This window comes from Ursus arctos, unplaced genomic scaffold, assembly GCF_023065955.2.
Source record: "Ursus arctos isolate Adak ecotype North America unplaced genomic scaffold, UrsArc2.0 scaffold_23, whole genome shotgun sequence".
NCBI lineage: Eukaryota > Metazoa > Chordata > Mammalia > Carnivora > Ursidae > Ursus > Ursus arctos.
The window spans coordinates 29569948-29640922 of NW_026622908.1; the positions used below are offsets into that span (position 1 = coordinate 29569948).

The 70975-nt window shown below is 51.2% G+C and overlaps 1 protein-coding gene and 1 non-coding gene across 2 annotated transcripts; both read left to right on the top strand.

The window, feature by feature from the left end:
• Positions 1 to 19625: 19625 nt before the first annotated feature.
• LOC125282598 (U6 spliceosomal RNA) lies at positions 19626 to 19728 on the top strand. The gene has a single exon (XR_007189666.1). It is a non-coding gene; the product is annotated as a U6 spliceosomal RNA (small nuclear RNA).
• A 10720-nt stretch (positions 19729 to 30448) lies between these two features.
• Positions 30449 to 37315, top strand: LOC113264920 (putative heat shock protein HSP 90-beta-3). Its single transcript, XM_057317593.1, is given in 5 exon segments — positions 30449 to 30534; positions 33456 to 33937; positions 33940 to 34013; positions 37129 to 37194; positions 37310 to 37315. Coding segments are annotated over 5 exon segments (714 nt in total).
• The last annotated feature ends 33660 nt before the right edge of the window (positions 37316 to 70975 follow it).

Genomic DNA, 70975 nt, shown 5'->3' on the forward strand with positions numbered 1-70975 from the left:
CCAGGAGTCTAGGCAAACAGCCTGGTCGAGGACCCTTCCTATAATGACAGACCAGGCTGTTTGCCTAGATCCTGGACACTTAGCTGGGGTTGTGGGGTGGGGGGGCTTGGTCACAACCAAATCCCGCTAAGCTTTGTGGCTCAGTGACCTCGTGTGTAAGTTGTTGGGTGCCCGTGGGCAAGTCACTTTAGCTCTCTGTTCCTCGTTTCCTCATCTGCTCAGTGGGGGTCGTATTGCCCACCTCCTCTCTTTGCTTCCATTAAGCACCCGGCGCAGAGCCTGGAACCTGGTAAGCTGTTATGACAACAATTAGCCTCATCGTCCACAAAGCAACCATAGAGGGTGGTGGAGGGGCTGGCGAGCAGAGGTGTGTGTGTGTGTGTGTGTGTGTGTGTATGTGACCCACGCCTCTGCTCTGGGGATTCTGAGGCCGAGGGCAGACGACGGAGGTGCCCACAGTCTCCTGCCTCGCTGAGCCCTCCAGCCAGGAGCCCTTTCTCCCCGCACAGGCTGCCTCCTGCAGTCGCTGTCCTTTGGGCTGGCCGCCTGTCCCGACGCTGGCAAGGGCAAGGAGGAGGCCCAGCCAGGGGGCCCTGGCCCTGGGCGGCTCGCCCAAAGCCAGCCAAGGACTCTTTGTCCTGGGAGGGGCTCAGTCCCTGGCTGCGGCCGCTCCTCCTGGGAGGGGCTGGAGGGGCCCCTCTCGTCTCTCAGCCCAGAGGGGGCACAACCTCGAAGACCCCCGGTCCCCTCAGGGCTGCTTCCTGCTCTTGTTTGTCCCCGAAACCTGAGAAAGTGAGCCCAGTCCTGGGGAAAGAGGGCTCCAGCTGGGGGCCTGGTCTCCTTGACCGGGGTGACTTCTGGTTGGGGATGGGGCGAGGGGTTGTCTGTGCTCTTGAAGATTCTCTCCCCATGCCACCCTCCCACTCAGGCCACGGCCCGTTTTCCAGACTCTTCTTTTCCCACACTCTTTCCTCATGCTCCCCACACACCCAGTTCTTCTTAAAGGGGCTCTAAGAAGAACCAATTTTCTATGAACAGAACAATGCCCTATTAATCTTCCGGGGGATTTGAACTTGGCAACATTTCAGCCTTTGATTTAAATATCATTTTGGTAATGGGGGAATAAAAAGAAGGCTGACTCTTGGACAACACTGGGTTTCCAATACCTTCTGAGCAGGAGACAATTTCAAATATAAAATTAAATCCAACTCCCTCCTCCCTCCTTCCCTCCCTCCCTCTCTCCCTCCCTCTTGCTTTCACTCACACAAAAGCTCACTTCCCACATACTTCATGGGGATATTTCAAGTTAAAGTTTTGTTTACCTTATAGAAAAGTTAATTAGTTCCTTTTGATCTCACAGGGAAAACCACACAGGAAATTTTTCTTCAGAAAGTGTATACACGAAGGCATGCTTTTCCCTCATAACCAGAGATATTCATTAAAACAATTCGTTTCGATTTTTAATTTAAAGAAAACATTTTACATTTTCCCTATTTATTATTAAGAAAGTCGTTGTCCCCAGGGCAGAACGTAAACGGGGTCGGCTGTGGTGCTTTTAGCTGTGTAAGCAGCCAGCGTTGGGCAGTTTATAGCTGCCCCTAGTTTGTTTTTCTACTTTGGATAACAAGAGACTTCTGCAGAGAAGCAAACCTTCAAACATGCCAAATTTCAGTCGCCAAAATATTAAAAATCCAGGGTTTTGGAGATTGAGACTGTATGGTTTAAATAAAGATATTTAAGTTCCGAAATATAAATATTCAAGATCCTGAAAAAACATATCATTGCATTAAAATCTGAAACAGGCAGTGGGTGAATCGAGGGGAGAAAATGTTTACTTTTTTGAGGTTTATCTAATGAAAGATAATAAATAGTACATCACGCTCTTTTTTTTTTTTTTTTTTTTTTAACCCCTAGAGATATTTCAGCAATACCTGGATTTGTACAGTAAGCTGCTTAGCAAAAGTCTAGAAAGAGAAACGCTTGGATTTTGAAAATGCGATTTTCAATCTTAAGCCCATTTTCCACATCTTGTATTGTTACGGGATAAGGGATGCCGAGGACTCTGCAGATTGTGGAATTCATTTCCAGCACAGACCAAGCGAAAAAGGAATAGTATGGCTTCCTCGAGGTTGAAAGAACAAATGAAAAGATACTGCTGTCGGACCAGCCAGAGGCTGTGGTCCCCGTGACTGCAAGGAGGAAAAAAAAAAAATCTCATCTATAGATATGGTATGGACCAAAAGCCCGGGGAAGAGATGTTTTTACAAAAGAAAAACCACAAAAACGTAACAGCTCTGAAGAGTGGTGTTGACATCAGTATATAATTTTGAGGATATTTTTGGGTGTGTATCCCTTTCCTGCCCCTGACACAAATATTTGGAGATTGGGACTGTCATTGTTGATAAAAATTAAACGGATGCTGCATACAAAAGATATATAAAAACCATGTTAACATATGGGGCGATTTTGATGATGTTCCGTACGGCGAAAGTATAAGAATCTGATGACATTTTATCGTCATCAATCTGCATTTTCATCTGCACCAACCATTGCCTTTAAAAACAGGACTCTTAATAAAGATTTCTTTATCAAAGATTTTCACTTGGAGATACATTTTCTGGTTTAAATACAGCCCGCTCTTCTCTTTTATTTTATTTTAGTTTTTGTAAGTGGTGAAGGTGTGTGACGGTCCATTTGTGAAGTTAGAAAATTACGCATCTGTTTTGAAGAGGGGTTTAAAAACGCTGTAGGAACAGATTACTGACAACAGCAGCCCCAGGGAAGTGAGTTATTAATGCGAGTTTCCAAAGTCTTTCTGTTCAAATGCAGAGTCCAAAAACCTTTTAAAAATTGCCCTTCTCCAGCACAATTACGTCCACTTCCTCCTTCAGATACCTTTGATATTTTCTTTTGAAGAAATATTTATGCTTTTTTCGAGTTGGAAATTTTCTCTTCTTTTTTTATCCCCCCTTTTCTTTCTTCCTTGAGGACAATGGTTTAATGTAACGTTCAAGGGGGAAGACAGACTCATTTAACAAAAGGGCTGGAAACAGAAGCTTCAGATAAATACCCAATTCCCTCCCTGGATTTGCCAAATAACAACTAAAAATCAAATACTTCCCAGAAGACCATTGATGGGATTCCTCCCAAATAAATATGCATCTATTCCTATTCTCATCAAAACAAATTATATTCTCTGTGGCTAGGAATTTTGGAGACTGGGGGCCCCCATTCTTCTAATGCCCTCCATTGGGAATCTTGAGATTTCACTATATATATATATATATATATATATATATATATACATATTTATATATATATACACATATATACACATATTTATATATGTGTGTGTGTATATATAAATATAAATATATATCTGTACATATACACATATATGTGTGTGTGTGTATACACACACACACACACACACACACACACATCTATAAAATTTTCCTTTCCATGAATTCCCATAAAGTTCACATACTTTCTCTAGGGGAGCATGGGCTGGGAGAGAATCAGGGCCCCGGGTCGACACTTCATTGGCCTGAATGCAAGAGGAGAAGGAGTGAAGAGAGCTGAGAGAAAAACACGATCCTTACAGGAGAACACGTTGGCAGAGTGATAAAAAGAACAAGACAAGTAAATATTTTCCTAGCGCGCTTCCAAGGTAAAACCAGCGAAGCCACCCAGTTTAAAGAAAGGGAAAACAAAATTCGTCCCTACCTTTGTCAGATGCAAAGTAATGGGGGACTTGTTTCCAGAGTGGTTAGGACCTACTCAGAGCCTCTTACCTTAAATCTATACATTTTGAGCAAAACCAGCTTGGAGCAATTCTTTCCAAACAACCCCAAATGTTAACCATTCCATTCCAGATCAGGTTTCTCTTCAGCCTGGACGGTGATATCAGTTGGATTTTCTTTTCTTTTCTTTTTTTTTTTTTTTAATATGTATTCTTATGTTTCCAATCCTCAAACATACTTTTTTCATCTTTGTTAACGCTCCTCTCGCCGCTGGATGGGATGGGAGTCGTCAGGAGTCCTTCTCTTTGGGACAACCGGCCTCCCACTTGATCATTTTAAGTCTGAATGATTTGTTGTGGTCAGTGAGCGGGGGCTTTCTCTCTCTCTCCTCTAATATTGTCGTAGATACGTAAAGTTTACTGCGTGTTGTAAATATGTCAGCTTTTGCCAGGGACTTGGCTAATAAAGAAATTCGAGGTATTATTGATGGAAAAGATAATGTTTTCAATAAGACTTGCCGGGGCTGAAGTCGGAGGCATTCCACACCCAGCAAAGCTCAGGCGTTTGAAACGCCGACCCGTCTGACCGCGGGCGCTGTGCTGGGCCTGCCGGCTTCGCTGCGGCCCCGAGACTCTGGTTCTCAGCACCGTTGGAAACGCCTGACTGCTTTTAAGAGCTCTGTCCTTTTTTTTTTTTTAAATGGCCTTCCCGACCGTCAGCAATAAACAGGTTTATCAGAGAACCACAAGAGACCCCTTTCCCACTCTGGTCCCCTTTGGCTTTCTGAGCTCACCCCCATGGATAGGAGACATAAAGAAATCCAAACTTTTACATTGGAATCCCCCTTTTTCATTCTAAACGGCAACTTCGGAGTGCAAATTGGAATCGTGTTTCTTTCTCCCTTCGTTCATCTGCAGATTATTCTTCTGCCTTCCTCCCTTACAAAGAAAAAAAAAAAAAAAGAAGTCGCAGGAAAACTTGGTCTCGGTCCGCCACGCGGCCCTGGTCTCTTGGTCGCAGCGGCCCGCTCTTGGATTTTTGTCACATCACCCACATGACAGCTTCATCTGGTGCTAATGTGGCCGTCACATGGGTTGGCCCTCAGAATTCCATGCTCATTTACCATTAATCAAATGCATCATTATGAATTGTGTATGCATTTTAGAGCAGACCCGAGCCCCGGCTCGATAGGGAAGTGCTTTTTTTTTTTTTTTCATTCATGTTCGGCAACAAAACTCACATCTGCTGTGAAGATTAATGGCAAGGCCAAAGCGACATTCTTTGTGTTTGCCTCGCGCAGAAATCCACAGCCCTAAATTACAGGTTGGTAAGCTTCGTCCAGGTAGCGTTCATTTTTCCAGATGATGATGATTATTGCTCACGGGCCACTCTAATCACCCCCAGCAAACCGAAGCCGCTAGGAGAGGCCAGACAAAGCTGTCTCGGAGCACTGTGTCAGCTTCCAGGGGCCTGGGTGCCTCCCGTAGACTGGGGGGATTTTAGTCTTAAATTGCATTTTGGTCAAAATGGGGACTGGCCCTTCTAATTTTGAAGAATTCGAAGTATTTGCAGCCTGAGCCTGGCTGGGTGGGGGTGGGGACTCGGGACGGTGTTACAGCCGGCAGCACTTGTGGACTGTGCTGTCCTGGGACTCATTCACCAGTTAGGGCTCTGTGGGAGCATTCTGAGTTCCGGAACCTTCCTTGGAGGGCCTGTCTCCTATCGCTTGATGGGGACATGGAGACTCATGGGTGTATAAGGAGGTTTTCACTGGGAGTTTCCAGTGATCAAAGTCTTTCCCGAGGACGGGGACCGTGTTTCAGGTAAAAAACCCTTTCCTGAGCTGTCACAATAGTTCCAGGAGATGGAACCTGGTGCCTGAGACTGGACCCCGGCCCTGACCCCTTCTCTCCCTGCTAGGCTGGGGAGACAGATCTGACTTGAGGTCAGCTCACATTTTGATGTCTAATTGCCAGCAAGCCAGAGCACAGATCAGGGACACACAGAGAGCTTGGTCTCCAGGAGCGAGAGAGGTGGGGTGCAGGGGGCTGTGCTGCTGCTTTATTTTGTGGCATTTTCTTTTCCCTCCAAGCAGACAGCTGGGCCTGGATTTTGACTTGGTTACCCCCCCTAGGGGCATAGGGACACACCTGCCCCCCGGAAAGGTCTCTGTTGGGAGGCTTTCCGGGGCGGGGCGGGGCGGGGCTGGGGCTCATGATATTAGCGAAGCCTGTTAAAAATAAACACCTTCTTAGAATGTGCTGCTCGTGGTCCGCCCGAGCGCTTGGCTGGGGAGGCAACAGGAGAGGCTGAGACCCTTGAACTGCTTAGTGGGCTCCATGCCGGGGTGCTGGATTCTCTCATGTGGCCTCCTGGGCATGTTTTGGGGACTGTCCTCCCTTAGAAGCCTCTGTTCCGACCTGGAAGGTCTGGGCCACCTCCCTGTAGGGGAGTTCAGAGGCACTGGAGCACAGATTTTCAACCCGTCTTCCTTCCTTCTTCTGGTTAGGGATGGGGTGTGTGTGTGTGTGTGTGTGTGTGTGTGTGTGTGTGCATAAGTTGGTGCCGGATAGCAATCAATGGGCACCAGCTGAGTGGCTGGTAGTGGCTGCCAGGGGAGGGTTCAGTGGCGGGAGAGATGGGGCATATGCATGGGGGAGTGTGTGAGCGTGTGTATGAGAGTTGGGGGCTTACCCGTGGTCCCCAGGCCAAGCCCCAGGCTCCATTTTTGTCCTGTACTGACGTCACCTCAGCCTGCAATCGGGAATGGACAGCTTGAGGCTGGCAGGTGTGACCTCAGAGGGAAGGACAGCTGGGGATGGCAGGTGCTGGTTTCCCTCCCACTCCCATGACCTTTAGGGCCTAGAATGAGGCAGCAGTGTCCAGGCGCTGAGCCCAGGCTTCCGAAGAACTCCGAAGAGCCCTGTGGGACAGGGCTTTGGGGGTGCTTTAGCTGCTCTAGCCGGGTGTGTGGCTTAGTCTCAGAATGACCGGGGACTTCACCAAAGAGGCAGAGCCCACTGCATGGCCACCACTTCTCGGGGACCCTCTTCCGAGCGCTATTCAATCCTACAATAGCCCTAAGGAGCAGGACTGTGGTGCTCAGAATGGTTGCTAATCCATTTAAGGTCACCCAGAACCCAGGCTTTCGACGTCTGAACCTTGAGCCCAACCTGTGTGCATGGCGCCCCAAAATGTCATTAAATCTGAAAAAATGCAGGGCCTCAAGCTTCTGAAATAGATCTTCTCCAAGATTTAAGGAACAGTCTAATTGAAATACTCCCAAAAATGCAGCGGTCTGGTCCCACTTTGAGCAGCTCTCTTGGGCTTTCAGGGAAATAGCTCTGGTTCCACCGACATTTGGTTTTTAAAAAAATTGGAATTTGGGTCACTTTGGTTTGAGGCTCTGCTCGTCAACGTGGCTGCTCTGGCTTTATATCTGCTACCTGGTTTGGTTCAAGGACAGAGAAGCGTTTCTGTTTATAAAGCACGTGCAGGCGCAGTTGCCCCCTGGGGGGGATATCCTTTCTCTCTGCTTCTGCTCCTTTCCGGGGAAGCTGGAAAGTCCGGTCTTCTCCCTCCCTGGGCTGGTCGTTGAAATGGGCCTGGGCCAGGACACTGCCTGCTCGAGAACTGCCGCTGGCAAGTGGAGGTGACACGGAAACGGATATTATTTGATGGATATTATCTGGTGTGGAGAGACTCTCACTAGTTCACTAAGCTTGAGAATTTAAACTCATTTTTAATTACAAAAGTAACGCACATACATGGTAACAAAAGAACTCTGCAGAAGTATTTCTGAAGTCCGTGAAATGGATTAATATTTATACAACGCTTAGAAGAACGGTGCCTGGCACGTCGTAGGCACTTTGCAAGTGCTCATTAAATATAGGTGACATTCGAAGTCACTTTCTCTCCCATTCTAGATCTGCGGTCTCCCTTTCTGGAAGCAACCACGGGGTGGTTTCTTGCATATTCTTCCAGAAATTCGGTGTGCTCGGGTAAGCCTGTGGGCACCCACGACCATTTTACACGCTGTCAAGTGAAAAAAGTAGGTGACAACGCAGCTTCGAACAGTATGATCCCATTTGCAAAGCAAACAGACAAACGTGCCCAGAAAGTAACCTGGAATCATGTATGTCCACGTAGTAAGAGCAGTTATCTCTGAAAGGCGGGATCGTGAGTGGATTTTCTTTTTCTTTTCATCTCCTTCCGCTCACACTGTTTATAATTCTAAAAACGAATGAAAGGGGAGCGTGCATACGTAAGTGAGGGAGTGAGTACGCGGACCGTGGTCCTCTCGCGTCAGTGCGTTCTGAGAGGGCTCACGTCCTGGCCGGGCCCGGGACTCCCATCACGGGGGCTGCACAGACTCCCTCCCATTTGCTCCCTGGGACCTGCTTGTGGCTGATCTGAATTTGGCTCTGCGGGGTGGCTCCAGGACTCCTCGCGGGCCCCCTGGACGGGTGATCCAACCAGGATAAAGTTTCCAGGGCTATGCTCCACACACTTCCCAGCTTTCCCCATTGTTTCTTCGGCTCCCTCCATAGCCCTCCACCAAAGTGGGGAAGAAAACCGCTTCCCTCTGCGGGCCACGGCCTGAAGGGTGGGCCTGACCTCCCCAGAGGGGAATGAGGGCAAGACCCATTTGAAGTCAATCTGCTTACGTGTCAATTCTGAGAGCCTGAGTCCCGAGGCCTGGGGTACTTAGGACCTGTCAGGGGGCCCCTCTGCGTGTGCTTATGGGATGTGAGAAGGCGCGCCAGCCCGGCTCTCCAGCTTTCCGGCCTGGCTTATTTGAAGCCCAGTCCGATTTCTGCAGTGACCAGGGAAGCAGGTGTCCTGGGGGTGGGTCCTGACTGTTTCTGCCTCTGACTATAGTTCTGGAGTCAAGTAGACCCGGGCCATGAGCTATGCACTGCTGTTTACCGGCCGTGGGACCTGGGGCAGGTCAGGGTGTCTTCCTGACCCTCGGGTTCCTCATCTCTAAAATGGGGGCACTAATGGCACCTTCCTCATGGTGGGAGCGTACCTTCACTCTCAACTCATGCCTTCAGTACAGATTTGTCTGAGGGCCTCCTGGGGCCAAGGCCCTTACCTGACCCGGTGAGGCCTCCAGACATACAAACCGCTGTCAAGGACACCAGCTCAAACAAGAGACATGCTTTCCAGTGGTAAAGGCCTGGGGAGAGCTGGGGAGGCTTCTCGAAGGGTGGACAGGAGCTCTGGCATGGTAGGGCTTGTAGTCGGGGAGGAGCGCTTAGGAGTGTCCCCAGCCCTTCCAAGGATAGGACTTCACATATTTCTCACAATGGCCTTAGAATCTGTCTTTGGCTGAGAGGATGTTAGATTAAATTTTATCTTTCAGCCACGTGGAGCTGGATATTATATGCCAGAAAATAGTGAATAACACTCAGAGTCCCATCTGTCCTGCCCGCTCGGCTCTCGTCCTGGGGAGCTGGTTGCCCGTGTAGCTGCGAGGCAGGGAGACCTCGAAAGCCACCCCAATGCCAGCGTTCCCCAGGAGACCTCCCTTCCACTCCTCCGTCGCTGCTGTCCACAGGGCTGGAAAGGACAAGATCTCTGGACAGAGCATCCTTCAACCCTGACTCTGCCACCTGCATGCTGGAGACCTTGGGCAAGCCTCAGTGTCCTCATCAGAAAAATGGGCACAACGGCAGTGCCCACCTTGCCAAGCTGCTGTGAGCATTCCAGATGGTACAATGCACCTACATAATGCCTAGCACATGCTGGGATGTCTGAGGCAGGGCTGGGTCCTCTGCCAGGGGGGCCCAGTGTCTGGACTCAAGACATTCTTCTCCTTATTACAAAGCCGCACACCAGGACCCAGCTCATCTGGGGCCCACGTGAACCCTGGGGCTCAGAGATATTTCATCCCTCGATTTGGCTTTCGTCTTCCTGACCCTGGCTGAATGTCCCCACCCACCTGCCACCCTGCCAGACCCCCATCGAGCAGAGAAATTGGTGAGCTGGCAGGGCCCAGGGGGAAGGAAGCTGCAAGGGAGAGGCCAAGGAGAAGGGACGTACCCCAGATGCTGTGCCGGGATCTTCTGGGGGCCAGGGCCGACCCCAAAGCCTGCCCTGGTGCTCTCCTTCCCCCAGCACTTCCCAAATCAAGAAGGCAAAGAGGGGTTTGGCTTTATTTTCCTCCCTCCTCTCATCTGTAAAATTGAGACATTACAGTTCCAAAATGGGCTTCGAGCCTGTAGAAATTAATCCGGTCTGGCAGGAGGGCTGCAAATAAACATATTGTTTCGATTGGTGTTGACATTTGGATTGTGAGAAGTTTGAAAATGTAACTGTAGTTGGGATTTTCCAGCCCATCCAAGTTCTTCCGTGGAGGGGCTCAACGCGCCTCGACGGGTGGCTGGGTGAGTGCCCTCTTTCGACCCGTGTCGGGCGCCGGCGGGGGCGAACAGGTCCGGGCTCCGAGCCTGTGCCACAGGGGACCACCTGGGCTCTTGTGTAGGGTAGGCGCTTCGGGATGCAGAGTCTCTGTGGCAGTGGGGACAGCCAACCACACCGGGAGTGACCCACAAGACTTGAGCACCTACTGTGCGCTGGCACCTGCTAGCGTGAGCTCATTTCCTCCAGGGCTGCCATGTAGTATTATCCCCATTTACAGACGGGGGTCTCTGAGGCACTGAGCAGTTAAACCACACAGGAAAAAAGTGAAGTCTCGAACTCGGCCCGTTCTGACTCCCGATGTGGAAGTGGGTGTCGTTCCCCTCCCCTCACTGCACTGGAGCTCATCCTTCAGTAGCCTTTTAGCCCCCTGTGCCTCCCTTCCCACTCAGCTCTGGCCTTCCCACTCAGACCCAGCAGGGAAGCAGCCTGGTTCCCCTTGCAAGAGGACAGCCCTGAGAAAGCCCCCTACTCGGGGCACAGGGACACGCAGCTGTCAACCATGGACTCAGGCTGCTGGCCAGATGTAGGCACTGCATTTTGGGGAAAGGCTTGATGATTTCGGCACCTGGTGATTTCCGTGTGCCCCAGGCCTCGTCTCCCTGCCTCCTAGCTTCTGCAATGCAAAGACCCTTCTGTCTCCCTTCCACCGCTCTGTGCCTGTCCCCGCAGAGCAGGACATGGCCGGGAAAGCTCACCATCGGGAGCCTCCCGGGGGCCTGTAGTGCTGACTGGCCAGTCCCCGCCACTTCTTAAGTCCAGGCCCTCTCCTGCCTCCTCAGGGACTATTTGCCCAGGTACGGATGGCAGACCAGATGTGGCAAAAGTCCTCAAGGGTGGGGCCTCGATGCCACCTGGGATGAAGGTTCTTGGTACCCACAACTCCGCCTCCGTTCCCTTTGCTGCCTGGGATGACAGGGAGTGGGGCTGCAAGATGGTGGCCCAGGCCCAGCCCCATCCCCTGGGCTCCATGGTGAGGTGAGCCCATGCCTGGCCAGGAAGACCCCTCCTCAGGGACAGCCCTCCTTGCTGACTTCTCTGCTCCCTCCCTCCCTTCCCTGGCGGTGGGCGGGGAGGGGGGGGACTCCTAGAGGAAGGACCCACCTCATTTGTTCCCACAGACAAGGGAAATCTCTACCACAGACCCTCAAGGCTAAGAGAGGCCTTGTCTTTGTGCCTTGCCACACCGGGGCTCCCTTCTCTCTGGCCCTGCCCCCCAGTCCCCATTTGGTCTGAGTCCTCAGTACCCTTCTTCTGACGTTCAAAAGTTCGAAACCATGACCGGAAGTTTGGGGACATGGGGTTTGGCCTGACACTGTTCTGGGCACTGGTGTTCAGGCTTGGCTCTGTCTGGATGTTTCTGTCTGTTGGCCAGCTTTGCCTTCGGTAATTGTGAGCCTTCGACTGGGTTTGAGTTTCTGGAAACCGGGAAGGTTTGTGTTCATTTCAAGGTTCAGAAAATCACTGTGGTTTTGGGTCACGGTTAGGTTTGATTTGCGTGCTTGATGGCAGGGGTGGCCCGGGGGCTCTGAGCTAGGCCTAAGCAGGGTCCCCAGGGTCTGAGCGACAGACACTTGGGCTATCCTCTGGGAGGGGCTGGTCCTGGGCCAAGCCCACAGGGCAAGTGGCTGAGGCTGAAGGGAGGGGCATGGCTCTGGGGAAGTGGAGACAGAGAATTCACTTTCCCTTCAAACCTCTTATCGCAGAGCAGGCCTGGATGTGATTTTCGGGGACACAGGAGAGGCGGTCTGGAGGGAAAGCAGGACGCGCAGCCAGGCAGGGAGCGGGATGGCCCGGGCGCTGTGGGGTGACTCTGCAGCAGGTGTCTGCGCGAGGCCTGCGTCTGTCCCCGCCCGCTGGGTGACTCGGGGCCGCTCTTCAACCTCTCTGAACTCCTTTCCTCATGCCTCTTCCTACAGCGGTTTTGAGATTAAAGAGGGTATTTGTAGAAACTCACAGAGAAGGTCAGAATATACGAGTCCTTGTGAGCTCTACAAAGACAGGGCTATGCCTCATTAATCGTGTTCTTCCCAAGTGAGCAGAGTGCTTGGCCCTCTGCTCATTCAATGAGCCCTTCTCGAAGCCAGATGGGAACTGGCCTCTCGGTTATTACTGTCAGTTTTAACAGCAAGTCTGTTCCCCCGATTGGTGGCCGGAGCTGGAGTCCTGAGCTGCCCTGACGTGCTCTGGAAGGAGCCCTTCTCTCTGCGCACAGCGGTCTTCCTGCAACGGACGCTAGCCTTTGGTCACCTCCCAAGGGGTTCCGCGTTCTCGCCAAGGGCTGTCACCTCCTGCCTCCGAACTGACTCAATCCATTTCCATCCTCCAAGGCCTGGAAGAGTCCTTCTTTGCTAGTCACAAAGAGTTCCCACAGTGTGTGGGTTTTCAAGTTTTGGATCAGTGTGCTGGAGGTTGAGGCCCTTGGTAGAGCGCCCACATGTCCCGGGTTTCCAGCTCTGCTTTAAAATCTTCAGGGTCATTGTTCCTGCGAGCGTCAGCCTCACAGCCTTGAATTTTGGGCTGTGAATAGTAATACTGGCCTCCACTTACTGATTTTCTTGTTCTGGGCCTTTACGTAATCTCCCCGATGCCCCGGGAGGTGGCATGCTAACACTATTCCCATCTGATAGACAAGGAAACTGAGGCTCAGAGAGGTCACGTAACACACTTAAGTTCACACAGCCTGTCGTGGCAGAGCTGGGACACAAAGCCAGGTCTCTGCACGCCCTCCCTCCACCCCGGTAAACTGTCTTTTCTGCCCCAAACATAGTGCACAGATGGGAATGAAGGAGAGCTGGTGGCCAGAAGACCCCTCAGCCTCTGACTCGGTCTGTGAACCCAAATCTCCAGGGAGCCCTTCCCCATCTGGAACAGGGAGGGTGAGGACCACCCTCGGCCCCCCAAGCCAACAACCCATCTCCAGCGTTGGAAGACGTAAATGGCTGGCTGCTTTGGCAGGCTGGGCCGTCACAGCTTGTTCGGAAGGTGCAACTGGTCACCAAAGGTGAACTGTCAGGACCAGCACCGCCCGGGACGGCGTCGGACGCCTCCTGCCCGCCACCCTGCACCGATTACTTGCCGCCGCCCCTCTCAGTCCTCCAGTCTGTTCTGCCACCCAAACCACGAGCCTCAGGACGACAGCCACGCGCCCTCCTCCCACCCCCCCCACCTTCCTTCTCCTGGCCCGGCCTCGGTCAATGCCCCAGTGTTTGGCCGCGTCGCCCACGTCAGGGTTACTTTGCCTTCTTCAAGTCGGATCTGCAGCTACCCACCCCTGGGGGCCTGGCAGGCCTCGGGCTTCCCTGGGCTCGAGCACAGCAGGCCTTCTGTGGCTGCTTTGCAGAGGCCCGGCCCTCTTTGAAGATGATGAACATTTGACGAGAGAGTCACGTTTGCACACGGAAGGACACAATTTAACTTGTCGAAAAACATTTGGGTTTCCTTTCACCGGGTTGGGTGGGAGTAAATGATGCAGGAAGACTTCTGTCCCCTTTCTCCACGCTGTTCTAGATTTCTTCTCCAGCTTCCCTTTCCCTTTGCCCAGCCAGCCACCCACTTAGCAGAGCTGAGGTGTCCCCCGCAAGTCCACCGTCAAGCAGCTCTTGAAATGTGCCTGTGCCTCTCTGTTCCAGGCTCCATCGGCCTCTCTTACTGAAATGAGCCTCGCGCCTGGTCTCTGGGTTTCCGCTGCTGCCCACCTGGGACCCTCACAGGATGACTTGGATGAACGCCAGTCTAATCCTGTTGGCCTGAGTTACCTCACGGACCATGTCCCCCTCCACCCCCTCCATCTTCTGCTCTGGCCATGCTGGTCTCCTTCTGGGCAGGTTTCTGGCTCAGCACCTTTGTAAGCACTGTTCCTTCTGCCTGGATGGAATGATCTTCCCGCAAAACCCCACGAGGAGCCCTCATCTCCTCTCGGTTTTCCAGAGGTCACCTTCTCAATGAGACCTTGTCTGTCTACCTCACTTCCCATAGCAGCTCCCCCCTCAACATTCCCCATTCCCCCGGTACCTCCAAGCTTGATTTTTCTCCATCACACTGATCTGACCAGAGGTGGGTTTTCCATGATGCCGATAATGCTTATACTTTAGAGGCCCGCACTAGAGGTTCCAAGGCCCTGACCAAAATTGATAATTATAATTCTTTTTTAAAAAAAGATTTCATTTATTTACTTGAGAGAGAGAGAGAGAGAGAGAGATTGATCATGAGCTGGGGAGAGGGAGGAGACTCCTCGCTGAGCAGGGAGCCCAACTGGGAACCCCATCTTGGGACCCTGGGATCATGATCTGAGCCAAAGGCAGATGCTTAACCGACTGAGCCACCCAGGTGCCCCGATATTTATAATTCTTTCTTCTTTCTTCTTAAGTAGTCTATCCTTCCCCCCCAAACTGATAAGCTTCAGGCCCCATAAAAGCCCAGATCTGCCTGCCCCTTACCTGTTTTAATGTTTTTATTATGTCTCTCCCTTTGCCATTAAAACATAAACTCCACAAGGGCAGAATTTTTTGTCTTAAAAAATTTTTTTAACTGTTTTATCTCCAGACCCAGAACAGTGGCCACACACAGTAGGAGCTCCAGAAACGTCTCTGTACGTATGCATGTCAGCCCAGGTACATACTCCACTCAGGGCGTCAGGTTTCTTTTAGGATTAAGACCAGCCTCCTAACACACTCTCAAGGCTCTGCCCTCTGTCTGCTCCCAGATGTGCTAAGATTCAGCCTCAGGGCCTTTGCACAGGCTGCTTCCTCTCCTTGATGCTCTTCCTCTCCTCTTGGTGTCCTTGTCCCATCCTTTAGGTCTCTCCCTAAACACCGTTCCCGTGTCCCCTGCTCAGCTGGGCTCTGGGGTCACATGCCCTCTAGCCCCTTGGAGCTTCTCTTGCTAGCACTGTCATCACAGTCACACGCCATCTGTGCCATTGTTGGTTTGGGATTTATTTCCTTTTGAGGACTGTCAGCTCCGTGGGGGCAGGGCCATGCTTGTCTTGGGGGCTGCTGTGTCCCCAGCGTAATGTCTGGCACATAGTCCTTTCCCTGACTCAGTAAACAGCTGCTGTGGGAAGGGGGAAGATAAAAAACAGGTGGGGAAAGGCGGGAATCAGGCAGTTAATATCAAAATAAACAAAACCACATTAACTTTAGGGCACTTCGGAGCTGAAAGAGATGATCCCGTCCTTAGCTTGTAGACCACGTGCCCCGGCGCGCTGGGGGTTCGTGGAGGTGTCCCACAGGTTGCTGCCCCGCATGCGTGAGCACGGACAGTGTGTGCACGTGTATATAGGTGTGCATGTGCACATGTATGCAGTGCACACTCAGGTGTGTATGTGTGTGTGTGCACGTGCAAGTGTCAGGGGTGGGGGTCAGGAAGGTTGAAAGACCGGCAAATAGACGGATGTCAGACCCCCATTCCCACTTCAAACAGAGTAGTTCTGCTTTTATCCACTTATATATTGAACTTTGGCTTCTGATTTTGTTTGAAATGAAATAAGCTTTCTGGGGCGCCTGGCTGGCTCAGTCGGTAGAACACATAACTCTTGATCTCGGGGTGATGAGTTCAAGCCCCATGTAGAGCTTACTTAAAAAAAAAAAAGAAAGAAAACAACTTTTAAAAACAATTTAATAAATGAAATGAAATGAAATATAAAAGTTTCCAGCCAAAATAGAATTTGGAAAGTGCTAACCTGATCAAACCCCTCCTTGCTGTTTTATAGATAGGTAAACTGAGGCCCAGAGAAGTAGAAGCACTTGTCCAAGATCACAGAATGAATGAGCCACAAGCCCAAAGACTGTTCCCTGATGGCCAGCCTACTCTTCCCAGTTTGGGCAGAGCATTGCATCATTTCATCTGTGACCAGGTGGCCGAGCACCTGGACATGGTGGAGCTCATGGAAAATCTCCAGCGATCACCAAGCTTCAATCCCATCATGTGAATCAGGAATCGTTTTAGTTGCAGAAGGCATGACTCCCGAGATGCCCGCAGTAAAAATCACCTTGCTGAGCACAAGTACTCGGGGGGAACATCCGGACCCAGAGAGCTAGCTTTCCTTTGTGTTTTTCAGTGAAAATTCATCAGCTACTTGCTCGTTTATGTTATTGTCTGGAGGTGCTTCTAGCAAACATACAGCAACAGGCACCAAAGGTTTAGAAAAATTTGTGGGAGCAAAACTTAAAAGGGAAATAATTCTGCGCATTAGTCTCATAGTGTCTGTTTATGTGTGTGAACATGAAAAAAATTAAAAGGATTATTTCTCATATACTTTGGTGCTGGAACAGATACCTCTGGCCATGGGGTCTCTATGGGGGAAGAAGAACCACTGTTTTTCATGCTATAAAATTAAATCTTTAATTTGTTCTCGAATTACAAAAATAATAGGTACACCCGAGGAAGTAGAACACTACAGAAAAATGTACAACTTAGAAAGGGAAAGTGTTGCAATATTGTCCTCCCTCCAGCTAGAACCACAGTTAATACTAATTTGTTTTCAGACCTACTAAGTGAGTGTCAGACACCGGGAGGACAACAGTGAACAAACACAGATGTCATTTGTGATCTCACGGGACTCATAGTTGAGTAGGGAAGAGATATGAAATCACACAATTGTAAAAATTCAATTGTGTTTTGCATTCAAAAGGAAAGATCTGAAGGCACAGAACTGGGGAAAGGGACCTTGATGAGAAGGCCTGGGAAAGCTTTGTTGAGGGAGTCAAGATGGACTTGGGATCTGTTAAGTATGTGAAGATGGGAAGAAAGAGTGGTCAAGGAAGAAGAAATGTCTATGCAAAGGCCCTGCGGCAGGAGAGAGAAAAATCGGTGTGGCAGGAGTGACTGGTTCATGGTGAGGCAGCAGAGACATCTGGGGGTCTGTGAAGAATATAGTAAGATTGTGTCCTAAGAGTAAAGGAAGCCATAAACTTTTAAATAAAATTGAGTGTGACCATATTTGCACTTGATATCTACTCTTTCTGATTTGTCCTGGTGCACGTGTTTAGCAGGATGGCTTAAGCAAAAGAAATCTTTTACTGGCTCACGTGGATACAGCTTGATCAAAAGGGGTTCAGACAGCATCCCCAGGTACTTTCCATCTCTCAGCCTTGTCCTCTGTTCTGCTGACCATTTCCAGGCTCCTACAGCCTCAGGTACTCACACACCATCTTTCCACCTGCACCCCAGCGAGAAAGAGTGCCTGCCACTACAGGCATGTCAGTTTCCGCCTTGCTCTGTGGGTACGAACCCCTGGACCAATCACAGTGGTTAGAGGAATGTGATGCTCTGATTGGTCAGGCCCAAATCATATGCTCCACGCCCCCCCCCATCAGCTCTGTGATGGGGTGCAGAGCCTGGCAAGAACCCAATCCGCGTGCTGAAGTCAGAGGAGCGGTTACCTCTGGGAGTGGGAGCAGAAGTGACTAAGAGGGCACAGGGCGTCTTCCGGGAGAGCTGGAAATGTGCTCTATCTTGATTTGGGGTTACCTACACGGGTGCACACGTACACAAATACGCATTGAATTGAAACTTTAGTTGTACAAGCTTCACGGTAGGTAAGCCATACCAAGGTTTCAAAAGTACCTTGTGGAGCGTGGGGAAGAGGGCGTTCCCAGAGGAACATCGGGATACTGTTACCAAAAGAAGGGTGAATGGATGTTCCCTGTAATGTATCAATATATGTGTATGTACATATGATGCATAGATGATTTTGACATGGTGTGGACATCACCATGCAGGCATTTTCCTACGATGACCACCGCTTTATGCCAAGAATTTCGTTTCAGAAGTGCTTTATTGGGCAAATGAGTCAGTCTCCTCAGCACTGCTTGCAGGAAGGGGCACCCCAGAATCCTGCCGGGGACCAGCCCCCCTCCCAAAACAACCCATTGCCTGCAGAGGGGGGTGTTTGCATGCTCAAGGACCTCAGGCCTTGCTATGCACCTTGGCTTTGGCCCTCACCTTGCTTGCTCTCCTCTGGGAGTGCTTGCCTCTCCCTTTGGACTCTCTTGTTTTCCCTCTCTCAAATGTGCCCTGTTAAAGGGAATACATTCTTACTCATATTAGGTTGGTAAAGACTGGTAGCTTCTAGAGTGCCTATTCGTGCAGCAAGACACCTTATTTTTTCTTTACAGCTGAAACAGTGATACTTCCAAAAGAGTCTGTCCCAAAACGCAGGGGAATGGTTGGGGATGGGACTCTGACTCTGGACATCAGGACTGAAGTCTCATCTTACATTGGCCACCTGTGGTCCCTGGGGCATCTTACTACCTCTCAGCACCTTACTTTCTTCTCTCCTAGGGAGATGATAGCAGAAGAGAGGATTAGAATGCCCGGCGCACAGTAGGAGGCTTATATGTGTTGGTTACTACAGAAATGGTGCAGCCGGCAGCCTTCGGGAGTGCGCGAGAAGTGGAAGGGGGTGTTCCCATCTAGGGACAGAAGGTTCCTCTCTCCTCTGGTTCTGGCCCACCTTGGTGTCCTCTTCTTCAATCCCCTGTGTCTAGTTTCCTCTCCTTTTATTCTTTCTGCCCAGGGCATCTTTTCTTTGCGAGGAAGGGACTGCTTTGGGCTGTTCTCTGGGAGGCTGCCCTGGCATGATGGCCGGAGCTCACCGATCCCTGAGGCTAGATGGCCCAGGAATCCCCTCTGCTACCCTGTGGCCTGCCAGCCACCCAACTTCTGTCTGTGTTCTTCTGACCCGGGAGGCCCTTTGACTGTCAGCACAATTGGTGAAGAGAACTCAGGCTTTGAAGTCAGAGAGATGTGAGTTCCAACGTGCCTGGAAGGGGCTTCACTTCTGAGGGGCTCCGTTTCCTTAGTGGGAAGAAGTGGCCCACGCGGCGCCTGGCAGGGTTGGGGGCAATAAATGAGGCCGTGTATATGTGGCCAGAACCCAGGAGGCCTTTGCCTTCCGTGTGGGCTTGCTCTCTTTCTCTTCTGAGTGAGGAGATGTCCTTGGCAGCCTTGTTTGGGGTGTGTGGTCCAATTTACTGGGAAACAAAATAGGGGCTCTATCAGTTTGCTTGGGCTGTCAAACCAGGTCCCACAGGCGAGGTCGCTTAAACAACAGAAATTCATTTTCTCACGGTTCTGGAAGCTCGAGGGTGTCGCAGGGTTGGTTTCTTCTGATCTCTCTGTGGTTTGCAGATGGTCGTCTTCTTGCTGTACCTTCCCATGGTCTTCCGTCTGTGCCTGTTCGCGTCCTGCCTGCCTCCTCTAAGGCCTACCCAATATGGCCTACCCAATATGGCCTCACATTCCCTTGACTGCCTCCTGAAAGACTCTGTCTCCAAATACAGTCACATTCTGAGGTACAAGGGTTAGGACTCAAACAGATGAATTTGGCAGACATGGTTCTGCCCGTGACAGAGACTTTGAACCAAACCAGCTCCTCTGTCCATCACTCATCATCCCAGTTCCCTTGCTTTAGGCTTGGGAGGTTTTTGAGCTCCCAGAGTTCCCTCTCTCGCCCTTGGGCAGCACACACCCTAAAACTGGAATGACACATAGGAGATTATCAACGGTCTTGCACAAGAATGACATGGAAATTGATGACGCTTTCCATATTTAAAGAAAAATTTCCCCCTCCAAATGGGCTTCTCTCTAGGGTGAAGACCCCTCTTTTTTTTTTTTTTTTAAAGATTTTATTTATTTATTTGACAGAGATAGAGACAGCCAGCGAGAGAGGGAACACAAGCAGGGGGAGTGGGAGAGGAAGAAGCAGGCTCACAGCAGAACAGCCTGATGTGGGGCTCGATCCCATAACACCGGGATCACGCCCTGGGCCAAAGGCAGACGCTTAACCGCTGTGCCACCCAGGCGCCCCTGGTGGAGACCCCTCTTAAAAGCTGGCTCAGGCAGAAGAGTAGAGGGTTGCCAGAGCCACGGGACGGGCACCAGGGAGGATGCCAACCCCGGAAGGATGCTCTCCGGCTGTGGCAGGTGTCTGGCCATCGCAGAGCCCCACACATGCTCCCAGAGCTGATCCCGGGCCCAGTGGTTTCCTGCAGGGTGTCTGTAAACCCGACTTTGCCACGTTGCCGGCTTCCAGAGGCCAATCCGTTCCCCCACTTGCTTGGCTGGCGGGCCTGGGTGTGTGGCTTTGGGGAGAAGACAGGCGGACCGTGTCGGTGAGCCGGGCAGACTGGCAGACACCCCCATGGAGCGGGGTGGGATGGCAGGAGTTTGAAGCTAATCTCATTAGCCGCCACATCCTGCATCTCCCGAGGCTCTTCCCCACCCCCGCGGCCCACAGCTCAGTGCCCACTCCCGGGCAGAAGGCAGATGGAGCAGGAGCAAGTCCCAGGGCTGGCACCGATCTCTGGACCTCAGAGACGCTGCCACGGCCTTTTCTCGCCATCCAGGACAGGTCCTGCGTCTGACTCACTCGGTGCCGGGGGCAAGAAATTTGAGGCTCTGTGAAACCATTTCCTCTGGATGTGAAATGGGCCTTACGACAGGATCCCATAACTAAAAAGGCCTCCCAGTCTCTACGGTGATTTCGGTGCTAGGAACACATGTGTGCCAGGTTATGCTTGGGCTTGAAGCACACAGGCCTGTTGCCTGAGATGGGGCCTGGGGGTCAGGGTCAGGGTCAGGGCCAGGTGGAAACATTCAGAGATTATTAGAATACTCTGGACCAGGAGGATTGACCAATACTCTTTGGGGCAGAGGATATGGGGAGACAAAACTACCTACCCGTTGGGTTTGCAGCTCTCAGTTTTGTGTAGGAGCTGAGAAACTTAGGAATTCACACAGCAGTTTAATCATAGACTTTTAATCTTCATTCATGCGTATCCACATCAAGATTTCCTTTTAGATGAGGTCTCGTATAAAAGAAAGCACCCCACCTCCTTTGATCATCAAATAATAAGAACAGAGGCATCTGTCTTTTTTCCCTTTTTACCTTGGCCACCAGGAAGCTCTGGGCAAGATCTAGGGTTCAGTTGCTATACCTTCTGGATCTCAGTTTCTGACATACTTCCCTCTTCCTTTCTCTTAGTTAATATTTGTCATTTAAATTACATACAAGCATTAAAATTAAAGAAGATATGACGCATGCCTGACTCCTTTGATATGGAGTCGGGATTATGGCTAAGTACTCAGCTGTGTTTGTGTAGGGGCGGGGAATGATACTTCTGCCATTTATACATAGGGACGCAGAAGGCCAGCTTTCATGATATGGAACAGCCCTTATTATGTGCCAAGTGCTGTCACCGTGCTTTACACAGATTGATTCAGGCGATCTTGGGAACAACCGTAGGAGATGCGTACTGGTATCAGCCCCATTTTGCAGATGAAGAAACTGAAGGAGATGAAAATGAAGGAACTCGCCCAGAGTCCCATGGCTATCACACGGCAAGCCGGGCTCTGAATCTGGAGCCCGTGCTCTGGGCCAGTGCTTTGGCACTTTGCCATGCTGACAGTGAGCCACCAGCCACGTGTGGCTACCAAGCACGTGGCATGTGGCTTGTGTGACTGAGGAATGGAATTAAATCAATTTTAAAATTTGTGTGGTGACTGACTAGCATATCGAACAGTGCAGCTGTCAAGCTCCACGCTTTGCTGCCTCTCCCCCACTTCTGATGCTGGTGGGAAGGCAATCTGGGGCAACACAGTGGGGTTGAGGACGATCTGCAGTAAGAACGGAAAGCCCGAATTCCTCCCCCGCCCCTCCTTTTTTTTTCCTTTCTATTTCATCATCATAGCTAGCATTTTCTGAGCGCTTACGGTCTCAGTTAGTTCTCCCCCAAGTCCTTGGATGTAGGTATGTTCCCTAATATACCTGTTTAACAGAAGAGAGAACTGGCACTTGGAGAAATAAGCGTCTTGTGCAGAATCGTGTGTCCAGTAAGTGGCTGAGCCAGAATTTGCACCAAAGTCTAAATGACTCTAAAGCCACATTCCCTTCCTTCCTTCCTTCCTTCCTTCCTTCCTTCCTTCCTTCCTCCCTCCCTCCCTCCCTTCCTCCCTCTCTTCCTTCCTTCCCTCCCTCCCCCTTCCCTCCCTTCTCTCTTTTTCTTTCTTTCTTTAAAGATTTTATTTATTTATTTGAGAGAGAGAAAGAGAGTGAGAGACAGAGGGAGCACGACCAGGGGAAGGGAGAGAGGGAGAGGGAGAAGCAGATGACCGCTGAGCAGGGAACCCGACAGGGGACTCCATCCCAGGACTCTGGGATGATGTCCTGAGCCGAAGGAAGATGCTTAACCGACTGAGCCACCCAGGTGCCCCTCTTTCTTCCTCTCTTTATCCTTCCTTCCTTCCCTCCCACCTTCCTTCCTCCCTTCTTTCCTTCCTTCCTTCCTTCCTTCCTTCCTTCCTTCCTTCCTTCCTTCCTCTTTCCCCACGTTTTTTTTTAAAGTAATACATGCTCCCTTTCTGAATCTGTAGTTCACATGACTATCCGTTTCCTCCAAAGTAAAGTCTCTGTTGTCGACTAAAGTCAGCATTTCTGAGGGAAGGAGAGAGGAAGACAGAGGTGGAGAGCAGAGGCGGGTGGTGCTGGGTCAGCACAGGCGCGGAACAGCTGGCGAGGAGAAGACACATCACGGGGAGGGCTTGGAGGGCGTCAGGAGACAGCCAGAGAACCACCAGCCACCTCTAGGTGGTGCCCAGAGCGCCTAGGACCAGCCCCACCTCCACCGAGAAAGCCCTGCACTCTGGGATAAGAGTCAGAACGCAACACCTTAGTTTCCTCATCTGTCAAATGGGGACAAGGATGATTCAATAGGATAGTGTCTGAGAACACGCCTGGCGGATAGAACGGTGCTTGCCTTTCCTGCCTTAGAGCCAGTCTCTGGGGTCAGAGCTGCCGGGAGCCCTCACAGGGGAGAAGCACAGAGCTGTCTCCACTGTGGGCGAAGGGAAGGCAAGCAGCCTGTTAGCGGAGGGGTCGGGGTGGGCGGCGGGGGCTGCAGTGCGTGGCTGTCAGCTGAGATCACTGCCTCCTCTCTTCCAGCTGCCTGGGGATATTATGAAGTTGCAGAGACGGGGAGAGGAAGCTCAAGCTTGGGGGCCTCTTTGGGGGGCTAGGGAGGGGAGCAGAGAAGGAGGACGTTAATGAAAAAAACATTCCTCGTTCAAGGTGACTGAAAGGTTTTTGAGGCTGGTTGGGTCAGGGTCTGGCTGTGGCTAGAAACAAGTCCCCCAGATGTGAAGGAGCCAGGCTTGGGACAGCTGCCGAGGGGGAGGCTAGTGCAGGCCCAGCTGACTGACCCTCTTGGGGCTGCCGACCTCCGCAGACCCCTGACGCTGGACGGACACCTGAGACAGGGCAGGAGGTCCCGGGACCAGAACATCTGGATACACGCGGCTCGTCCTGCCCATGGTCTTCCTCTGGCCTTGCAGATTCCAGCCCCCCTCGCTGCCTGTCTCTGGACTACATGTGGGCTCGGGGAGGTGGAGGTGCTGCTGGAAGTTTCCCGCCTGACCCAGAGATGACATGGGCTGGGCCCAGCCTGAGAATTGGAAGAACCTGGCAAGACAGGAAGCCAAAGATGGGTTTCTTGGGGCAACTCCTAACTCCACTCCTAACTTTGCCCCTAGATAATTTCTAGACCGGCACCGAATGCATGATGTCTGCCAAGCGTCCGAGTAAGGGCCCCTCCCATGAGAGGAAACCAGCTTTCACAGCCAGAGCTTGACCTTGAACATGACCCATCGGGTAGGCATTCCCATTTCACAGCTGGGGAGCTGAAGTTCAGAAAGGTGAGGACCTAACACTAGCCAGCGAGCGGGGGGCAGATTTCCGATCCCAGCGTAAGGAGCCCTTTGCAATGTAGGCCACCTCTGCCTGCTTTCTTCTAGATGCTGGGGAAACTTCAGAAGGCCCAGAGACCTCGCGCGAGAGAGAGCCCTCCAGCCTGCCTGGAGTGCCGAGTGCAAGGGCAGAGCAGAGGGGTGAGGAGCACGTGTGTTTTGTCCTCAGGCCATGCGGGCAAAAGGCAAAGGTCCTATTTCTTAGAAGGAAGGCCCCGGGGACACCAAAGGAATAGATCAAAGCCACATGGAACCAAGAACAGGCCGTGCATCATGCTGGGACCTCCGTCCCCTCCTGCAAGCCCGATTTCATCATGACCGGCCGTCATCCCCGCAGCGGGAGAAGGGGCCCCCACAATGTGTTTTCGGACCACATGGAGCACACTTCATTCCCTTGAGAAATGGTTTTCCTTGGGGGTGAAGCTCTGGTTGGCTGTGCAGACAGATGCATATTTCACCCCTGTGAGCCCTGTGACCCCCGCGAGGGTGGGGACCACGCCACCTCTTTCCCGACCCCATCAGCGTTTGTAAGGACTCAACTGCTTGTGAAAGTTGCGGAAGGTGCTCAAGGCTGTGAGCTGGTCCCACGGGGAAGCCTGGCCTCCGCAAGTTGCCCTGTTGGGCATCTGAACGTCTTTACAGGCCAGATGGAATCTTTGTTTCTCTCAGACTGTGAACCATCGTCTCTGGAAGAGACCCCGGGGGCCATCTCATCCAACTCCTTTCGACCCCATGAGGGTGAACGGAGGGGCCCAGAGCAGGAGGGGCCCTGCCCGAGTGAAGACCGAAGGGGGGCTCCCGAGCCTGGCTGGAGGCGCCTTCCAGGAGCCCACACTGCTTTTCTGGAGAAGGGCCGACGGAGCACGAAGTGGACATGCAGGGGACCGCTCACAGGCTCTGAAAGGGGGCGGCCCCTGGAATCTTCAGAATATGCAGGGTGAGGTGACTTACCCGGGTCACACGGGCCTGGGAAATGGAAAGGGCCAGGACGGGCCGTGAACTCATGCCTGTCCTTGACCCTGGGCTTCCCTCGGAAAGAGCCAAGTAGTGCTTAGCAAAATCCTAACTGCCCATTTGCGTTCATTTTCACCGACTTCAGACACTCGGTGTCATCCCTCCTTCTTTTCTGCTTTAAATCGAAGTTGTAAATGCCTAGCACCCTAAAAAAATGAAAACGAAACCCAAAACAATCCTCCAAGTCCAGAGAGATATGATGGGCTGGCACACCAGCCGCTCGGCGTCTTCTAAAGTACGGGACTCCCGTATTTCTGTTCAGAAGCAGAACGGCTTTTTTTTTTTTTTTTTTTTTTTTTTTTTTTTGGTCTTAGACAATGTGGTTCTAATATATATCAACAGAGCCAAAGAAAAGGCGCTTTTTTTTTTTTTTTAAAGAAGTTAACTTCATTTCAAGAACTTGCGTGTTTCTCATTAGTAACGCTGTCTTTTGAAATCCAGCCCAGGGAGGCGATTCCAGTTGAAATCAAAACTGATACGCGAGGGTTTGACTCAAACGCTGCTCTGTCCCTCGCTCACTGCCTTGTTGGGGCTGCTTGCTGTAGGGATGGGACCCGCAGGTCCCAGGCCACCATGGCTGGCGGGGTTGGCCAGGCTGGGGGCGGGGAGGGGGGTGACAGGCGGCGGTGGAGGGGGTCCTTCAACCTGGTGTGCTTCTCACCTGAGGCAGGCAGTTGAGGTGAGACCTTGAGGCTGAGGAGGAGGGAAAGCAAGCCCCCAGGCCTGGTGACCTAGAAGCGGGGGGGGGGGGGGGGGGGGGGGCTTCCGGAGGCCAGAGGGCTCCAGCCACGGCCAGAGCCACGAGCTGAGTAAGTGTTACGTGGTAGGGCATGATCAAGTAGTCCCAGGAGGGGCCACACTGCTCTCCAAGTTGCAGATTTTTCAAGTTGTCCTAAGTGGAAAACTCCCACTTTTTACTTTTTTGGGCCAGCTCCGGCATTTCTCCTCTGTGAGACCAGGCCTTCTGGAGAACATTAGGAAAAAAAAAATCTTTCCATGGTCAGCCAAGGGGCTGCCCATCCTTCCTGCTGGTGGAGGCCACTTCCTCCAGACATGTCAGTTTCTGGATGGATGAGGAAGGTAAAGGGCATTCTCTTCCTGCCCTTCTCTGCTCGCCTGTCCACGGACCTCCAAGTGGGATTTTGTTCCTTATTAAAAAAAAAAAATCTATTCTTAGGAGAACTGGTGTTCTTGCTATATACACCAAAGGGGTTTGTTTTAAGGATGACAGAAACTGAAAGGATGGTCCCTCACTCCCAGCCCCCTAATCCAAATTTCCCCGTCCTTCAAAACCCAGCGATGTCCTTCCTTCCATGGGAATCCTTTCTCTACCCACTGCTTGTTGGTGATAATTCCAGCCTCAGGGTTCAGCCTGGGCCACTCCCTTAATAATTAATGGGGTGACATTTTTTTATGATCCAACTCTCCCTTCTTGTATTATTTAACTTTCCAGACAACCAGACATTTCTGTCTTGTCCCCTCAGTTAGGGGATCTGACTTTCTTGAGGACCGAGACTTTTCCGTGACTGTAGCCCCAGCCCTTTAGCACAGGGTTTGCAAATAATAGCTGTGATAATTAAGATAACTACCGACCTGGGACGCGTGGGCAGCTCGGTCTGTTAAGCGTCTGCCTTCGGCTCAGGTCATGATCTCAGGGTCCTGGGATCGAGTCCCGCATTGGGCTTCTTGCTCAGCAGGGAGCCTGCTTCTCCCTTTGCTTGTGCTCTTTCTCTTTGACAAATAAATAAATACCATCTTAAAAAAAATAAAAAAATAACTATCAACCCTGTTTTTTTTTTTTTTTGCATTAACCTTATCTGTCCCTTTAATGACCTCTCTCTTAGAAAAATAATAAAATACTTCCGAGAGATGAAAAGAATAACCACTGAGCCGCTGCCTCTACAAGGCCCCTTCTGGCGCTAAGCGCTGCGATGCTGCGGTCTGCCGGGTCGCCGCCACGGGCTTGGCCTATGCGTTGCCCGGTTTGAAGACTTTATGGATGTGTCGCTAAATCTCTTCAGTTCTCCATGAATGAGACGGAGGCACCATGATTTCCCCGCGCCCCTCTTCCCAGATTAGCTTTGGGGAACCAGGAAGCAATGTGTTATGGAGACGAGCCGGGCGCCCCTGCCCGGGTTCACCTCCCAGCTCCGTCCCACAGCTGCAGTGGACCCTCTGATCCTCAGTTTCCTCATCTGTAAAATGGGGATCGTTATGGGGCCTTCCTTGCACGGTTACGGTCCGGATGACGTGAGGTCTCAGGAACCTTGCACTTGCTACGGTTTGTTGAACTTGGCCGGGCCGGGCGCTGTGTTGAGTGCGTGGCCCAGAGGTAAACCTGAAGCTCACGCATCAGGGGTTCCAGCGATTCTCCAGCTGCTCCATCAGCTACACCTCCCCCCGGGTTAACCCCCCTGTGATGCGCTCCGTGCTTGCCCTTCGCAGCTGCCACCCCCGTTTGTACCTACCTTGTGTCGTGTGAGTCGTTGATGTCACTTTTCCCCCTAGAAGCTCCCAGAGAGCCCAGGCCTGCTCTGTTTTCCCTCCTACAACAGACCAGGGCCCACCCAGGTGCTTACTAAACCTCCATCTCCCTTGGCTCCCTTTCCTGCGTTAAATCAGCACTTCCCTTGTTTCCCTGAGAGGACCCGAGGACCAACCACAGAGGCCACTGGGCGGGGACTTGATGTCCATTTTGTGGTCCGAGCCATGCAGGGATGTTGTCTCCTCATCAAAACCGGCAAGACCCCTGCGCTTTTGCACCTGCTGAAGACGTGGCACTCGATGCCCACTCCGCATCTCCCGCTGGTCAGTCCTCGGCCGCCTTCAAGGGATGTGCTCCAAGGCCGCCTCCTCTGAGAAGCCTTCCTTGATGATTACAGACTTAAGAGAACTGAAAAGAGCGCCGGTGATGTCTTATTCTTGGGACTGTGGCTCCCCAGGGGCTCACTGAAGTTTCGACTTCCCAGGGCCCAGGACAGAGACAGTGGCCAGGAAGTGCTGATTGACTGAATCCTGTCAAAGCAAAACCAGACCAAGTCACGCCCACACTGCCCAGAAAATGTTAGCACACACCCTTGTGATTTACACAGCTCATTTCTTTCTTAATTCATTCAAAAAAAAGATCTTTGTTGAGCATCCAGTGTGGTGCTGGGCCCCAAGCTGGGTGCCGGGGAGCCAGTGGTTAATCGGGCAGACTCATTCCTGTGTCCCGGGCATGTTGGAGCTTCTTGTCTAGGTCAGTGGATCCATGGGCAAGGTCAGAATAAAACCAGGGAGTTGGAGGGAAATCACCAGCCCCAAAGTGACTACGTCTCTGCGAAGCAAAGGATGAAAATGGGCCTCTGTTCACAGAGGTGCACGGGTCCAGCTTCCTCCCTTGGCTTCAGCACCTGAGGGCCCCAGGGAGCAGACGGCAGGGACAGAACCGTCCTGCTCCTCAGGCAGGGCTGACCCTCTGAACTCAGGGCAGGGGGGACTGTGTCCACCCAGAACCAGCTGGGGCCGCCCACCGCTGAAAGGTCCTAATTAGCTCATTTCCCCAGCCCCGTGGGCTGTGAGCAAGTTCCCTTCACCTTTTGCCCTGCCCCATCTCACTCAATTTAGCAGTTCAAGGTTCACTGTGGTGTCAGGGTGGGGACAGGGAAAATGTCCCCCACTCCCATGCCATTAAATAAAACCATCCCTTTGTGGCTGGCTCCACCCTGAAGACTTTGGAATCCTTCCCTCCCCGGCCTGGTTCTGATGGCTACATTGAGGGGAGAGGCTGTGGGTCCAGAGCCGTGGCTTCAAACTCTGTCTCTGCCCTTTGACGGGCAGCTGTGTGACCCTGGGCAAGTGGCTGAGCCTCTCTGACCCTCAGTCTCTTCAATTGTGAGGACCCTAACTCTCACGTCACCTGGAGGCTGCGAGGATGAAATGGGCTAAGGCCTGTGAGGCCAGAGGCCTGGGCTCAGACATAACCCTCAATTCTGGCCCTTACATGCTGCCTGACTTGCCCAGATGGCAAGCCCCATGGGGGCAGGCACACAGTCTGCTCTGCTCACCGCTGTATTGCCAGCATCCCAATTGAGCCCTGAGACCGAAGTTTGGAAAACCAGCCTGCAGCTCTCGGATCTTCCACTCCCTCAGGAGAGGGAGTAGGAATACACGGTCCTCTGTCCCAGGTGGTCATGCGGTGTGGACCAGGGCATGAAACAGCAGGGAGGATCGTAAAGAGCCTAGCACAGCACCTGGCCAGGAGAGGGGCCACCCTGTCCCCTTCATTCCCTTCAGCCATCATGACAGCAACTTGTTTCTCGAAGGGTGTTCCTCAGACCGGGCACCTGGTTGGTTGGCAATGAGCGGTCCCCGGCTGCCGCCCCAGAGCCACTGAAGCAAGAGCTGCATTTTAACAAGACCCCCAGGTGTGGGGGTGCCCACCCAAGTTGGAGAAATCTGCTCTACTGCATGCCCTGGAACTAGTCACGACTTCTCTGGGCCTCTTCCTCCCCTGCAGGTGAAGGTGATGTCAGTAACGACTGTCCAGACTAGGCATAAACCGAACAGAGCAAGAAAATCCATTATGCATAAGAAGAAGGGGATGGCATATTCCAGAACCAAATTGAAATGAATGCACTGAGGGCTTTCTGCCGGTCTCTGGGCCACAGCTCTGTGGATCACCGGAAGCATATGGAATCCAAGAGTGGGGCAGGGGACAGGCGTTGGGGTCTCCTCCATCCTGTGTTGGGTTTAAAAATAGAGCTAAGGGAGCATTATGCATCTGGACGGGTAAAATACTTTCTCCTGGTTCTCTTTATTACGGGTCTGTGCAGGGGAGGTCAGGAATCACGCCCCATCCTGGGTTTACAGGACCTTTCCCTAATAAAGCTGAGGGCCGGGAGGCCGCGCATTCCAGGGGACGTAATTAAAACCACCAAGGGTTATTTGGAATAACAGACCCGTTAGTCGGAAGCACTTGCCATGCTAATTCAAACAAGGTGATTACAGGCGATTAGCGAACCTAATGCCTTCAGTTTAAAACCAGCCAGGGGAGGGATGAGCCAATGGCCTCTGCTACTTCCTGTGGGTGGTGGGAGGGGACTGACCTGGGACTGAGATTTCATAAGGTCTGTGCTAAGTGGGGCTCCTGGGCCCCCCACCTGGGTAAGATGCTCTCCCAGTGCAAACTCCTTCCCTGCAGTGCAGAAGGCAGACCTCTCCTGGGGAGAGGCAGAAATGACCCCCTCCAGGTCTCCTGGGGACCATTCTGGGCACACCCCACAAGAGCTGACCCTGCCTACCTCTTCAGCCACATCCTCTGTGGCCTCTTGAGGCCTTTTGTGGTCTCTTTATCCTCCAAAGGGAATGTTTATGAATGCACCCATGCATACCTAATCACATTTTACTAAGCACTTATTATGTGCTGAGCACTGTCCCAATGTGTTGATACACATTGCCTCTATTTAATTCAACACCGGCCCCGCTGTTGTCCCCATTTGACAGATGTGAAGTGGGAGGCACAGAGGGAAATCCACGCCATGCTGCTGGAAAGTGGTCAGGAGGGGCCTTCGCCCCCAATTCACGTGACTCTCAAGGGTCCCCATGAGCTCACTGAATGCTTACAGTAAGTGCACGAGGTGGGGGCTGTAATGACTGCCACTCTGTCTTGCAGCTGAGGGGACCGAAGCTCAGAGAACCAAGTGACCAGCAAAAGACCATGAGCTGGTGTGGTGAGTGGCTGAGCTGGGGTATGACCCTGATGTTGCTGCTTGCAAACCCCCTGCGTTGAATCCTTTCACTGTAGCGCTCGGGCACGGGCGCAGAATGGTGGCCAAGCCTGGAAGGGGAGGAGGCCAACAGGGAGACTCATCAGGGAAGGGCATCCGAGTCAGAGGGAACTGAAGAGACACGCGAAATAGGGTGCTTTCAGCTGCTGGTGTCGGAAACCCCCAAATCGACCGGCTTAAACTTACTTAATACGAAATATTGGAGCACCTGGCTGGCTCCGTCCACAGAGCACGTGACTCTTGATCTCGGGGTTGTGAGTTCGATTCCCATGTTGGGTGTAGAGATTACTTACAAATAAAATCTTAAAAAAAGAGAAATATTTATTATTACCAGCAACAAGAAGTACTGAGGACTGGATAATTGAGAGCTCCACAGCATCAAGAACACTGGTCACCCCTCCCCACCTCCATCCATCTGATATTACTGGGTGCCGCCTACATGCCAGGCACTGTCCGCAGCCCTGGGGTGACGGTGGGGGAGAAAACAAAGTCCTTGCCTTCTTGGAGCTTCTGTCCCTGTGTGAGACTGATGGTAAACACACGCACACAACCACACACACACACAATGTATATATTGTATTTTATATTATATATTATATTATATTATATTTATTATATATAATGCGTCTATATAATATACATATACATATTATATATAACTATACATACAGTGTATATGTATTATACACCCAACATAGCATGTATATTATATGTACACATTGTATGTGTATATGTAAAATATTTATATAAATGTATTTATATAACAAAAATATATTTATATAAGTAATATAAAATTTATATAGTATAAATTTAATATAATATATAATATAATATAAATATAACATGATATCGAGTAAGAGCTATTAAAAAACAAACAAACAAGAGAATAGAGTCACGGGGGGAGAGAAGTCAGGGTCGTCCTTCTAAGGAGCTGGCATTTGAGCGGAGACCTGAATGTAGTGGAGGAATGACCTGGGTGAGATCTGGGGGAAGCGTTCCTGGTGGAGGGAGCTGTGTGTGCAAATGCCCTGAGGTCGTGTAGTGCTTGCAGTAGAGTGAGTGAGACCTTTTTGTTGTGCACCTTCCACGTGAGTCTCCTCATGGGGTCAAAGTGACCATGGCGATTCCAGGCACTATAGGCAGATCGGACACCGGCCAGTGAATAAGAGGGGTGTCTCTTCCCTGTTTGTCACTGTCTTGTGGATCTTTGACAAAATCATCCCTGGGACTTCCCTGGGGATTTTTCCTCGATCTTTTTGGCCAAAGACACAGGCCCATGTGTGACCCCATCCTGACAGGGGAATGGAGGATTGCAGTGCTTGGCTTAGACCAGTGAGGATACGTCCTCGGAACTGGAGATGGGGCCATGCTTCTTTGAGTTGTAGGAGGGACAGATAGATATCCCTCTAATAAAATGAGGTCCTGCCAGGAAGAAGGAAGAGGGACATAAGTAGAAAGGATGTGTACAACTGTGGGCCATGACTTTAAATAGAAGGAGCGGTCCTTCCCTTCACTGGGTGGAATGTGGGCTTGCTGGTGGTAAACAAGTCTTAACCATGAGGACAAGGGCTGTTGGCTCCAGATGGCAGAGCAATGAGACAGAAGGAGACCAGAAATCATCAGATCAGCCCAGAATGCTTGCAATTAGATGGTGGACAGAGAGAAAGGCACAGGGCATCTGATTCAGTCCCCAGACTAAGTCCTCTTTACAAATCAGGGCTCATGTCAGGCTTTACTAGAGAAATAGCTTTGCTGCTTAAAAAAAAACTTTGACCATGCCTGATGTAGTCCCACCTCCTCATCTGACAAACCGAACACTGGGATCCAGCAAGGGGAAGTGACTTGCCCAGGATCACACAGTCAGCTGGTGTCAGAGCCGGGACTAAACTCAGACCCTGCCCAATAGGAGTGGGTACCAGATTCCTGGATCTTTCCAATCAAGGACACTCCCTACTGGGATCTTGAGACTGTGCTATGGAGCGAACTTGGTTGATTCCCAGGCTGCTGGAGGGACAGCCTTGTGGTTCCCAGGCATTACTTTCTCATTCGGTCATGCCAGGTTTTACGTCCATCCTCCATGTTGACACCTGAGCCAGGGTGTAGACTGGGGCAGGGAAGTGGCTGAACCTGGTTTTGTTAGCAGGTCTCAAGATATGGAGGGGGTGTGTGTTACTGATTAGAATGCACATTCCTAGGTCCTATCCTGAAAGATTCTGATTCAGTGGGTTTGAGGTGGGGCCCAGGAATCGGCCTCAAAATTAAAGCCTTCCTGGGGGTCTGTGCTGCAAGTTGCCCCCAGGCTACACCCCAAGAAACACTGGTCCAAGGGACTCCAGAGGAAAGTTCTCTTTATTTGCAAAAACAATCCCACGACCAAAGCTGAGGCTTGAGACTGCTTTTCCCCATGCTGATCCTTTTATTATAGCTGCAGATCAGACTTGCTATCTGGGGAGGAAGGAGGCTGGGGTTGCTCTATTTGAATTCAAACTGTGACAATAACTGGGGATCCACTCTTTCCTGAGAAGGTTTTGAAGGGAGCTTAAGAGCTCATTGGTTAGCCAGGCATCAGGAGTGAAGGATCTAGCTCCTGCCATATGGGTCTCTTTCCTGCATCCCGTTCCCCCAGGTTGCAGTGGGCAGGCCCGGGGGATTGCACCCCTTTCTTCCTGGGCTAGCTCTCTTCTTCATCTCCAGACCCATGGGTCCAGGGTCTCTACCTCAATAATGGACCTTCGAAAAATCTCCCTGCTCTCTATAGAAGCTCCGAACTGAAACACTCAACAAAACCCCCATCTTTGGACAAAATTCATAGTCAGAGAAGTAAAAAACAAGTATGTTGGCATCTTGAAAATGACGATTGCATAGTTGCATTTCAAAGAACATTTCCCCTCTTGGCTAAGAAGTTTGAAAAGGTGACAACGTCCCATGGGCTAGTGTCTTCACCCTGCTGCATTGCGACGAGCACCTATGGCTGGATGGCCACCATGGAGCAGATCATGGAAGGCCAGGCACTTCGGGACAACTCGACAGTGGGCTATACGATGGCCACAAAGCTCCTGGAGGTCGATCCTGACCACCCCGTGGTGGAGAGGCCACGGCAGAAGGTGGAGGCAGACGGGAACGACAAGGCTGTCAAGGACCTGTTGGTGCCACGGTTTGAAAGGGCGCTGCTCTCCTCTGGCTTCTCACCCGAGGATGTCCAGACTCACTCCAACCGCATTTGCCGCCTGATCAAGCTAGGCTGGGCACAGACGAAGATGAAGTGACAGCAGAGGAACCCGGCGGTGCTAATCTGACGAGACCCACCCCCTCGAGGGTGGGTAGGATGCCCCTCGAACGGATGAAGTAGGTTAGTTTCTACCTGCGGAACTTGGGCCCTCTGTATGGTGTCCCCATGGCTCCCCTGCAGCCCCTGAGTGGCCCCAGTTCAACTCGTACCCTCTGCGGGTGTCTAGTGGGGTTTTTCCTCCTGTTTCTGACTGAGGCAGGATACAAGAGCCTCAAGCCCTCTCCCTTCCCATATTTCACAAGGGGTGTGGATGTGTATTGTGGGGTTTTTGGTTTATTTTGTTCTGAAATTAAAGTATGCAAAAGATGATACAGTTTTATACAAACAAACAAACAAACACACAAAAAACACCCCCCCAAACCGAAACCGAAACCGAAACCAAAACCAAAACCAAAACCAAAAGAACATTTCCCTGAAAGCAGCCAGGTCCTGAAATTCTTTGCCTTTGGCTTAGATTTCCCAAGGTCTGGGTTTCAGAAGCTCACGTAGCCACTGCCCTGCTTACTTGTAATCAGGAATTCCAGGGGTCATTGGCTTCAGGCATGGCCGGATCCAGGGATTCTATGTCTATCTCCCCTCCACCTCCTGACCCTGTTTTCCTCTGTGTGGCTTCATTCTCATGCAGGCTTTCTCCCTGTGGCAGAAAATATACCTTCTGGAAGCCTGAGGCATGCACGTGCTGACCGCTTGGGATCCTAAGGAGATACCCTGTATGGATTTCTTCCAGTGTGCATATACCAAACTCGCTAAAGGACTCTGATTTGCCCTGTGAAGGCCCAATGCTTGGACCAATCACTGTGGACTGGAGGGTGGGGTTCCATGGTCTGTAAGTGTGGATCCTGTGCCCGTCTCTGCCATCTAGGGAGAGGTAGGGCACTGAGATCATTCCCAATGAGCTGTGGAATTGGGGTGAGGATGCCCTAATAAACAGAGGGCCCCTGCAGATTAATAAGAGCTGCCCACCCAGGAAATGATTTGCCTGGTGTCACTCTAGTGTTAAAAAGCAAAGTCTGATTCAATCTAGTGGTCCACCGATGGTACAGTGCTCATCCCATCATGTCACTGGCCTGTAGCAGATGGGAGCCTCCCCTTGGGGCTAAAGTGTCCGTGGATGATGAATAAAATGGTTAGGGTGAAAGTGGTCAAGGTCTTGACCAGGATCTCAGGCAGCCACGATGTAATGGGCCCACCATGTCACTGATGGAATTGCACCATTTACTCTGTATTTGGACTCTGCCACTTACTTGTAATTGTGACATGTAGCTAACCTCTCCGACCCTCAGTTTCTCATCTGTAAAGGGGGATACTTTGCTCAGCAAAGGCTGGCTTGGCATAAGGGTGGGGGGACAGAGGTCACAGATATGCCCTGGCACTTGGAGTGGACTTGGCAGGAGATGGAGCCTCCACAGTGGCCTACTACCTGTGGGGTCAGGGACGGTTTGTGAGATTCAGCAAATAAAAATATGGGACACCCCATTAAATCTGAATTTCAGAAAATTAACAAATAATTTTTTTTTTAGTATGAGTATGTCTCATACAATACCTGGGTTATTTTTATGCTAAAAATTTATTTGTCTGAAATTCAAATTTCCTGTATTTTATCTGGGAACATTCTTTTAAGGGCAGGTATGTCTGAAGATCTCATTGGTTTAGGTCAATGAACCTGATCTCAGGGCTGCAGCTTATTTGGGGCTCTAGTTATACCAGCAGGAATTTGTCTTTCTCTCTCTCGGCTCTGCTTTCTTCGGTTTGGCTTCATTCCCAAATGGCAGGAAGGTGACCACCAACAGCTCCAGCCTCTCTTTCCCACAGCTTGGCAAACCCAATGGGAAAAGCATGCCTCCTTCTCTTATTTCCAGCAAAAGTTTCAGGGCTGACTCTCATTGGCCCCAATTGAGTCACATGTCCTTCCCTGAACCAATCACGGTGGCCTGGGAAGATGAAGTCTCCTGATTGGCCAGGCCCGGGTCATGTGCCCACACCAGCGCGAATGATAACTGTTCAGCTTACTCCACATAGACTGAAAGTTGAGGAGTTCCCTGAAGGAAAACTGGGGTGTTGTCCACACAAGAGGAAATAGAACAGGGCCGCTGAAAACAGCAGGTGCCCACCGTGGGGCACCCGCTTCCTTCCGACTGAAGCCTTGTCTTTAGGACTATGGGGCAGACTCCGCTAAGCCCGCGCAGCCCCCTGGTTCAGTGCAAGCCTGCCTTCTTGCTGCTTCTGGAGAGGTCTGGAGGTTACCAGGATGAATCCCAGCTCGGTGTGACCTAGAGCCGCTCTGTGACTCAGTTTCTTCATTTATAAATCACGAACAAACAGCAGCAACCTTATCAATGATATGATGTGAGTGGAGAGCTGGGCCCTGGGCTGACAGGTGGCCAGCACTCCCTACGAGGCAGTTCTTACCTTCTGGAAGTTGTTACTCCAGGTGAGATCCTTTTAAGGGAGAAGAGGCAAAGCTTTGGTCTCTGGATTGTAGGGAGGCACTGTCTTTCGGTATTTGGGTGGGTGAAATGTTCGAATGGCCCTAGCCCACCTGGTGTACCTACCCTTGAGCCTCTTTATGGGGGGGGTGGTTAAGCAGGTCCCTCAGAGGGCTTGAATGTGTGGACTTCCAGCCCCCGTGGTGAGTCATGTGTCAAAGTCGTGCCGAGAGACACGTGGACCGCAGTGGCTCAGGAGGCCTCATGTAAGTGGTCTCCTCTGGGATCCATAACGTCCTTGGCTGATACTTGCAGACTGACCTACAGAGGGGACCCATGTGGGTTTTCTGAGCAGCCAAAAGAGCCCTGAAGTTATCCATTTGCAGTCTACCCCAAGCTTGAACTGCCTTACCATGGCTGTGTGCCTTAAGTTTTAGACTTTCATTCTTTTCATGATATAAATATTCCTGGGAGGGGTTCAACTTTATGCAGTTCATAACTGTTGACACCTCTTTGTGAATGAAGGAGCTGAGAACAGATTTATAAGGGGAACGAAAGAGGAAGGGAAGGGCGGGTATTGGGTAGGAAAGGAGGTGGGTTCAGGCCCCACCAGTGGGGAGAATCATTAGCACAGGGAGGCTGCGGCTGCCTCCTCCAGCGGGCACTGCCCTGGAGCTCGGGCTCCGCACACTGTCCTGCTGTTCCCTGTTCCCTAGGACTGTGCTGAAGTGGACAGCGCACATGGCGAGGAGAAGGTGGGCTTTGGAAACATTCAGAACAAGGTGAGAATCCTGACTTTGCCTCTTAAATACAATGTTTGGCCTCGGGCAAGTGGCTTGACCTCTTAGAACCTAGGTTTCTCCTCTGTTAAATGGTGAGCTTCTGTCCCCTCGATAGAGTTAGCATCGGAATTTGTTAATTATAGTTCAAGACCATTAGGCCTACCAGCTTAGACTTTCCCAGAAGCATTTGGATTACTCTAGATATTTCCATGTTCTCATGGAACCCCACCTGAGGGCGTCCCCCACCATTCCTGGGCCCCAGCCTGGACTTCAGAGACAGAACCAGGCAGTGAATCAGACTGTTGTGGAGAGGCTTATGGGGTTGGGTCCTGGCCTAGACTTCACCACAAGGCCCCCCAGATCAGGAGGCATCTTTACCTCCAGCACCCCCCACCTCAGCCCAAGTGCCACCATTTGCCTGTCAAGGAACTTGGGTCCACGTAGTGCTTCGACTACAGCAGCTTGTTCTTCATTAAAGAATCTTAATTGACTGAAGAAGAAAAAAATCTGAGCTCTTCCTTAAGAAGCTCATAATTTAATAGGTGAAATGTCAGGGAAAATCAATGCCAGGCTGTTTCCTGGCGGCCTCATTATGCCGTCCATTAAACAACTTTTATGTTTTGTTTATAGTTGCTCGTTTCCCCCCCTCTTATTCCACCCCCTGCCTTTTAAAAAAATTTATGATGTTAAAAAGGGACATGGGCTGAGAAACCGGGTTACAAGAAACCTACTGGCTGTCCCTGGCAGGGCTGGGAAAATCTGGCCACCGCAGAAGAGAGATGTTCCCAGGAGCGGCCTGTGTTGAGGGCCAGGCCCAACAGGGTGGGCGCAGGGTCAGCACATTCTGAACAATTTGCAGATTTGGGGGGGTTTTCTGAGGTAGAAAGTTCTTCATTTATTGGGTGATGGTCAGGGAGGCCCTGGAGGGCTCCAAAGGAACAGAAGAGCAAGTGACCCTTGCAACTTTCCTTTTTCCCTTGAGAAGAGAAACTCCAGGCTCCATTGTCTGGGAGGACCTGGTGGGTCAAGAGAGGCGCCCGCCAGGTGTGGTACCATTTATGGTCCTGTAAACTAGCAGCTCCACACGCAAAGGAAAATCTCAGGAAGAGAGGCCTCTGGCACGATCAGCTGGGTCAAGCTTGTTCCTGGCCATGCTCTGGCCACCAGTGTGACCGCTTGGGGGGACATCCTGATGTGAGAAATGACCCAGGTTGAAGATGAAGCTCTCCCCAACGTGGGAGTCTGGGGCCTCTGTCAAGACGGTAGGCAGAGGTCAATCTCTCTGGAGCTTCTCGATGATGCGTGTGTGCCCCCTACCCCAGCTTCTGCCAATTCATCAGGGTCCAGACCAGCTCCTGCCAGCCTATTGGAGGAGAAGAGGTATCCTTTCCAGAGAGGGAGGAAGGTCTCTCAGTCTAGTATAGGTTCCCCAGGAGCTGACCCAGAGACAAGGAACCCAGTACCAGTGGTTTATGTGGGAGCCGATCCCAGGAAACGCCAGTGGAGGAGCGGGAGGCAAGACAGGAGAAGGAAGGGCTTCGGTCAAGGGCAAATTAGCAAGTGGATTACCACTGTGGTGACCGGGGCTTCAGCATGGAACAGAACCTGCCCCAGGGAAGGACGGATATTCTGGAGTCCTTCTCTCTTCACTCCAGGCCCAAGGATATGGGGATGGGGGGGTGGGGGAATGCGGCCCCTGTCCCCTAGGAGGTCCCTGCCCGTGGAGAACCAGAAGAGGGCGGTTTTATGTTGGGGGCTGGTGTAGCTGCTGTGAGCGCACAGGGCTGGAGGTCCCCCTCGCTGTGCTCCTTACCTGCATGGCAGCCCGGACTTCAGCCCTCGGGCCCCCTGCTTCCTCGACTTGTAGAGTGGAAGTCATCATTCCTCCCCCTGGCCTGGGCCACGGCTGTAGAGGGGGTCTGGTGTAGTGGTTAGCTCCTCGTATGGACTGAATTATGTCTCTTGCTCTCCAAATTCATATGCTGAAGCCCTGCCCCCCCCAATGTGATTGACTTTGGAGATAGGACCTTAAGGTTCAATGAGATCATAAGGGTTGGGCACTCAGCCAATAGGATTGGTGGCCTTTTGAGAAAAGGAAGAGACGCTAGAGATGTCTCTCTCTGTCTCTCCCCTCTGTGCACACACACAGAGGAAAGGCCATGCGGGGACAGAGTGAGAAGGTGGGCGTCTGCAAGCCAACGAGAGAGGCCTCCCCACAAACCAATCTTGCCGGCATCTGGATCTCAGACTCCCAGCACCCCCAGCTGGGAGAAAGTGAATTTCTGCTGTGTAAGCCCCCAGCCTGTGGTTTTTTTCTGAGGGCACCCGGAGCTGGCGAAGACACTCCTGGGCCTGGAAACCAGACGTCAGGGGTTTGAATCCTACCACTGTTTGCAGGTAAGTTGCGGGACATTGGGAAGGTTTTCCTTATTCTCAATTTCCTTATCTGGAAAATGGGGAGAATCATGGTAGCCGTCCCACCAGGAGGTTGTCCCAACACAACTCAGTGGCTGGAAGCGAGCAGCTCGAACTGTGGGTGGCTCTGGCCATCTGGTGGGGTCCTCGCGTGCTCGTTTGTCAGCTGCCCACGAGCTGGTCTGGGTCGGCCTCGGCTGCCCTCACGGACGTCACCACGGGCCCACATGCATGCAGATGAGGCCCACGCCACCCCGCACACCGCGTGTGCAAGGTGAGGCCTCCTGCCCTCCAGCAGGCTGGCTGGGCTTCTGCACCCGGCAGCAGCTGACGTCCTCTGGAGCAAGTGGGAGCTACCAGGCCTCCCAATGCCTAGGCCTGGACTGGCACTAAGTGGCTTCCATCACATTCTATTGGTCAAAGCCGGAGTCCCAGGCCAGCCCAGATTCAAGGGGAGATGAAATAGACTCCCCTTTGCATGGGAGTTGCCAGAAAGTCACTGCAAAGGGTGGAGATTGATGGAGGCCATTAACTGAGGCCACAAATCCCATCACTCCACTCCTAGGGTGTTTGGGGGAGGAAATGGGGTGCTCAGGGCTGTGGCTGAAATGAGGCTCTCCTCCAGTCTTTGTGAATGAGCCAGGAATCTTCCAGATGCCCTGAGGTCATGAGTCAGAACCCGGTTATTTCAAAGGCACAGCTTCTGCTCACTCAAACCTTCCGCTAAGAGGGCGAACACGGGTGCACCGCTCTCTCTCTGTCTCTTACACACACATACACACTTAACTATTGGTAGGCAGACACACACACATGAGCTGCTCATGCATAAACGTGCTCGCACACATCTGGACGCACAAGCTGGAGCAGCAGACACACCTCCCTTGCACACGGGCGCGGATCCACGTGTGGCCCGCCAGGGCCCAGCGGTTCTTGTTGTCTCAGCTTCTACTCTGCACTCAGCCACGTGTCCTCTGGGCTTTTGGCAAGGCCTCTTTGGAGGGTCGAGGAGAGGGCAGGTGGGGTTCGTGGCAGGCATGATGAATGTCCTTGTGTGGCCCCAGGGCCTGCCTGAGAGACAGTAGGACCAGGTTGGCATTAGTGCTCACGCGGCAGGTCATAGGACCCCTTCTAGGTCCAAGGCAGGTGGTGAGTGAGTCCTCGCAGGAGAGGTGATCCTCCCCAGCTCTGGGCCCAGGACCTGAGGACCCAATGCTCCCTCCAGCAGCTCCCCAACACAGTAGATGGCAACTCCCTAGACCCGACCCCCCCCCCAGAAGCTCATTAGCAGGTCTTTTTGAAGTGACAGTCACGGTGAAAGCCCCCACCATTTTGTATGTCACATGGCCTGTATTGCAGCGTCTTGGCCATAGGTCCCAGCTGCTGTGGCCCAGGGTAGAAATGGGGGAGGCGGCAGGCTTCTGAGGTTCAGTCCCCCACCTCGGGGAGGGCCTGGCAAATAGCCACACATGTCCTCCGTAGGTCGTGATGATGGCTTTTGAAGGGTTTACCAGTTTCTGGGTTTCTGCATCTTCGAGGTGACTCTGTCCCAGAATCCAGCCCCTCTGGGTTTGAGATGTGCTGGGGGCAGAGCATGAGGTGCTCCAGGAGGCTGAGAAGTAAATGTGGGGAAACTGAGGCCCAGTAAAGTTAAGTGACCTACCCAAAGTCATGGAGCTAGGAAGTGGAGTTCAGTCCCAGGGCTTTTCTCATTCTGGAACCCAGGTCGTTATTCTCAGGGATCAGCAAACTTTTTTTGGTAAAGGGCCAAGTAGTTAATATTTCTTAGCTTTGTAGGCCATCAGAGCTTTGTCCCAACTACTCTTTCTTTGGTTGTAGCCTGAAAGTAGCCATAGACAATACATAATAGAGTGGACATGACTATGTTCCAATAAAACTTTATTTACAAAAATAAGCAGCAGGTGGGCTTTGGCCCATACTTTGCCACTCCCTGGAGGTAGCTTGCCCACACAGCATCACCCCCATCAACAACAATACCAAGAACAAGAACACAAAGATAATTCCAGGCTGTCTCACATACCTGCCCACCATATCCACAGCTGCCAATCCCTGCTTTCTCCCCATGGACCTGAAGAGTTCCTTCTTTGAGGAGTATAGACCCAGTCCCTGGGTGCAGACCTGCAAATCTGAATGTCTCCCTGCTGAGGCCTGAGTCCTCAGGCCATAGACAGCTCTCTCAGCTTCCCAGGTGCCTGGAGATAAGAATCCCTGGTAGGGGAGCTTGATAAAAATGCCCAGTCCTCATTGTATGTTAATTAATTAAATTTAAATTAAAAAAAATTAAAAATGCACCGTCCTTTGTTCAAATGTAAATGAATCGATCACTTAATTTCCCTGTCTCACGTCTCTCTCTCTTTTTTTTTAAAGATTTTATTTATTTATTCGACAGAGATAGAGACAGCCAGCGAGAGAGAGAGAGAGAGAGAGAGAGAGAGAGAGAGAGAGAGAACACAAGCAGGGGGAGTGGGAGAGGAAGAAGCAGGCTCATAACGGAGGAGCCTGATGTGGGGCTCGATCCCATAACGCCGGGATCACACCCTGAGCCGAAGGCAGACGCTTAACCGCTGTGCCACCCAAGCGCCCCATCACGTCTCTTTGTTAGTGCACAAAAATGCAACTGATTTCTGTGCATTGATTTTATCTCCTGCCCCGTGGCTGAATTCCTGTATGAGTTCTAGTAATTTTGGGGTGGAGTCTTTTGGGATTTCTACAGAGAGTGTCTGCGAAGAGTAAGTTTGACTTCTTCTTTGCTGATTTGGATGGCTTTTATTTCTTTTTGTTGTCTGATTACTGAGGCGAGGACTTCTAGACAGTGTGGAGGATTCTCAAAAAGTTAAAAATAAAGCTACCCTATGACCCAGCAATCGCACTACTAGGTATTCACCCCAAAGACACAAATGTAGTGATCCGAAGGGGCACCTGCACCCCAATGTTCATAGCAGCAATGCCCACAATAGCCAAACTATGGAAAGAGCCCAGATGTCCATCGACAGATGAATGGATAAAGAAGATGTATATATACCATGGAATACTACTCAGCCATGAAAAAAAACCGAAATTTTGCCATTTGCAAAGACGTGAATGAAACTAGAGGGTATGATGCTAAGCGAAATAAGTTAGTTAGAGAAAAATGGTTATCATATGATCTCACTCATATGTGGAATTTAAGAAACAAAACAGAGGAGCATAGGGGAAGGGAGGGAAAAATAAAACAAGATGAAATCAGAGAGGGAGACAACAATGAGAGACTCTTACCAATAGGAAACAAACTGAGGGTCGCTCGATGGGAGTGGGGTAGGGGGTAGGGGATGGGGTAACTGGGTGACGGGCATTAAGGAGGGCACGGGATGTAATGAGCCCCGGGTGTTATACGCAACTGATGAATCACTGACCTCTACCTCTGAAACTAATAATACACTCTATGTTAATTAATTTTAAATAAAATAAAAAAATACATATAAAAATAAACACCTACTATACCAAGAAAAAAAAAGTGCCGTCCTGAGCCTCACGCCAAACCCGCTGAGCTTGTGGCTCACTGGGCAACACAGCCCAGCGGGGCAGGGCCCCCGTGCAGGTGGGGGGTGCTTAGGGCAAACAACTCATCCCTGTGGCTCATTAGAATAGCTCTCCAGGGAGGGGGCCTGGCAGGCCAAGGCTTAGACCCCAGAGCACTGCTCAGTTGAAGGGACTTGCCCCAGGTCACACAACCACAGAGGTGGGGGGCGGGTGTCTTCAGAATTCGGCAGGGGGAATGCACCACCATATTTGTCCTAGCTGGCCTCACCCCACTCCCTCTTCCCTGCCCCGCTCTCCTCATTTCCTTGTTAGGCGTGTTTCCACCATTTTGGGGCCCCATGCCTGCCTCCCATGCTCCCATCTAGACCGACTCTCTCAGGAAAGGATGAGCCCTCAGTTACACCTTAAAAGTAATTTCAGCAAGTGAATCACGTTCCCAGGGCCCTCACATGTGCAGCCTCCTGGTTAAGAATGAAGGGAGCGACTTGTTTCTGGTGGGGGAGATATTTCTTCAATTAGGTGGCAGGAGTTGGAAGGAGATGTCTGGATTCACACTGAGCAGTAACACCTACTTTTACAAAGCCTGCCCCAGGAGCCCTGGGGGGGAAACTCAGGGGGTGTCCTCTCACCCCCGTGGGGAGCCAGGGCCCTGGGTCACCCAGGCCAGCCTTTGTCTTGACTCCCCTGAGAATGGTGAAATCTTAGCTTTTGAGCCAGGAATATTGTTTTGAAAAAATGAAACGCCCAAAGAGTCCTTATAGTCCCCAAACCTCATTTTAAAGGGATTATAGCAGCTGGCTTGTAAATCCTGTTTCTTAGGTGGGGGGCTTAGAGCAGGGCTCAGGCAAGCACTGGGGTGGGGAAAGAAAGGTCATTTCATTTCCTGGAGAGGAAAGCCCAGGTTTCCCCCACTGCCGGGCCTGGGATTGGGCTCGCTGCCTCCACTGGGGAAACTGGAAGGGGCAGAAAAGGACCCGGATTCGGAGTCAGGCGAGTCCCAGCTTGGCCATCAATTCACGGTGACCTTGGAATTGCCCCATCACCTCCTCTGGGACCTGGTCTTTTGAGTGACAAGGATTTGAAAATAGAGATTTGCCATCTTCCTTTCTTTTCTTATGCTCCAAGTGGGGGTCCCCCTCTCTGGGACTCCATAGTCAAATGTACTTGAGAAGTCAAAGCACAAATGAGGGCCTGACAGAGGGCTAGTAAAAGGAGGACTGGTCAAAATGTTCTGTCCAGGGACAGTGGGGAGCTTTCTGGGGGCAGCTGGGTCGCTGAGAGTCTTCAAAAGCGTTTTTCTTTTCTCTTTCTTTTTTTTTTTTAAGAGAGGGAGAGGGGCAGAGCAAGGAGGAAGAGGGAGAGAGAGAATCTTAAGTAGGCTCTCTGCCCAGCGTGGAGCCTGACACGGGGCTCGATCGCACAAACCATGACCTGAGCCGAAATCAAGAGGCAGTCACTTAACGGACTGAGCCACCCAGGTGTTCCTTCAAAAGCTTTAATTAAAAAATAAATCAGGGACACCTGGGTGGCTCAGTTTGTTAAGCAGCTACCTTCGGCTCACGTCATGATCCCAGGGTCGTGGGATCGAGTCCCGCGTCTGGCTCCTTACTCAACCGGGAACTGGCTTCTCCCTCTGCCTGCCTCTCCCTCTGCTTGTGCTCTCTCTCTGCCTCTCTCTGACAAATAAATAAAAATAAAATCTTAAAAAAAATAAATTAAAAAAAATAAAAATAAAAAACAAATCAGGCTGATTTGGGGGGAGAAGGGGAGGTGGAATTGGGCAAGCGATTTGGCACGTTCCAGGAAGAGGGCCCAGGGGGAAGAACAAGTAGAGAAAGATTTTAGATAAGTTTCGCTGCAGTGCTGTGCCCCTAAGTCCCCTCCACCTCCCACCCCTGCAGAAAAGCTTCAGTCCAGGTTGACCAGCCATCATAGAGTTTTGGAGTCACATTAGCAGTTCTTTGGGGCAAGTAACTGTGCAGAGCCAGTCCTTCTGGAAAGAACTGGAATGCCTACTTCTATTTGGCTGGTATTTCTAGAATACCAGCAGTGATCCAGAACAGTGCTGACCTCAGTGTGGGGGTTGAATCACTAGTGATTCATGAGATGATTTTGGGTGGCACCCCTGGGAACTTAAGAAAATTGTTATTTACTAATTTAAATGGGTCTCAGGAGAAGATAACTCATGTGTCAAACCTGCCATTTTGAGGATATTTTTGCTTAGGACAAGATCTAAAGAGGTACTTAGGTTAATAAACTGATTTGGTTCAAAGGGAATGTGAGGTGATGCTCTGACCACAGAAAAGGTCCAGAGCAGCCCTTAGTGGGACAGGACCTTGGGGGGCATCCGCTGGCCCACCCCCACAGGACCCGGCTCTGTGTCCACCCCCACTTGCCAGAAGGTTATAAGCCCCTTCCCCAAACACCAGCTACTATTTTGGGGGCAGTCGGGAGAGCTGGGCAGGAATCGAAAAGAATGAGTAGAGAGTGAGTTGATCTTAAGTAAGTGTTAAGATGGTTGGATTGGGATGGGTTTGAAAAAGACGGAACAAAACTCAGCTTCCTTCTCTCCCTCTCCCCCTTCCTCACACCCTCTTTCCTTTCCTCCCTTCTTCCCTTCTACCCACGGGGCACAGGCTCATAAGGGAGTTTAGAGTAATTTTAGAGAAATAAACTACATATTCTTGGCATCCTCGCCCCACCTAGAGCCATAGAGCTGCTGGGCGAGCCTCACACGCAAAGATAATATTAACCAAATTAAATACATTTTTGGTCAATAACATCCTATGCTTTCTTCTTGGACAGTCACAACGTCACATGTGCAAATGTTAAGATTCTGAGAAGTCCTGCACTTAAGAAGTCCTACAGTTGACCGTGAGCATTTCTCAAGTGCATTTGACTCTGGTATGCCACTTCTGTGCGCACATGTTAATATCTAGCATAATTGCTGCCTGGAGAACCCATTTTGGGGCACGCTGGACTGGTAGCTGGTGAAGGTGCCTTCCATCCTGACAGTTTAGGCACCAATAATGGATAAACCCCTGGAGACAGCTGCCTCCCAGGCCAGCCTCTCCTGGGTGGGCAAGACGACTGGTTATGCTGTAGGACGCTTCCGGCCAAATCTGTCCCCCACTCCATCCCTGTCTCCACCAGAGAGAAGTCAGAGTGACCCGCCAGTCGTGGGGTGGGGTTTTAGAGCTCCCAAAGAGTTTCCAAAAAATGCCTTCCCTCTGCCCAGGCTTCCTCTTGCCTCTGTTATTAGGATTAGAAAGAGAACAACAGCAATAAAAATACAAAACACCAAACAACAAAAACCCCAAACTGAACAATACCCCAAGCCACATCAGAGGAGCAGTTTCCCTGCTGGCCCCCCGCTTGCGCAGTCGGGATGTCTGGGTAAAGCTCCGAGCTACTCCCCATGGTCAAGAACGGCGTATTCTCTGGGGGCCTTGGTTTCCTTAACTCTTCCCTCCTTCTGGGCCACCCTCCTTGGGTGGTGTGAATGAGTCAGAGGGCAGGGCAGGCCCCATGGTGAAATCTCAGCCTCAAGGTGGTTGGAAGCTCTTTATTTAAATATTTAAAATTATGAACAACCTGAATACTGTATTCATCACAATTAGTAAATTCACATCTGTTCAGCATTTGACAGTTCACAAAGCAGTTACATAGTCATTCCGAAGAGGAGCCCATGAAATTAATCGTGCTTCTCCTCTCCGTCAATGGGGAACCAGGCACAGAGAGGATAAATAGCTTGCCCAAGGTCACAAAGTAGTGTGTGGCATTGCCGGGACTTGAACTTCAGTCTCCTGCTTTTAAACTCGGCATTATTGTAGAGCAGAAGACCCAGTCCCACCATTGAGCAGTTTCCATCCCGCTGAGAAGCGGGGGCTTGTTTCATACTATTTTTTGTTGCCTGTTTTTGGATGTGTGTGAATAAATCAATCTGTGGGTATTGTAGACACTGTCTCACTCAGGAGACTTGAGTTCAGAGAAAAAAGAAACCCCTGTGGGATGATGTGGTTAAGAGAGGCTTTCCGGAGGAGGCAGACCCAGAGCTGGGCCTTAAAGAATAACCCAAAACACAAGAAAAGTCTCTGACATATCAGTCACTCACACCATAGTGTAAAATTCATATGGTACCTCATTTCTAATGAAATAGGGCTTTCTTATTCATTCACTTAAGACAACATTTTGAGCCACAACTGTGTGGTAACCCTAGGCTAGGTTCTGACAGCATCTTGTCCCATGGGAAAGGGCCCTCAGGATCAAGATATGCCTCCAAATGTGAAGAGGATAGAGGCAGAGCTCCCACAGCCGGGGAGTGATGGAGGAAGAGCTACCCCCAGTTCTCAGCCTGTACTCTCCACACTCTTCTTTCTATCAAAATGGCTGACCTGTGCTGAGAAGCAGTGTCCAGAGCTCAGCTTGGGCTGAGGACTCAGATGCTAGACCTACGATTTTGGTGGGAGGGGTATGAAATCCAGAGAACCAGGATTCAGACCTCAGGAGGTAGAAGCCTGCAGCTGGAGTAAAAGGAAACAGGTGTCTTAACTGCCTGTTTCACTAAGAAGGCGGAAGAAGGAGAATTCTAGAGTGCAGATTGATAAAACCAAAGGAGGTTAAAAGGTGAAGAGGTAGAACAGGATGCAGGGAAGGCTAAGCCTGTGGGCACTGGGGAAAACAGCTAATGAGGCTCTTTGTCAGGTTGGATAAACTAGCACATGAGTTGTGTTTCTAATTGTATCTCTGATCTCAACCTGCTCATCTACTGAGTGAAATGATAGTAGATGGGAAATTGCTCTACAAAGTAAGAGAAACTTGCAATGGAAAGTGATTTATGAAACTTCATTAGGGGATGTTAGCTCATCTCTCTGGCATTTATCAGCATAGATTGCAAACAGGACACTTGTGCTTGAATGTCTTCTTTTTGCTTGATGTTTGCTCACTGCCTGGTTGATCTCTGGCCCCATGGCTTTTAACATTCGTCTGAAAGCTTGATTTCCCATGTGGCTTCTCCAGTTCTGGTGTCTCCTCTGGACTCCGTCTCCGTGGCCACCTCTTGACATCACCTCATATGGTCTCCCTTCTCCTCTCTCAGTTCAATCCAACCCCTGTCCTTGTTGTCCACACAGCATATACACTGGCTTTTCCATCCCTTACACATTACAAGAGTGATATTATTTCTGAGGCTTTGCCCATGCTCTTCCCTCTGCCTGGAATGCTTTTCCCATACCTCATGTGGCTAACTCCTTTTCAGGTAGGGCTAAGTTCAAAGATTGCCAACTCAAAGCAGCCGTGGATGGCCTCCCCATCTCAAGAAGCATCCCACCAACACCAGTCACTCCCATTACCCACTGTATGTTCTTTACGGTCTTTGACAATGTGAAATTGTCTCTTTTCTTTCTTTCTTTCTTTCTTTCTTTCTTTCTTTCTTTCTTTCTTTCTTTCTTTCTTTCTTTCTCTTTCTCTCTTTCTATTTACTTTTTTTGAGATGTAATGTCTATTTTATTAAAGATGTATGTGGCTTTAAGTCAAAGCTTATATCAAAACCCAGCAATCTCCTGCCCTTCTCCTTTCTGCTTCTCAGAAGCAAGCATTTTTACTTCTTTCAGCTGCTGCTTCTAATCAACTTGTATATTTGTAAATAATTTGCTTGTATTAGAAGTTCTTGATTTTTGTGTTTTATTCTTTTTTTTTTTTTTTTTTTTTTTTTTTTATTAATAATGATTTTTTATTATATTATGTTAGTCACCATACAGTACATCCCCGGTTTTCGATGTAAGGCTCGATGATTCATTAGTTGTGTATAACACCCATTTTGTGTTTTATTCTTAATCCACAGTCCCTCTACTGATGGTTTAATTTTTATGCACACATATAAATGTGCACGCACATACAGGGCAGCCTTTCCCTCCATCTTCCCTGAGTAGTTTATCACAAATTTTGGTAAAATCCATTATTCAACTCTTTATGATCATAACGATGTAAGTATTGTTCATGGATAAGCCATGTGAAATCATATAATTGTTTGTGTGGTATTATTGGGGAGGGACCCAAGCACTTATTGGGAGTTCCCCAGATCAGTTTCTTGGGATCTTTCTGGGCATTTCTTCCATCATTTTTCACTCATTTCATAGCCCTTGGATTTACTGAACACCTACTATGAGCTTGACATTGTGCAAGATCGTAGAGAGACAGTAACAGACAAGGCAGGTCCCTGTCTCCAAGGAGCTACAGTCTAAAGGGTGAGCTGTTACAGTCAGGTAGGGTGAATATTTAGGGGAAACAACAACAACAACAACAACAACAACAACAACAAAACCCAGACATGACTGTTGGGGTTAGGGAGCACTGAAAAAGTGGCGATTACAGGGACACCTGTTGGCCAGTGGAGATTAAGCCATCCTGTTGAGGATGAGCCAGCCTGGAGAGTGGAGTGTCCTGGGCAGAGGGGAATGCATGTGCACAGCCTGATGCATTAGCTAGCTATCGCTGCATAACAAATACCCCCCCCCATTAGTGGCTTAAAACAACAGCATCTATTGTCTGAGGGTCAGAAATCTGGTCATGGGGAGGCTGGTCCTCTGCTCTCAGTCTCTCCTAGGTCCTATCAGGCTGTTAGCTGGGACTGGGCTTTTCTGAAGGCTCATCTGGGGATGGATCTGTTTCTAAGCTCACCCAACTGGGTTTTTGCAGGATTCACTTCCTCCTGGGCTGTTGGGCCAAGGGTCTCAGTTCCTCCTAAGTGGTTGGCCCTGTTGGTTCCTTTCCATGTAGGTGTCCCCACAGGACAGCTCACAATATGGCAGGTGTCTTCATCAGAGTGTACCGGAAAGAGAGGAAGACAAAAGTCACTGTCTTCATGACTTGATCTTGGAAGTGACACCCAGCACTTTTGCTGGCTAAAGAGTTAGAAGGGAGTCCTAAGTCCAGCTCACTGTCAAGAGATGGGGACTCCAGAGGCCATGAGTCCCAGGAGGTGGTAACCCCTGATCACTGGGAGCCACTTTAGAAGCACCTTCTATGCCTGGGATCCAAGACGGGGGTGTTTGGCTGGAACGTGCTTATCTGCAGAACTGCGACCAAGAACATGCAGGGGAGAGTGGTGAGGGGGCCTGGAGAGTCAGACAGTGGCACTGAAGCTTTCCCAGCAGGTGTGTTAGCTCGGGCTGTTATAACAGAACGCCGTAGGCTAGGGGCTTAAACAACAGACCATTATTTCTCACAGTTCTGGAGGCTGGGGAGTTCAAGATCAAGGTGCTAGCAGATTCAGTTCCTGGTGAGGGCCCTCTCCCTGGTTTGCAGATGGCCACCTTCTTGCTGTGACCTCATGTGGAGGAGACACAGAAAGACAGACAGCAAGCTCCCTGGTGTCTCATAAGAGCACCAATCCCATCATGAAGGACAACTCATGACCTCATCTAAACCTAATTATCTCCCAAGGTCCCACCTCCAAAACCATCACTTCGGGGTAACGCTCTACGTATGAAGTTTGGGGGAACACAATTCAGTCCATAGAGGTAGGTAAGGTTCACGATCGGAGGTACAGTGTTTGGAAGACCACCTGGGCTGCTTTCAGAGGTTTAGAGACATCAGACTGCAGGATCAAGATGAGTTTGGTTGAAGGGAAGGGGGCAGAGCAGACCCAGGAAAGGCAGCCAGTGAGGCTGGGGGAAGGAGGGGGTGGTCTGACGCTGAAGGAGAGGAAGCATTTCCAGGAGGTGAGAGCACCGGTCTGGCCCACTCTTCTGGCCACCGTAGGTCCATCTTTCTTGGAAGTTGTCACCTGGTAAAAGTATCCATGGTTCAAAATCCCTGAAAAGCAACTGCATGATTCCAACCCCTTCATTTATAGCTGAGGAAACCAAGACCCAGAGCAGTGATTTCTGTGGGGAACAGGACCATCTGGGGCTGACAGGCCGAAGGCCACATTCTAGCACCATGGTTCCAGGTCCTGTCAAGTGAGCAAATCTGGGTTCTGCTCACTCTCAGCATATAATGGAAAGCTCATGATTCTGCCATGTGAGAGAGGCCAAGAGAGAGACTGGCAGAAATGGAGAGAAATGTCTCTTCCCGAGCCTTCCAGAACATGAGCTGATGGGGGCTCAAGGGGAAACGGAGGCTGTCAGAAGGACCTGCTTTGGTGATATTAATTGTTCTCCTTTTGGGGTTCTTGGCCACAAGTCCCCATGCCCAGGCCAGATTAAAGCCCCATGTTGCTGCAATCCGGGCCTCCAATGAAGAGATTTCTAACAATGCAAAACCACTAATGAGGCAATCCTGATGGAAGGCGCGAGTCCCCCTCCCTGGACCCCCCTCTTGGGTCTTGGCTTTGAAATCCCATCCAGGGGGTGGGGGATGCTGTGACCTTGACTGGCTGGAAGCCCCCGCTCCACCGTGCTAGTGTTCCAGGAGCAGCCAAGGGTGGGGAGCACTCCCTGGATGGAGTTCAGCCCCTCCCCGACCTCCTGCTCTTGGCCACGCTGAGCGGCAAAGCTCACTTTCTTGGCGGGGGTTCGTCTGTTCCAAGAGTCAGATCCCACCCTGGGAACCTCGCTGGCTGGGGCCGCCTTGCCAAGTTGCACAAGCGTTTACCACACGCAGACAGGCCTGGAGCAGGAGGGGGGCCTGGGCTCCCTGCTCCCCAGAAGGAGCAGGAGGAGCCACCGCTGTCATTCTGTGGTGCCTGCACCTGGCAGGAGGCCAAGGCGACACCTCGGGGACCTCTTCCCACACCCTCCTGGCCCACCCAGCCTTGCCTTAGAGCGGCAGGAGAGCTACGCCCTGGGCCAGTGCCCCACCTCCCAGTTGCGAAGGAGGAAAGGAAGCGTCTTCCCAGAGCCTCGAAGCACGGCCAGCCCCTGAAACAGGATGTGCCCTGACCCCGGACTCCAGGCTGACTGCCCCCTCAGTGCCTGGGGGACCTGGGGCTGGACAGGGACACAAACCAAGCAGGGTGGGGTTGGGGAGGCCTAGTGACCCTGATACTGAGCATAAGAGGGAAACCGTGGCTCACGAGAAGCGGTCACTTGCGAACCCTCTGGAAACTCACATCTGAGGCACAGCAAGAAGCCCCTTTGGTCAAGGGGCCAGCTAAGGAACCTGTCCCAAAGTAGTGTGCCTGGCAAAGGACCATGGAGGGTTCTAAGCATCTGACAGATGCTCCATATGTTCTCAGGTGGTTCAGGGGGGAATTGAAAATATATTTAATCTGTATGGAACACATTACATCAGGATCATAGTTAATTTTTCAAGAGCTCAGTGCCCTAAGTAGTACTATTATCTCCACTTTACGAATGAGGGCACTGAAGCACAGAGAGGCTGAGGAATGTTGTCAAGGTCGCACTGACGGTAACTGCCCAGCTGGGGCTCAAGCCCAGGGCTGTCTGCTTGTATGGGCCGTGCCTCTCTCCCCTCTCCTGCCTCTCCTTGCGCACCAGCTCCAGGCGGCCACGTGCTCCAGAGCAGATGCCCCAGGAGTTCCAGATCCTTCCCATCTTCCTGTGCTCCAGCCCCTCTGGGCAATGTAGAGGAGGGGTTCATTGGCAAGAAAGAGGCAGAGTTTCCCCTTCCCCCTTCTGCCAGTTCTGCCGGTGGCGCCCTGAGTCACAGACCATGGCAGTGGTGCTGTAGGGCCCAAGGCTCGGACACCCCCCCACAGCCCTCTGGTTTGGATCCAGACTCTCTTGATGGGCCTCTCTTCCCCCCTGGGAGTAGCTGCTGGCACAGCGCAGAAGCTACTGAACCTATGGGAAGTGCAGAAGCTGGGATTCCGAGTTACGGAAGGTGCAGCCTCCAACCTGAGTTTCTCTCTGTTGATTTGCCACTCCTGCAGCTCCCTCTCTCTCTCTCTCTCTCTCTCTCTCTCTCACACACACACACACACACACACACACACACACACACCCTGCATGATAGCTTCACAATCTGGGACAAGTGACTTCATCTCTCTTAACCTCAGTTTCCACATCTGTAAACTGGGAATAATCTCAGTATCTAATTCTCAGGTCTGTCGTGAGGGTTCAATGCAATGATGTGTCATTTTCATTTTCTTTCCTTTTTGCCCCAAATCAAGCCTGTGACTGTCATTCCCCATATACTGTCATCCTGGGGGGGGGGGGAGTGGAAGCAGGGAGCCTTTAACCCCCATCCTGGAACCTTAACCCAGGCCAGCCTGGTCACGCACCAGTACCAATATCAAAGTTTGGGGGTGTTCCTTGTTTTCCTTGATCTGCATTATTTCTGTCCCTTTTTTTTCTGGTAACAAGATTGAGATGTTTCTCTGCGGAGCCATCAGTCCCTGAGGTTCAAATAGACCTGACTTTGTCTGGCTTCCAAGATTGGATATGTGATCATACCCACCTGCCCAGTCAGAATCAGAACACTGCGTTCTCTAGCCAAGCGATTGGTTCAGGGATGGTCATGTGATCCAAGATGGGCCAATGAGAGCCTTACGTGGAACTTAGGCAGATTCCTCCAACCATCTTTCCTTTGGGATTATTGCCGGGGTAGAATGTAAACTTGAAGAGGCTGGCAGATATCTTTGACATCACTTGGGGAGAATGTACCTGAACTAGAGTCATGAACCCATATGTCTGTCTTCTTTATCTCAAGAGGGACTCAGATGAGGATAAAGAGAGAGACACAGCTGTGGCTCTAGACTGTAGAACCCGTGTTCTTCAAGATTCTCTGTTGAAAAGAGCCCATGGCCCAGTGAATCTGGAAGAGTCTACCTGTTGTACCGTCTTAAGCATCAGGGCACAAGGGAGCATATGGAAGGTTCTGAGAAGGCCTGAGTAGAAGAAGCCCATTTCTCCTGGTTTGTCACATGTTTACCAAACTCCCTGGACGATGAGATTCTCATTCCTGTCCTTCAACATCTGGCTACTAAATTATTGCCGGAGGCACTTCTAGGTGCTGGGGATTCGGGATTCAGCAGTAAAGGGGACAAAGCCACAGTCCTCCAGCGGCTGACATGCTCCCCTCACTCCGATTAACACCGTGTATTTACCCAGAGGACACCCCGGGAAGCTCTGCCGCAGACCAAGCCCTCAGGCCAGAGACCGAACCTGAGCCAACAGCTAGGATGCACGTGGCCAAGGCCCCGTCAGGCCTTTGTCACCTTGCACGTGCCTTGTCGGTGCAGTGGGGGATTTCCCAGGGAGGTTGCCGACCCACTTTGCCTCGGGCATGCAGCCAGGAAGGAACCGCCTCCTTTCCCCGGTCACCTCTGCCAGTTCTGAACTTGGGCCAGGAGTGCTGCTCTGAATTGTGCTGGTGACACGGCAGGGCTGGGGCAGTGGGGGATGGAAGGTGCAGGCGAGATCAGGTGGGCCCTTTATTTTAGAGTCTGGCTTGGGAGGTACAGGGGCAAGTTCTGATCGGCGCTAGCCAGCCTCGCTGAAGCCTGGAGCTTCCTGGGAAGCAGTCACCTCAAGACATTTTGTGAATGACAGGGCACATGAATACATAGAAATGCTAATTTTCAGGGGACTTTTCCTTGTTTATTTCCTCCCATACAAAACAACTACAACTACAACAACTAAAAACCCCAAAACAATTAAAACACATATGCATTCTTTTTTTCAAAGATTTATTTACTGAGAAAGAGAGAGAGAGTGGGGGGGGGGGCAGAGAAAGAGAAAGAGAAAGAATCCTCAAGAAGACTCCCCCTGAACTCGGAGCCCGATGCTGGGCTCAATCCCACAACCCTAAGATCATGACCCGAACTGAAATCAAGTCGGTCGTTCAACTAACTGTGAACCCAGGCGCCCCCAAACACATCTGCATTCTTGATGGCTGCGTTCATTTTCGCTGCAGGCATTTTCACCTGCCCAGGCCAGGGCTACCTGCAAGTTTACTTAAAGATCATCAGACTTTACCTTGTTCTTTTCTTTGAATGGATGTATAGACGTGGCTCCTGGAAGAGCTGAGAGTCCGTCAGAGAAACCAGCAGGATGTCCTCCAGGCTCCTAGATGGGACGACGGAGTCACTCTCTCCCACACACATCCGTCAGCTTTGGCCACGTGGCAGCAGGTGCACGCTGCACGAGATCAGCAGCCACTGAGGTATTGGCTCTGGGGGACCTAATTTTCTCTGCGACACATAAATTGTTATACATTCATGCATACAACGGAGTACTATACGGTACTTTAAAATGATGTTTTAGAGAAGTCACCACTCTCCCCATGCCCTCCCCAATTCCATCTAGCACCTTGTCTTTTCTCTCTGCCCATAGTGTCAGCTCCATAAGGCCATGATCATATCACACTTCCCCCTCCCGTTCCCCATGGGCACAGTGCCGGGTGGGGGGGGGGAACCCCGTCGATGGACAGCACATGCCTGTTATGTGAACACACGGATGGAGCTTGCTGAACAGGATGCTTCCTATTGGGAAATCACCCTGGCCCCACAGCCAGTAAAAGTAAAAGCTTCATCTGGTTTCCAAACCCCAGCCTCCTGTTTTCACCAGCAATAATTTGCTGCAAGCCCTGCCAGCAAAGGGCAGACCATTTGGGATGCATAAAGCAAAATGGAATCACGTGTGAGATCTTTGGGGTGGGCTGTGCTGCTCATCCCGAGTCTGGGGGGCCACAGGGGCATGAGACAAGGCTGGAGGAGGAGCTGGGTTGGTGAGAGACAGGAGGTGAGGGAGAACGTTTGTCTCCTTGCTTGCCTCCTCGCTCTCCATTTAAGAAATGTGGGGTGGGGTGGACAGTGAGGGCGTGCAGACTGTGCAGATGGTCTAGGGGTCCCCCCTTCCAATGGGAACTTGCTGATGGTGGGTGATCTCTTGGGCAGTGCCACGGATCGGGTGGGCTTAGGCACTGGCTTCTCATGCCTGGAGGGCTGCTGGGGGTCCTCAGAAGATTTGTGGGGTTCCATCAAGCTTGCTTGGTGATCTTTTATAAAAAAATACTTACTATTATACTGTTGTTTTTCTCCGATTATAAATAAAATGCATGCACATTGTAGAAAAGAACATGATAAAATCATTAAGCCCCCACCCATTACCCAAAGCGACCCCTGGTACCGTGCTGCCTGCCATGTTTCCTTCTGCTCTTTTCCCCTCCTCCCTTGCCCACCTAGGAGAGGCTGGGGAGGAGAATGGTTAAGAATATGGATTTTGTGGACTGACAGCCGTAATTACAATCCTGACTCTGCCCCTTGCTAGCTGCATGGCGTAAAGCAAATTCCTGAACTCCTCTGTTTTCCAGACAGTATAATGGGGGCAAGAGCCCACCAAGAGTGCCCACCTCTGAGCATGGTCGCAAGGATGTCCCAAGGTAAGGCACACAAAGCTTGGTTCGCTGCAACACTGAATAAGCGTTAGCCCTGCGGTGTCAAACTCATTCAGTCGTCCAACATTTATTGACACCAGCTGTGTGCAAAGGACTATTTGAGGAGCTAGGTATACAGAGGTGAACAAAACAAGCATGGTGCCTGGTCTGGGGGCAGTTTACAGCCTCTTTGGGGTGAAGGTGGGATGCAAACAGGGTCCACATAATATGCTAATGAATTCACAGTGCTGTGTTGCCACGAGACTTGCAAGCATCAGGAACAGGGCAGTCTGAGAAAGTTCTGTGTCAGCACAGGCCTGAAGGACACCTAGGCGTGGTGGGGGCAGGGCGTGGGGCAGAACATGGGAAGACTCCCCTAGGGCAGGGTTTGGGTGTGTGGAGCTGCTGATAGCAGGCCTTTGTGGCTGATGTCGCTGAGCAAGCGGACCACGAGCCACAGGAGCGGGGTGGAGTGGCAGCTGGCTCAGGTCACATGGAGCCTCGTCAGCGTACTTGATTTTTCATACACTTCACCTGCGGACTGGATGTAACCCGCAGGCAAACGCGTCTGAAGATACCATATGTGTCCACCATTGTCTGCCCCACTCTTCTCTCACTTGACCTGGAGCCCGACTTCTCTGAAACATCATTTTAAATTACTGTCTAGTACTCCGTTGTATGCATGAACGTATAACTACTTAGTCAAGTTATCCCTCCCTTGTTGGAGGTTTGGGCTCTTGCCATCTGGGGGGCAGCCGGCGGCTGTTCTTTATGCTTCTGGTGGCTTGCCATGGGACACACCCCCAGGGCCATCCCACTATGGGGCACAGGGGCCCCCCGTGGACCCGAGGGAAGCAGGGTGTGGAGCTACCTCCCTGCCCAGGCAGACTTGACCCAGGCCGGTCCTGATGTCATGGAAAGTTGGCCAGCAGCTGCTGGCTCTCACCGGAGCTGGCTGTACAAGGCGGGCATCTGCGCCTTGACCACAACTTGGAACCCAGACCCTCCACCAGGACATCAAGGGCCCGGCAGGGCCTTCTGGGGCCTCATTGCTCCATCTTCTGCCTCCTCATTTCATCCCTTTGTTCTGTCCCCGAGGCCCCTGCCCCTCCCCCCAGTCCCAGCTCCCATGGGATGGATGAGCTGGGGAGGGGTCTCTGGCCTGTTACTAATTATTTCCAAATGCCACTTGCGAGCAGACAGGTCAGAATAGACACCAGTTCTTCTCCTCCTGTCCTGCTGCTCAGCCTGCAGAAAGCCCATCGCAGGGGTAGTGGCCAGGGATGGGGGGGGGCACGAGGGGAAGGGTTCCCTGGAAGGACAAGTCCCTGGGGGGAGTCCCGGAAGACAGGAGTGATGTGGGACCTGGCATGGCTGGTGGGAGGGCCCCTCCCCAGAAGAAATGTATGGGTGCCTCATTCATGTTGTCTTCTCACTTCTAGGGCCATCTTGGGAATGTGGGAACCAGAGGGGACCCTATGGGCCTGACATAAATTGCTTGATCAAAGTTTGCATGAAGGAAGGAGTGAATGCACCCTTGGACTCAGAATCACAGAAGGATGAAGACACTTAGAGACCACTCGGTTCCATGTTCTTAACTTCTCTTGGGCCAGGCACTTTCAGGAGACTCTGATAAAGGTTATGGTCCATTTCTCAGAAGCTGAGTCCTACCCCCGCACACTCAAAGCTTTTGGTATGGTTTGGAAGAACCCCAAACCTCTGGCATCTTTCCAGAGACCCTCTGACTGTCCAGCCCTCCCATTATACAGATGGGGAAATGGCTGCCCCGAGTGGTTCAGAAAACTGCCTGATCCCCAGCAAGTGGTTGCCAATGTCTTCTTATCCTCTACCTCACCCCAGCCCTCAGAGCCCCCTACACTGTGATCCTGGGTCGGCCGTTTGTCAGCTGTGGGATCCTGCCAAGACACCTGAGCCCTCTGGACCCCAGCTTCCTCCGTAGCTGGGGATAAACAGTACTCATGCCTGCGGGTCTGTATTTATACAGAACAAGCAAGGTTGTTGAGTTCCCTGCTGAAGAGCCTGTGCGAAGGCCGCTCGCTGGTCTGGCTTCCCCACCACACCGATGGACATTAGAGCTACGGAGAAGGGAAATGTGTTTCTACAGGTCCCCACACGAGGTAGAGCATGGAGAGTCCTCCCTTGACCCAGATATGAGTCTCACAGGACACTGTGTCCATCCCCTCTGTGATGTCAGAAAAATCCCGCATTTGGGTTCAGGGTGTCACAGGCAGGCTGTACGGCTCTGGGTCTCCTGATCTGCCACATTGAAGGAGTGCTAGTTCAAAGCTCCCTCCCAGGTTTAGCGCATATATAGTTGTTTCTTTCCAATAAGGATATTTTCTTACCATCTCGGGCGGTCATTTCTCCCAGACCAGTTGGCTACGAAGGTGGCAGGGAGAGCACATTGCAAAGTCCCTCTAGTTGGAGGTTGGGGGGGGGGTTAGTGGGTGGCAGGGTGTCACAGCCAAGGGTTGCTGCAGTGGCTGCCAAGTGCCAAGTGACTCGGAGTTTGAACGGCAGCACAAGGGGGTTCAGTGAGGGAAAGCCCCGCTGTGACAATGAGGTGGCCACGAAAAGTGGCGGAGCTTCCCAAGGGGAGGGGGGATGAAGTGTCAGGTAAGAATCTAGAACATGGGGCCTTCATACCCTTCAATGCCTTAGTTCCTGTCTCCTTCTAAATGATCTCTTCTGTTCCAACCACAAGCTCGGCGAGGGCAGGAATTGTGTCAGCCTTGCCCTCTTGACCCTGCACACGGCCGGGCACATAGTAGGTGCTCCGTAAATGTTTGTCGCATTAATGAACTGACCAGACTGTAGCGGCACAGAGTGCTGGCCCCAGGCCTGGCCTGAGAGCCTCGTTAGCAAGAGGACAGTGGCAGCCCCGAACGTCGGCGGCACCCAGGACCAGCTCCCAAGCCCCTGTGACAGGCAGTTGGCATTTGGCGTGTGGAGGCATCTGCCAGGGCCACGGAGCGCTTTCCCATGCACAAGGCCCCACGGAGGCCCCAGGGAGCAGGCGCTGTCCTGCCCAGAAAGCTTCCACTTGGGTCATTAATAATAGTGCATTTTATTAAAGGAAAGCGGGCTTCAAAGAGCTGTGGGTTTATGGGAAGAGGCTTGGATGGAAGTCATTATTCTTGCCGTCCCATCTCACCCCTCATTCTCTGTCTCCTCTGTCTTCCATTCAGCCCACGTTTGATCTCCTGCCTGTGCGTTCTTCTGCTGACTCGGGGTCCGGGGGGAACAGGCTATTATGTCCATGATGGGAGGGATGGGGAAACCCTTTGAACTGGCCTCTGGTCCGGGAGAGGCAGCGGGCATGGTGGGGCGGGGTGGGAGCACTCTGAGAGGTGTCTGGGGTTGTGAATTGAAGGCCGGGGTGGTGGTAAGGACTGAATGGAAAGTTCTCTGCCAGATCAGGTGAAGAAGGAGGCTCCATTTGCAAAACCCTGAGAAAGAGCCAGAACCACTTTGCTCCACCGTCCCTAATAGATGTAGTAGTAATCAGGACGACGAATGTAGCTCATGCTCGTTGAGCACTCACTGTGTAACCAGTCTGTGCTGGGCAGGGGCATGGTTTCATTTCATCTTCACAACAGCTACTCCCAGTTTACAGATCATGAAACAGAGACCCCCATAGCCTGGCACCTCTCCACACTCACACAGCTGATCTGTTTCCTCCACCCACACAGATATACCCAATATCCTTGTTTTGGCAGCACAGCTCCTGGGTCCCAGGCAAAATACACAGGAGGGAATTCTCCAGTAGGTGCCTCTCCAACAGCAGGAGAGAACACATGCTGATAAGGCTGTGGCTTGAGGATGAGTTCTAGTCCTTACTTAACATCAGTGGAAGGTGGAGATTGAGGATGACGCCTCCAGCAGAAGCCTGGGGCCTCGTGCACAAGCCTGAGACTGGGGACCAGGCCTGGGGAGAGAGAAAAGGAGGGAGACAGAGACATAGGAGAGAACATGAGAGAGATAGAAAAAGACACATAAAGAGAAAGATAGAGACAGATGATCACACAGAGAGATGGTGATGGAAAAACAGAGTCAGGGAGAGAGAGAGGAAGATCAGAGAAAGCCAGAAGCAGAGTAAGACAGGAAGAGAAAGGAAGTCAGGGAGAGGAGAGCCACAGGAATGGGGAGAACATAAAGGGAATGGGAGTGGGGGCTGCCCAGGAAGGCCCTGCCCAGCACTGGGTTTCCCCCTCCTGTGACTGCCGATGTGCAGGCCCCAAGACAGTAGCTGAGAAGCGAAGCCGAGGACACCCCAGACAGCTGCCCGGACAGAGGACCTGGAAGGCAATCCAGAGATGGAAGCCCTTGGGTGGGGTTCGATGGGGAGAGAGAAACCTGTGGTTCTTTTAGTTAAACCAAAATCATGATTGTCCAGCTCAGTTTCAGGAGTGAGCAAGATCCCCAGAGCAGGCCTCATGTTCTCTCTGTGTTTTATGGGAGCTGGAACATTGTGGGTGTTAAGCAAACATGCTCTCTCAAGTTCAGTCATGGAGGGAAGCTGGATGGGGAGCTATTTAGCAGAGTAGCTCCTGCAGCTGGAAAAATAAATCCATTTCCTGAGGCTTCACCCAGTGGCATAAGCTGGCCTCTTCATCCACAATGGCAGAGGGAGGCCTTCTGTTGTAGGGAGCCCTGTTATAAAAGCGAGCCCTGGGGTGGCCATTGAGCCCAGGTCTCCACTTAAAATCTCAAGGCCACCAATGCTCAGACCAGACAAGATCTTGGAGATGAATAAGAACAGCAGCTGCCCTTTATGGGGCACTGTCAATGCGGGCCAGCCTCATCTAGGGCCTTATAAATACTCTCCTTCATCCTCAAAATAACCTTACATCATAGGTCCTATTATTTAACTTCCTTATTTACTGTGCTTAACTTGTGCTTTAATGGAGTATCCCCATTTTATAGGTGGAAAGACTGAGCCCTCCTGATTTGTTGGAGGTCATGGCTAGCAAATAGCATAGCCAAACTTAAATCCCAGTTCTCTCACTTTCCTGGCCATCGCTGTCCAGGGAGGTGGTCATGATGAGATGCTGTAGGTGCTTCCAATAGGGAAGGCCCTGGCTGTGGCCACAGATGCCCCCCATGTGTTGGGGATAAGGGACAAAGGGCTAGCTGGAGGCCATAACCTGGGATTTCAGCCTCATCTTTCCAGATCTTCTCTTTCATTGTAGGTAGCCTGTACCCTTTTGGGGAGTTGTGGGGGGATGGGCAGATGGCAGGGGTGGGTGATGGGCCACTACTGACTTGTTGGCTCCATATCTTTCTAGTTGCCCTTTTGCTGATGTCACAATTTTCTTTTCCTCTGGGGGACCTCTCCCCACCCTGTTCCATGTATTTCTGGGGGAGATAGCCATTCTCAAACTTTCCCCTGCCCTTTACAGAGATGCATATATGACACTGTGTCTCTGTTAGGAATGCTTCACCTGCAAGTAATGGAATGCACAGCTCAAAGAACTTTGACACTAAAGATGTTTAATTATCTCCCATGTGAAAAAAAAAAACTGGAAGCAGAAATTTCTAAGTTTGGTGAAACAGTTAAACAATATCATCAAAGACCCAGATTTTGATCATTCTCCTGGTATTATTGTACTGGATTTTTGTCTTTGGGCTTTTTGTCTTATAGTGGTAAGGTGGCTGTAGTGGTTTCTGCATCATGAATGCATTCAAAACCAAGGATGGGGGGCGCCTGGGTGGCACAGCGGTTAAGCGTCTGCCTTCGGCTCAGGGCGTGATCCCAGCGATCTGGGATCGAGCCCCACATCAGGCTCTTCTGCTGGGAGCCTGCTTCTTCCTCTCCCACTCCCCCTGCTTGTGTTCCCTCTCTCACTGGCTGTCTCTATCTCTGTTGAATAAATAAATAAAATCTTTAAAAAAAAACAAAAAAAAAAAAACAAAACCAAGGATGGGAGAATCTTTCTTATTGCAAACCTGATTCTTATCAGAGAGAGAAAAACTTTCCCAGAAGATACCAGAATACTTCCCTTTATATATATACAATTCAGGTTTTTGGGTGCCTGGGTGGCTCAGTCTCTTCAGCACCTGCCTTTGGCTCAGTCATAATCTCAGGGTCCTGGGATCGAGTCCCGCGTAGGGCTCCCTGCTCAGTGGGGAGTCTCCTTCTCCCTCTGCCCCTCCCCCCACTCATGCTCACATGTCTTTTAAGTCTTTAAAAAAATAAAATAACATTCAGATTAACTACCTGGACATCTATCTATCTATCTATCTATCTATCTATCTATCTATCTATCTATTCATCCATCCATCCATCCATCTATTATCTATCATCTATTTATGTATCTATTATCTATCTATCTAAATTAAATTAAAGTTGCCTAGATGTAAAATCTGAATTTTTAATTTTTGACATGGATAAGTTATAGGTAAAAATCCAATGAGATCTTGCCGTGTGGTAGAAATGAGTACCTGTAGAATCATGTCTAGAACACAATGTTGTGAAGGTATGGGGGTGGAAGGGAGATGCATGTGGTTGCTTTCCTCAGAGAACTTTTAAAGAACTTCATCAGTTTTCAATTACTGCATAACAAACGACCGTACACTTAGTGGCTTAAAACAACACGCACATTTTTCATCTCAGTTTCTGTGGGCACAACTTAGCTAAATCCTCCACTTGGGCTTCACTCCAGGTGTCGGCTGGGGCTGCAGTCTTATCAGAAGCTTGACTGGGGAAAGACCCATTTGCAGATGCACTCAGAGTGTTGGCAGAATTCATCTTCTTGTAGTTGTAGGACTGAAGTCCTCATCTTCTTGCTGGCTGTCTGCTGGTGGCTGCTGTCAACTTCTAGAAGCCACCCATCAGTCCTTCCACATGCTCCTTGCTCAACACCTAGCAGTTTGCATCTTTACAGCCTGCAAGGGAGTCTCTTTCTAGTCTTCTAAGAAGGGGTCTTTTATAATGGAACATAACTATGCAAATGGCATCCCATCACTGTTGCCACATTCTGTTGGTGAGAAGCAAGTCTCAGGTTCTAGCCCACACTTAAGGGGAGGGCACGACTTGGTGTTTTGTGGGGGAAGAGTCATCTTACGGTGTGTCTGCCACAAGAATTATTTCTCAAGTGCTACTTAGTGGAGTTTTGCACATAGGCAGAGGGATAGCTTTGATGACCTTCAACGTGTCTGTACATGTCAACAGTCCAACCAGAATGTCATTCGGGACCTCACTAGGCTGAGTTTTAACGGCCATGAGAATAAGGCACCACAGCACCCTACATGGATTCCTTGATACTGAGCCTGGCTTGCAAACCTCTGATTGGCTGGCATACTCTGCTCTTTCCCTGGAAGATGTTCTCTGCAGTTGTAGAGGTTGGCTAGGGCCAAGAGTGTGACCACAAGTGTCTGGGCCTGGACACTCCCCACACCTGGGGGCCCAAGTGGTTTTCCTGTGTCTCTAGCCTTTTAAGCTCCCACCAGCACCTGCTCACCAGGCACCTGCCAGGCTGAGGAGAAGAAGGTCTGGAGGAATTGGACACATTCTGACTTCCACGTTCTGTTGGTTGCAACTCTGCTGGCTGTTCCATCTCTGGGTCCTGCTTGCTTCTGCAGCTCTGCTGTCTTGTCCCATACATTGTCCCCATCCCAGCCTAACCCTCCCCTTAGCGTTCCCCTGCATAACCCATCAGCCTGGTCTTGTTTGTCCACCTGCTTCTGAGTCTGCTCATTCATTCACTGATTCATTCATTACAGATTTACTAAACACTCACGATAAACCAGACATAGACTAAGGACATGGAATACTTAGTGGTGAACAAAATGGAAAACACAAAGTCCCCACCTTCTTAGAGCAATAGGCTTATGAACAAATAAGAACAAATAAATATATAATAAATTGTCTGGTGGTAAGGAAGTGCTATGAAGAAGACAGAGCAGGACTTAAGGGTTTCAAGAGTGAGGCTGCTGCTTTATACACGTGGTCTGGGGAGGCCTTTGATAAAATAGCAGCTGATTAGAGCCCGGTGGGTGTGAGGGGCAAGTGTTCCTGGGAGAGGGAACAGCATGTGCAAAGGCCCTGAGGCAGAAGTGTGTTTGGTGTGTTTGAAAAAGAGCAAAGAGGCAGTGTGGCTGGTGCAGGGTGAGAAGAAAATAGTGGTGAGGGAAGAGGAGGGGAGGGGTTAGCGGAGCCTTCTAGGCCACTGGAAGGACTTCAGATTGTACTTCATGTGGTGGCAGAATCCAGCTCTTTCTACTTGCAATGCCGCCCCACCCTCTCCTGAGAACAAACCACCAGGGGGAGATGTCATCTGGTAGATCTACTTACTACTTAATAGCCGTGTGACCTTGGGCAAGGGACCTGAATTCTGTGGGCCTCAATTCTTTTTATAACCTGAGCAATGGGGGCAATGATAATAGCATTTATATCAGACAGATGCCTGGCACAAGGAGCACACATCACTGAACTGCAGATTGTGGTACAGACTAAGTGGGAAGTGAAAGGGGTGCTGCTGGACTGATAACAAGTGGGACTTACTCTGGCTAGGTGGGAGGGCATCTCTGATAACGGGGACATGGAAGCCAAGTGTCACAAAGAAAAGCAGGCAGTTACCCAAAATTGAGGAAGGAGGAGGGTTTAAATGAGATAGGTTTAGGAAACACCATACCGGGCACATAGAAAGTCAATGTGACCATGGTTTCATTGGCTTTGAGGTCACGGAGGTGGCGAGTAGGAAGCCTCAGGGTCAAAGGCAGCTGATCACCACAGACATTTCAAGCTTGGACTAGGAAGACTGAGATTCCCCACAGAGCAGGGTAAGTCTGTGATGATTTCTGCCATTGAATTACTGCTCGTGCTGCTGTTGAGGGCGGGCTGGGAGCCCTGGGGACAAGAGCAGGGATTTTGGTGGCCAGTGGTTGGATGGTCCCCAATCACCTTAACGTCCCTCCCACTCTCTCCTGATCTTCTCCTTCTCTCCCTGAAGCCCTCGGAGTCCAGAAGAAGATAGAATAATATCTTGATACCCCACACGGGGGCCGCACTTGGCAGTTTGTAGGGTGTTTTGGCATCTTTCCTCCCACTTGATTGGAACTGCTCCCTAAGGGAGGGGAGGGCAGTCATGTACTCTCTCCATTTCACAGCTGAGAAACTGAGTCCCAGAGAAGTCCAGGGATGCGCTAAGTGCTCACATGTCAGGAGGGTTTGCCCTCATAGCCAAAGAGCCCAGGGAGCCTCGAACCCTTCCCCGTTTGGGTGGGGAGAGGGGGGCATGGACAAGGGAGACTGAGCCAAAGGGGAGACACCCTTGTGGTTAACCAAGACACGCTGGGCACATCCCCATGCCAACCCACTTGCCCGCCAGAAAAGCAGCCACACGCCCCCACAGTATGACAAGGACATTCTTCTCCCTGGGTTTCGCCAGCCTCAAGACAGAGGAAACCAAGTGGGTTTATGAGCTGACGCGACAAGAGACACAGGCTCATAAACCCGCTCCTCTCGGTCCCCTGGAAGACTGTGTTCGTCAGAGTCTCTCTTCTTGCATTTTTTCCTCCACTCGTCTCCCGGCCATCAATCTGCTGGCTTTGCCAAGGCTCTCAGGCTCCTCTGTGACCTCCTGCCCTTCCCTGGAGCTCCCCTGGGTCAGGGAACTCCTCCACTCTCTCATTTCTTTTTTTTTTTCCTTCTTGTACCCATCCATCCATTCATCAGTCCATCCATCTGTCCATCCTGAAAGTCATTACTGTGTTCTACGGGTTATAAGGAGGGACAGGACGTGGCCTTGCCCTGACGGGCCCGGTTGTGCTCTGTCAGCATGAAGGAAGAGAAAGCATGAGGGTGGGGTTGGGGAGGCGGTGGTATGATGGTGTGAGGCTTGGGACACTCCACTTCGGGCTCCATCTCCCCAGCAGGCACTGGGATTTAGGAACTTGCTTCTGATGGTCAAGAAGGGATGTCTAAGGACCTTTTGGATTAATGTGATGCCATGGTCTTCTCCCTGGGCTGGCAACCTTTTCTCTCAGGGAAAGGAGTTACAGAAGTCCTGACGCCTCGGGAAGTAGCCTTCTGTCCAACAGCTCCCCCCCCCCGCCACCCATCCGCAGAGTGGTCCTGCCAAAGCACAAATCTGACCAAGACCTTCCCCTGCTCAACAGCTTTCAGTGGCTCCCCAGCGCCTTCGGGATAGAATTCAAGCTTCCTTGCTTTTGCCTCACGGTGTCTTTTCGGTTCCCTATTCCATGGTATTTTGTCTCCAGACATCTATGTTCCAGCCTATTGCCACAGGTACTCATGCCTTCTCTACGACTTTCTGTTTTCTAAGTAAGCTCTAAGCCTGACATGGGGCTTGAACTCACAACCCCGGGATCAAGAGTCTCATGCTCCACTGACTGAGCCAGCCGGGCGCCCCTCTTGCCGTCTCCTATGCAAGTGGTGCACCGGGCAGCCAGCTCTCTGGAATAAATAAAATAAAAAAAGCCCTGATTTATAGCATTTGGAAATTTCTGTGGTGCGAATACTGTCACCATGGGTGAGTTCAAGCTACCAACACGACATGGTTGAAAGCAAAGTTGGGGAGAAATGTACAGGATGAGCTCGGGCCAGTTGCTCTCTCCTTTTCTCCATCGGAGGCCGCTCAGGGTCGGAGTAAGAGTGCTAAGCACTCCCATTTTTCCGCTTAGAACCCTCTGGCTTTGGGAAAGCCACTTAAGCTCTCTAAACCTTGGTTTTCCCTTCTCTAAAATGGGGAGAGGGATAATAGCTCCTCGGCAGGACCATTATCAGAATGAGAAGAGAAGATGCCTCCCAGGGCTTAGCATAATGCCTGACAAATAAATAGGAAACCCTATCCACCTATGAAATGCTTCCCCATCCTTCACCCTCAGCTCAAAGCCCCGTCTTCCCCGGAGACTTCTGTGACTTCCGCATCGAACTAAGTTACTACTTTTACGCACCAAAACACACTGCTCACATCTGTCTTTAGCACCTCAGTCATTTTACCTTGTAACACAATTACTGGCCTTTGGTCCCCCCTGGATGGCTCGTGCCTGCTTCCTGGCCATATCCTCAGTGTTTCGCAGAGCCGGTATCCAGCAGGCGCTCAGATCCATCTTTAAGGAAGATCGGTGAGCTTGTGCAGGAAGCAGGTGTGTGGGTGGTGGAGGGGGCGGTGGGAGGCGGAGAAATGGACAGGTGCGTGTGCCACAGGTAGGAGGTGGCAGGAGCGGGGAGTGGCCTGTGTCAGTGCCACTATTCCAGGGACACGACAAGCAAGGACATCTGGCCAGCTGTGCCCACCTGGAGACCCAGATGGCCCTCATTCCTCGTCGCTGAGAAGGTCACACGCATCCCAGCGTGGAGACAGGAGCTGGCTCCCCGGGGATGGGCTTGCCTGTGGTGGCCAAGCCAGCGGGCTGGTTATTAGAGAGAAGCCAGCACAGAGCCGCGACCCAACGGAAAAATAAATCCCCGTCCTGCCAGACAAGGCTGGTTCCAGGCTGGGTGAGTTAATAAAGTGGCTCTGAGGTGGTTTGGAACCACGGTGGAGGGGCTGGGGAGGAATTTTCTCATTTCTCGTAAAACCTTAATCAGTGTTAGTCACTTCAAGTGATTATGAGGGCTTAAAATAGCCGCAAACAGCCAGCTTTGGGAATCCATCTGAGGCCCTTTGGGTTTGCTTCTCCAGGGAGCAGAGCCGGGCCCCTGAGGGACACACACCTCTGTCCTCACTGGACCGTGAGCGACCCTGAGCTCCTGGGGGGCAGGGGCAAGTCTGGCTGGTCCATGTGCCCCCCACGTCTGGCATGGCGCCTGGGACGCCAAGGGCCCCGCAAGCCTGGTGCGGCTGCCACTGACTGGCTGAGGGGGCCTGTCAGCCTGACTCTGACCCTCGGTTTGCTACTCTCTCCCTAGCACCTCTTTCCTATTTGTTTGCTTTTAATGATCCCCCCCCCCCCCTTTCCCCGAGTATCAGTGTTCTGTTTGCCGCTGTAGTCCTGGAGCCTTGAACGGTGCTGGCATGTGGCAGGAGCTGAATGAAGGCATGAATGAAATGGGAAACCATCTTCCAAAGGTGCCACTAGGATCTTGGGAGGGCACCCAGGGGCCTGCGCTCCAGACCCAGCTCCTCAGAGAGGCCGGAGACCTGCTTCCAACGAGAGTTTGTTCCACAAATTCCTCCCCGGGCACACTTACGCTTCCCTTTCCCCTGCACTCAGGACACCTGAGAAAACGTCCTCGGAGGGAAGGATTCCAGGGCAGTCATTGACACTCTAGTATGAATTTCCAGAAGTCTGGGTTATTTGTGGAAGTCTCCATGCTAACCACGGGTGAAGAGGCTTTACTGCTTCTGTAAATTCATCTCGGGCATGAGAGGGAGGGGGAGAGGGTGTATTCCCAGCTCTCCAAGGGAGCTTGGTATGTAACGATTAAGAAAACAGGTTGTGGAGTCAGGCTGCCTGAGTTCAAATCCTAGCTCTGCTCCTTCCTAGTTTTCTGGACTCAGTGTTCTCATCTTAAGAAGGGGCATGTCACTAGGGTTTATCTCCTTGAGGTGGTGTGAAGCACAGAGGTCATAGTGGACACCCAGTAAACGCTAGCTGTCGCCGTTCCTTTTCTTCTCTGAGCATCAGATTCACCCCAGAGTCACATGCTGTAGCAGTTAAGAGCACGGGCCATGGAGTCTCGCTGGTCTGCATTCATTTCCCACACCTGCCATTGTTGGCTGTGCAAACATGGACGGGCACATACTTACCTCCTCTCACCCCTGTTTTCTCATCCATACAATGTAAGTCCAGGCCACTCATAACACAGCACCGGTAAAGTCTGAGCACCTGTGGCCCAGTCTATGCCAGTCATGTTGATCAGTTTCCTGCCTCTGAGTGGAGAAGTTGACCTAGCTCTTCTCCTGGTCCCCCCCCCCCCCCGCCCCGGTCACGGTCATTTGAGGCCAAGGCTAAGCAAGAAGTAAATCTTTTGCCGATAGAATGCCCATCCCTGCTTGTCACCTGTGTTCCCATTCCCTAACAAATGTCTCCTCTACCTAAGGCCAGCTGGATCTTGGTGGATCAGACTCTCTGTGGCTTTGTGTTGGAGGGGGACGTGGTATAGGGGAAATTCAGGGAGGTCGCTGTCTGGCGAAATGGGGAGGAGAGAACCCACCAACAGCACATCCAGCAGTGGGGGCAAAAACCCTTCATGGGTCTCTTCCTTGCACCTACAGTCACGGCCAAAGCTTTACCAGGGAGGACACCCCGCACCCCCACTCCCCATGCTTTTGTTAACTGGCTTTTCAGGTTTATCTATTAATCTTGATCTTTCCTGCTTCATGGTCTTGACACATGCAGTCCCCTCTGCCTGGAACACCCTTCCTTCCCTCTATACGGTCAATGTCAACTCACCCTTAGGGTCCCCTCTTCTCAGGGGTGGGCATCCTTGACCATTCCCAGGTCCTTTAGGGCCCCGCTACTAGACATGGGCCCCACGCCCCTCTACGACATTGTTATAACCTTCATCGCAAATACCCTTGATCAGTTAATCAATTGTGTGAGTTAATGGATCAGTAAGTCCACCGGCTGGGTCATGGCCACCTGCACTAGCCTCTGAGCTCCACCTGAGCCGGGCCTGGGTTTGTCTGGATCACAGGATCATGGGGTCTGAGTCGTCTTCACGGAATACATACAGGGACTGCCCAAGTTATGGTCTACTAGACCTGCCTTGTTACTGGACGAGGCTATTTAAACGAAGACATTGTGTGTATTAGTTCAGCAAATGCTTGTTGAGCACCCATTATATATCAGGCATGTGAAATTCTTGCTCCTTTCCCTCAGGGGGCTGAGAGTCCAGGAATCCAGACTGACATGAAGAGAGACAATTGGAAAAACATTGCACTGGAGGAATGTTCTGGGTGTTATGAAATCAGAATGGAAGGGGTTACAACACAGCTTGGGAGGGCATGAAGGGAATGCTGGGAAGGCTGCAGGCAAATCAGAATTGGGTCTTTAAGGAGGCATGGGAGTCTACAGGGCATTCCAGGCATATGTACAGCACGTGCGAAGGCCGGAGGCACCCCAGAGTAAGGTGTGTTTGGGCATGTGAGTATTTGGTTTGACTGGAACTTGGGTGGTTGAGTGGGTTGATGGGAGAGAAGGCAGGAGTGTGAGCAGCACCCACGTTTGGGCTTATCCTGTAGGCCAGTGGTTCTCAAATGGGAGCGGTTTTGCCCTCGTCCTACCCACTCCAACCTGCTCATCAAGGTGATGGCTGCCAGCCTGGTTGGGGACGTGTGTCTGTGAGACTCTGAGGGGGCATCCCAAGGCCTTCAATTCAGGACACCCCAGGGGCCTCTCTGGCCATGTGTAGCCCCTTCTTTGATCAACAGGCTGCTCCCGCCCACGTTCTTAGGCTGCGGGCTCTCTGGCTGGGCAGGGGACCAAGAGAAGTGTCAGGACGGGGACTGCAGGGTGACCGCTCCACCTCGCCCCAGCAGGTGAGATGGGTGGCTCTTGGGCTCCGGAGCTGGACTGTCTAGGTCCAAATCCTGGTTCAGCCCTCACCGCCTGT